The sequence below is a fragment of the Gossypium hirsutum genome, chromosome A12 (assembly GCF_007990345.1).
Source record: "Gossypium hirsutum isolate 1008001.06 chromosome A12, Gossypium_hirsutum_v2.1, whole genome shotgun sequence".
In the NCBI taxonomy this organism is placed as follows: Eukaryota; Viridiplantae; Streptophyta; class Magnoliopsida; order Malvales; family Malvaceae; genus Gossypium; species Gossypium hirsutum.
In genome coordinates this window covers 105,090,118-105,162,206 of record NC_053435.1, presented here as the reverse complement: position 1 = coordinate 105,162,206, position 72,089 = coordinate 105,090,118, and the positions used below count along the sequence as shown (strand labels likewise).

General features: G+C 32.4%; 6 protein-coding genes and 2 pseudogenes across 7 annotated transcripts in view; 4 read left to right on the top strand and 4 right to left on the bottom strand.

Moving 5' to 3' along the window:
- Window positions 1-11,536: 11,536 nt before the first annotated feature.
- Window positions 11,537-18,852, top strand: LOC107948078 (endoglucanase). Its single transcript, XM_041083570.1, has 8 exons — window positions 11,537-11,951; window positions 12,066-12,479; window positions 12,552-12,629; window positions 12,711-12,863; window positions 12,931-13,039; window positions 13,132-13,156; window positions 18,168-18,309; window positions 18,387-18,852. The coding sequence occupies exons 1-8, from the start codon at window positions 11,703-11,705 to the stop codon at window positions 18,771-18,773; spliced, it is 1,557 nt and encodes a 518-aa protein (XP_040939504.1). The 5' UTR covers window positions 11,537-11,702; the 3' UTR covers window positions 18,774-18,852.
- A 1,061-nt stretch (window positions 18,853-19,913) lies between these two features.
- On the bottom strand, window positions 19,914-21,297 carry LOC107949383 (WRKY transcription factor 22-like). Of its 2 annotated transcripts, none has more exons than XM_041082344.1 (3): window positions 20,782-21,297; window positions 20,594-20,710; window positions 19,914-20,504 (listed from the first exon to the last, which is right to left on the bottom strand). In XM_041082344.1, the coding sequence occupies exons 1-3, from the start codon at window positions 21,132-21,134 to the stop codon at window positions 20,057-20,059; spliced, it is 918 nt and encodes a 305-aa protein (XP_040938278.1). In that variant the 5' UTR covers window positions 21,135-21,297; the 3' UTR covers window positions 19,914-20,056.
- Window positions 21,298-26,309: 5,012 nt separating this feature from the next.
- Window positions 26,310-29,666, bottom strand: LOC107948079 (G-patch domain-containing protein 1-like; annotated as a pseudogene).
- Window positions 29,667-32,046: 2,380 nt separating this feature from the next.
- LOC107949018 (DET1- and DDB1-associated protein 1-like) lies at window positions 32,047-34,524 on the top strand (annotated as a pseudogene).
- A 4,101-nt stretch (window positions 34,525-38,625) lies between these two features.
- Window positions 38,626-41,037, top strand: LOC107949019 (1-aminocyclopropane-1-carboxylate synthase-like). Its single transcript, NM_001327554.1, is given in 4 exon segments — window positions 38,626-38,934; window positions 39,049-39,341; window positions 39,856-40,507; window positions 40,510-41,037. Coding segments are annotated over 4 exon segments (1,425 nt in total). The 5' UTR covers window positions 38,626-38,787; the 3' UTR covers window positions 40,843-41,037.
- Window positions 41,038-44,673: 3,636 nt separating this feature from the next.
- On the bottom strand, window positions 44,674-49,439 carry LOC107949020 (monodehydroascorbate reductase, chloroplastic/mitochondrial). Its single transcript, XM_016883718.2, has 17 exons — window positions 49,099-49,439; window positions 48,828-48,990; window positions 48,620-48,719; window positions 48,436-48,513; window positions 48,137-48,208; window positions 47,855-47,973; window positions 47,656-47,740; window positions 47,441-47,530; window positions 47,028-47,129; window positions 46,783-46,872; window positions 46,607-46,687; window positions 46,216-46,287; window positions 46,051-46,145; window positions 45,839-45,927; window positions 45,697-45,759; window positions 45,559-45,599; window positions 44,674-45,035 (listed from the first exon to the last, which is right to left on the bottom strand). Exons 1-17 carry the CDS (start codon window positions 49,106-49,108, stop codon window positions 44,913-44,915), a joined length of 1,473 nt encoding a protein of 490 aa, XP_016739207.2. The 5' UTR covers window positions 49,109-49,439; the 3' UTR covers window positions 44,674-44,912.
- A 466-nt stretch (window positions 49,440-49,905) lies between these two features.
- LOC107949021 (protein ROH1) lies at window positions 49,906-51,517 on the bottom strand. The gene has a single exon (XM_016883720.2). It carries the CDS (start codon window positions 51,495-51,497, stop codon window positions 50,247-50,249), a length of 1,251 nt encoding a protein of 416 aa, XP_016739209.1. The 5' UTR covers window positions 51,498-51,517; the 3' UTR covers window positions 49,906-50,246.
- A 19,902-nt stretch (window positions 51,518-71,419) lies between these two features.
- Window positions 71,420-72,089, top strand: part of LOC107949022 (mitogen-activated protein kinase homolog MMK2-like) — a 2,819-nt gene continuing 2,149 nt past the window's right edge. The window contains exon 1 of the mRNA NM_001398889.1: window positions 71,420-71,788. Coding sequence (NP_001385818.1) covers window positions 71,610-71,788 — 179 coding nt within the window. The 5' untranslated portion in view covers window positions 71,420-71,609. The remainder of the gene's footprint in view (window positions 71,789-72,089) is intronic.

Genomic DNA, 72,089 nt, shown 5'->3' with positions numbered 1-72,089 from the left:
GCAGGCTGAAGCCAAAAAAGAGAGAGTAAGTTTAGTGCTTCAAACTTAATTATATTAATCCTTCATGTAAGCACAAATTGGTTTTAATTTATGAAACATTTGAAACTAATCTCTTCTCATGTTTGGCAAATGTGAGATACTTATGGACCCAAGATTTCAAATCCTGACAAAGGAAATGATTGAGCTGTTCAAACAACCCTTATTCAGTTTCATGGAACTATCACATTTATATATATATGATTTGTGCTTTATACTATCTACTTATTTTTCTTTCTGTTGGGGTTTCTAGAAGGAAAATGATTTCCCAACTGTAAGCAATCCTGTAAGCATTTAAAACTTGTGTGACAAAGTAAATAATAATTTTTTTTAAAGAAAGCCAACCTAACCCTATCACAAATTGTAGAAATACAGATAAACCCAATTTTGGTTCAACTTCATCTCATGTTCCTCCTTGATTAATGTCAACAAAATCATTTTTGGAGCTGATGCCAATTTTGTTTTCAGTAGTGAATATTCCATTGTGAATCAACATCCACCAACCACTTCAATGTCTGAAATATTATATTAGAGTCCACTTCAATTTTATTTAGTGAGAAAAATGTGATGTTTAGAAGTTAAAAAAAAGTTTTTTGACATTAAAATTAAGTTGTAAATTTTGATAAAAATTAAAATGTAATCTTAATATTATATTAATTAAATATTTTTAATATTTTTTTAAAAAAATTAAATTAAAATTTTATCACTTTTAAAAGTATCATTATTAATTTAAAATTTTATACATTGTAAGCCGTGAATTATAAATTCTTTAAAAGAATCATAATATTTGGAATTACAGCTCTTTTGGTTTCATAGTTTAAGTAACATTTTGTTACTTGATGTTTGTTGTTGATGATGAATTATAAATTTTGTTGATGACAGATAAAAAGTAATTTACATATAAAAATTAAAAAAGAAAAGGAAAGAAAGAAGAAGGAATTTCTACTAGCAAGCATAAATTTACAAATGATATTTTAAAATCAAATAAGTTGAGCTTATACTATTAAAAAACATATTAGTATTATAAGACTTAAGCACATAGATTTTCATCATCTATCCACACTACCAAACAAACAATAGCCCCAAAATATATAAAATTCTATAAATTAAAACTTTGAAAGCTTTGGATTAAATCTTGTGGCTCTCCTCAAAATGATAAATGAAAGAATTCAGATGTCCTATATATTACGCTAAACAAATAACAACAAATAAGATTGCTTCTTCTCTTTCTTTCTCTTTTTTTTTTATAATAAATATATATTTTTTGAGTAGGGGTAGTGCTTACATTTTAACCCTCTTAAAAAATGATAAAAATTTAATTTAATTCTTTAAAAAATTATAAAGATATAAATTTTTTAAAATAACGAAATTATATTTTTACTATCATAAAAATTAAAATTTAATTTCGACCTTTAAAATTTTTTTCCAACTTCACCCTTAGTAAAGGTAATGAAAAGATCATCTTGTAGAACATCCTATTAAGTATAACGCCATGGAATTTAGGTTAGGGATTTCGAATTCCACCCTATTATTTACAACTACCCTTAGTGATGGCCAAATATAACCAAATAAAAAGGTAGTCAAAACACGATATGATATATAACAAAAATGGCTTAGATATATTAAGAAAAACTATATAACGTAAATTAAGTTTTATTAGCAATTTGGCCCCTACATGTTGGGGTTAGATTGAAAATATTGGAAATAAGAAAATAAGAAAAATAAGTTATTTTATATTTAAAAAAGTAATCGCCACACTATGGAAACAATAAGTAAAGGGTTTCAAATTTATTTATGTAATTTAAATCTTTAGTTCACAAAAGCAATGTGTGATGGTCATATTGGTTAGAGCATCTCGGTTAGTCGGTTTGATTAATTTTTTTTTTAATTTAATCAACCAATCTGTATCTATTTCCGCATCAATCGGTTCAAAACTCCTTTCCAAATTAATATCTCAGTCAATTTCCGATTCAACCGGCTAATCCATTTCTATTTAAATAACATTGCAAAAAAGCACCAAATGAGTGTTGTATTTGATTTTATTTTTTCAAATTCCTTACTTTCTTTTTCTTTGTTTTAGAGTGTTTGAAATACATAGTCAAATATTTGGTTTTAGATATGGTTGTACTTGAGAGTTTTTGGGTTTTAGAAAATATACCGCGAGTTGTAACAATTTTCACGTAATGAATTCTAACACTAAATTATACCAATTTTCTATTTTAAAAAAATTGTCCACTTTAATACATAAATTTATATTTCCACCAAGAATGAACTAATGAATCACCAAGTGGAACTATTAAAAATTGTGGTATGACATTTTTGGTCCGCGCAAATGATGATGTGGAATTTATATTGATTAAAAATATAAAATTTAGAAAATAAAAATATCTATATTCTTTATTTATATATATATATATATAATAATTGGTGTTTCCAAATCAATCAATATACAGGAAAGAATTAACATCTTTCTTTTCATTACCAAACAAATTGGACTTTTCCATGAACATAGATGAGTTACTTACCGTATCCAGCATCTGGTACACCCAACAAAACTAATAAATCAAGCATTATTGAAACAGTGAATCAAAACACATTAAGGAAAATGGAAACTAAAAGTTTAATCGGAAATTTTATTTAGGGTAATTTCTCACACCGACCTGCCATAAATGGCAGCTTAAGCGGTAGCTGACCCCGAAATTTGGATTTAGCTGAGACATGCGAGAGATTAAACAACAAAATTTTCAATTAAACTCATTTAATTCTTTTTTTTTTGTTTTAAATTTTTTATTAATTTTGTTTTTATTTCATATTATTGTTTATTCAATCACTAATTCCACCTAAATTGCTTACATGAAAAAAATAAGTCGCAGCAGGTTTTGATAGGTCTATAACAAAATGTCATTAATTTTAAAGGCGAAAAAACTGAAGAAGGAAATTAAACTTCAAATATAAAAGTTAATCAAATAAAATAGGAAATTATTAATATATGATACAGAAACATGAGAGCCCTATATTTCTTTTTGGTGAAAAAAATTCATGAAAAGCACCTTTAGTTTTATTTTAATTTAAAACTTTTGAGACATTACGAGAGGTTTCGTTACCTTCTTTAGGAATATGTCAATATTTTTCTATTCCCATGATCCATCTATAATTCTCGATTCCCCCAATAAATTATCCTTTTAGAGTTAAATTACTTCTGAACTATCAATATAAATCATAACTCTATTAAAATGGAAGCACTACATCTAATTGAAAATGTTTGGTAGAGTTAGAGTTGGGATATAATTTAAACGAAATTGTTGGTAACCATTGACTAGGACTTTTGCTTGGTCGTCAATGATAATGGCATTAGCTAAGTTAAAAGAAGGCACGAAAGTCCACCCATCACTTTTCTTGTAAAAATTAAAAGCATTTATGCATGAAATGGACATTTTGAGTAGGTAAGGACTTTAACTGAAGAGTCTGTTTCAATACCACTTAAATTAATATCTTAGCTTATGTCATTTATTTATCTTCGTTTATGGACTGACATAATAATATAACAAACTTTAGATAACAATAAAAAAATACACTTGTTTAACAATCTCAGTATCCGTACAAGTTTCAAATTTATTTGGATATTTAAGAAATTTTTAACAAAAATTTAAGCCAAAAATGAAAATAAAAAAAATGTTTTAAAGTATGAATTAAGTTTGGACTTCAACGATCCAACCTATATATATTTTTAGTATGTATTATATTATATTATTTTTATATATTCAATAATTTATATCATATAAAAATTAACTTAAATTAATTATTTACAACTATGAATTAAAAAAATTAAAATTTATATTCCAAGTCGGACAAAGCTTGGATAACTTAAAATGTGTTAATCCTATATATTAGGTGATAAGTGTATAATTTATTAATTATTTGTGATATTTCTCGCCTTAAATTATGCTATTTATGTTTTTAATTATATTATTTATATTTATATTTTATTTATTATTGATTTAGGGAATAATTGAAAAAAATGAGCTTATATTATAAACTAAGAGAATTATATAATAAACAAGAGAGAATAGTAGAAAAATGAAACAATAATTCAACTTTCAATTGGATACTAAAAAACTTATACATGCCCTCTATTTATAGGGCCTCAACCACTCTAAATTCCAAACATATAATACAAATAATTCAGGTGCCCTATAATTTTTTTAGGGGTTACAAGAGAATGAATTTGGGGGATTTGGAGAGTTATATGGACATCCATTTATCAATGGATTTACAACACTCCCCATTTAATGTTCATTAATGAAAATGTGTCTCATTAAAACCTTATTAGGAAAAACTCTATAAGATGAAAATATAATGAAGGGAAAAAAAATACACAATCTCCTTTTACAAGCTGCCTTGTTAAAAACTTTTATTAGGAAAATTCAATGAAACAAAACTTTGGTTGAAGGAAAAAAAAATCGTGTTTTAGACTCTCCCTAATGCCTACATCACATTAGATCTTTGAGCCAACGTTTTCCAATATTGCATTCTAGTTTTTCAAATATTGTGGTTGGCAATGCCTTGATAAAAGATTAGTCAAATTATCACTAGAACGAATTTGTTAAACTTTTATATCACATTTTTTTCTCAAGATCATTAGTGGAGAATAATTTTGGTGAAATATGCTTTCTTCTATCACATTTGATGCAACCACCTTTCAATTGAGTTATACATGCTATATTATTTTTGTATATGATAGTTGACATATTTTCTTACAAAGACAAATCACATATCTTCTAGATATGTTGAATTAACAACCTTAGCTAAACGCATTCTTAGCTTGCCTCATGCATTGCAATTATTTATGTATGATTTGAAGAGAGAACAACTAATGTCAATTAATAGAGATCTTGATTTACTTGAATAAAATAACCTCATTCCAACTATTCTTTTAACATATCTAAATACATGTTTAAATTCCATTCCAATGTCTGTGTCTATTGTTGGAGAAGAACTAAACCATGCTAACAAGTTCACAATGAATGTTATACCGGGTCGTGTGTTGTTTGCAAGATACATAAATGCCTTTATGTCACTTAGAGATGGTACTTCAAGACCAAGAAACCCTTCATCATTTTCGCAAAAACAAAATGGATCTTTATTCACATCTAGTGATCTTACAACCATGGGGTACTCAATGGATGTGATTTATTCATATAAAATTTCTTTAAAATTTTTTCTGTAACATGATTGATGGACATGAATTTTATCCTTTGAATGCTTGATCTGTAGGCTGATACAAAACTTTGTTTTTCCAAGATATTTCCTCTCAAAATCTTTCTTTAAATAATTTACTATATTATAAAGCTATTTGTGAATTCCAATAATGTAACACCCCCTAACCCCGAACCGTCGCCGGAACAGGATTAAGAGGCATTACTGGACATATCAGATAACTTACGAATAATTCACAAATAAAATAACATTCGTAGTATAATTTAATCACTAAGTCTCTATAATGAACTCTCGAAGTCTAAAACTTGTATTAAAAGTGAAACGAGACTCATTCAAGTTTTCCAAATTTTATTTTATTTTTTTATAAATTTTGACAGCATATCTACTTGTTTTCACATAAAACCTCCTGCAATTAAAACCATATCCATTTCAAACATAACCAATTCAACCAAATCATTTCACATACTCATTTTCTGTTCTAAATATCTTCTAATCAAACTCAATCAATATAATATCAATTTAAATTTATCAATGTACTAATAAATTGAAATGAATAAACTTCTTTCATTATAATTCTTAGACTGGTAATACTAACTTTTTTAACCATTTGTATTCAAAACATAATAACTTTTATACACATCCTATGTACATGCCACATTACCAAAAGAAAATATACATCACAAAAAGTTTGCTGAAGTCGGGTCTGGCTTTGGATGCTGGTTTAGTACTTGACTTTTACAACCTGCGCACGGAAACAACCGTACGCTGAGTATGCATATACTTAGTGGTATCACTATAATTCAATTTATAATTAAATACATTAAATCACACACATACTTTACATTACAATTATCATCACTTAATGAACAATTCAATCTTTTTATGTTATCATTTGATTATATATATACCATTCTTATTTCTTTATTTCAATTCTCACCTTTTACATATGTCATATCATTCAAATTTAGTTTTATCAGTAAATTTATTTCATTTGTCCCTATTAACTTGACTTGGATTCTACGGATACATGGATTCCAACCAACACACCAGTACGGCACATTGCGTCTTAACGGTACACAGTACCTAAACAGTAATCAGTAACGGTAGCAGTAACAGTAACAGTATTCAACACACAAAGTGTTGAATCTATAACAGTAACGGTAACAGTATTCGACATACAAAGTATTGAATCGGCAACAGTAACGGTAACAGTAACAGTAGTCGGCACATAAGTGCCTAATCAGTAAGCCAGCAAAAACTCGTACTCTTCCATATCCTATGGCATGCCAACTATATCCGACTAGCCCGACTAGTTAATAGGGTATTTAATTCACTTTTCAGTACAATTTCTATTTCGATTCAATATTAATTATAATTTATTATTTCGATCAATTTTCACAGTAATACAGTATTTCGTTTTCATCAGAAATTTTACAGTTCAATGCAGTATACGTAATAATATTCAGTAATTTTCACAATTCAATTCGATATTCAAAATAATATTCAGTATCCCATAATTCAGTTCAGTATCAATCTCAATTTTTAATACTCAATCACAAATTTATCAGTTCATTAAATACTTACCTTAAAATACTTACCACACATACATATTAAATTAAACACGTATTAATTATAAAGCTTGAGTTATAGTGATACAAACCAGAATTTTTTTCGGATTTAATCCTCGACGATCTTTTCTTTTCCTTTTTGGGCCGATGCTTCAGGCTCGATATTAGCTACAAACAATTAAAATAATTTCACAATTATTAGCATAACACAATTTAAATGCTGAATTTTTTATCTAACTTTTACTTTAATTCTAATTTAATCCTAACTAAACCTATATATTTTTCTTTCTCAATTCATACCTTTTTGCTACTCAATTTCTTGCCAAACTCACATTTAACTATTTAATTTTTATCATATTTTTATAATTTCGAATTTATTTCAATTTAATCCCTAAAATTCAAAACTTATTGCTTAGTTTACAATTCAATCCTTTATTCAATTCCAATTTAAAATTCATTCAATTAAATCCCTAATTCATTATTTTGCTCAACATGAACTATGTTCAAAAACCTAAAAACTTCCAAAACCTTAACTTAATTTCAACAAAACTTTGTTCTAAAGCTTCTAAAACATCAAAATTAACTAAAAAGTACTTAATTGACTTACCAATCAAAACTTCAAGCTTCAAATCTCTAGTTTTTCCTTTTTCTTTTTCTTTCCCTTTTTCTTTCTCTTTTTCTCCCCTGTTTTCGAATGCCTTCTGTTTTCTATTCTGTTTGTTTTGTTTCTATTTATTTTATACTTTATTTCTTTTTACTTTATTTACTTTATATTATATTTAATAATAAATATCTATTTAATAGCAATTATATATATAACAATTGTACACACACATGTTTTACATTTGTCCAATATCATGACCCTACATTTGTCATAATTTTATTTAATTATCACATAAAAATCTTATTTTATAATTATTTAATTAATAAATATCTCTTAATTTTAATAACAATAAATAATAAATATCTACTAATTTAAATAAAATATTATAATTATACAAATATTATCATTACATTTATATATTTTTATCACCTTACACTTGTCATAGTCATACTTTATTTAACATATAAAAATCTTATGACATAATTATTTAATTATCAATAATATAATTTAATCTAATTATCTATTACTTTAAAATTAAGTAAACAAATTATTTTATAACAAGTACACATGTATCTATTTATTATAAATGTACCAATGTTTTTATTACCATTGTCATTATTCAATTTGTTTATTGTGCAAAAATATCATAATTTAATTATTTAATTAACAAATATATTTATACTTAAATTATAAGTAATTTAAGTATTTAAATTACAAATGTACCAATATTTTTATTACCATACAATTCTCTACTATTTAATTTATTTAATAATAATATTAATAATAATTAATAATTATAATAATCAATTATATAATATAATATAATATTTATAATTTAAATAAAATATTAGATTTTTAATACATTTATGCCGCCTCAACCATTACTTAATGGCATATTTGCTATTTTGGCCCTTTTTACTTTCTATTGTTCTAGAATTAAACTTTTACCTCTTATTCAATTTAATTCTTTTTGCTAATTACTCTAAATTGAGTTAATTTTACTTAATTAAAACCTAATTAAACACACTGCTAGACTTATAATTATTCCTAATAATTATTTACGAACCCGTTTCACTAAGACGGAGGCCCGATAACACACTTTCCCGGTGCTCACGAATTTTGGGTCGTTACAAATAATATTTAAATCGTTAATATAAACAACAATTATCACAAAATTTTGATCCATACCTTTTTTATAGAAATGTATGGACAAATTGAATCATTTTTATAATCTTCTTCTAACAAATATTAACCAAGAATATTGTGTCACGTCCAAATTGTTTTAATCATATAAGGATTTCTTTATTTTGAACGAGCAATATTCCTAAGGAACTCTATATCCTTTGAGATTTTAAATCCTTCAGAGATTTTCATATAAATTTTACTATCAAGTGAACCATACAAATAGATTGTAACGATATTCATTAGATGCATGTCAAGTATTTAATATATTGCCAGACTAACAAGATATCTAAACGTGATTGCATTCACCACAAGAGAGTATGTCTCTTCATAATCAATGTCAGGTATTTGCAAAAATTCTTGTGCTACAAGTTATGCTTTATATTTTATGATTTCATTTTTCTCATTTTGTTTTGGCATAAATACCTATTTAGTGAGTGACTTCAATTATGCTTGAATTCCATTTTTCTAATCTAACCAATTTTTCTATTTATACATTCCTTAACTGATATAGGCTCAATATCCTCAATTTTTCTTTTTGCTATTTCAATAGCAACATTATAAGTAATAACGTTGTCAACAACTTTTTCATTTCAGTTCCATATTTTCTTGTATTCATACAATTTATCAAGATTTTTTTATTTTCATCATTTTCATTCTCATTTTTAAATATCTAGATTTTTTTCTTGAGTTTCATAAAGTAGTGTCCAAACAATGCTTCTTTTTGACACCTGGAAAAATATATATATATATTTTAGATTTTCAAATGGTGGTATAGTTTAAGTTTTAGTCCTAAAAATATGCTAAAAATTTAAATATACATATCTATATATCTCATGTTGACACGTGGCACACCCACCATGCCTCTTTTCTTTTTATTTTATTTCGTAACAACATTTAATTTTTAGTTTTGGTCCTTCTACTATGTTTAAAATTGAGAATTAATCTTTACACTTTACTTTTTAACATAATTTAGTCTTTATGTTTTTATAATTTTATTGATTAATTTAAATAGTTAATATAGTTAACTTTTCAATTAAAATGCTACGTGGTTAAATATAATCTGAAAGCGGATTGTTAAATCTAAAAAGTAGAGAAATTAAATTCTTGAAATAAAAGTAGGAGGACTAAATTCCAATTGTACAAAGTCTAGAGACTTAGAGTTATGGTTATTTGAACCAGATTAGATTGGTTGAGGTACCTGTCCAAAGAGAGACATCAGATCAGTTGAGCTGTGAACGGGTACGAATTGATTGAACTAAGTTAAAAATAAATTGAGACGAGTCTTTTTTTATGATTTTTAATGATTTATTTAATCAGATCATACAAATTAATGGCATGACCAATTCGACTACTAGTCCAATTTTAAAAATTTTACTTAAAATATATTTTAATAATCAAATTTTAACTTCAAAATTTGATACAAATAAATAATTAACTTAATCCAAAATGTGGATAGTATGAATGAGACGAATAATCATTGCTTGGATTTCAATACTTGAAAGTCAAGTAGAGATCCATTAATTGTTGCTTAAAAAAGAGAACAAAAAGCAGGAAATCTCCCACTAAGTTATTTTGCAAAAAAAAATATTATCTAAGGCAGCAACTAAGAAGCACTAACTCATTTTTCTAGAAAATGCATTAAAAGAGGAAGGGGGGGGGGTTAAACAAGTTCATAAATGGGAATAGAAGGTTAGATTATGTGCGCATATTTAAAGGGTTTTTGTTTTTTTTTCTTTCTTAATACGGCGAAATTGTTGGGAACACAGACAAGTGTTTCATGTATTGGCCTCATGAAAACTCCATGGCAGACAGCTTCTGAACATTAAATTAGAAAAAGAGAAAAAAAAGGGGGAGGGCTAATCCACTGAAAAAGAATGCTTAAATGATTATTGTTTTCTGGTTTAGCTAAATCTTAACGTGTGAAAAGGAGACTATAATTCAACCTACGCTTAATCAATTGGAAAAGAGTCTAAGATAATCGTTGATAGAATTGATTGAATGCTACTACTTTGCTTTATAAGAAATTATTAAACGTGCTAAAGAAATGAATTTAGAGAAAAAAATAATATTAGTGAGGTTGGTGTTAAGAACTTTTTGGCCACAAAAATAAAAGTTGAGTTTCTAGAATTTTTATATATATCTGATAATGTGTCAGGTTTGAAAATGAATTTAGACATTTATATTTTAAGACCTTTTTTTATACTTAAAAGTCAATTCGAGCAATAAAAATAAGATGAAGAAAGGAGTAAGATCTAACCAGGGATAATAACTAAAACCTTTACGTTTAGCCCTAAAGTTATTCTTTTATTGATTGGTTTGTAAAGTGATCTTACGTTGTATTAAGTTGAGTTAATAATATTTCACAGTTGATTTTAATAATATTATGGTATAATCGTGATGACTTATTGACAAATCAGTTAAATTTAGATTAAAAAATTCATTCCATTTGATAAATATTTATTTGAATCTTCTCTTATCAGGGAAACGAGTTCCATGTTTAAGATATGGCAAAGGGAGGTTGTTGCTTCTAACAGGGTTTAACTTACGGGCAACGGATAAGGTTAAGATTGATTTGGGCTTTTGGTAGATGATTGGCTATTTGGACGTTCAAAAACTGAACATGGGCCACAAGTTGATCGTAGTGATCTTCCTGTAGTATCATCAGTCATATGTTTATTAATAGCCAAACCACTAACATAGACGTATACATGAGCGAAGCCGTATGAGAACAATCATTATATTTAGGCCCATAACTAAAAGGTTCAATGAACCATTGAAATTTATGGTTTTCTCGTATGAAAAAAATCACACGAAAGAAGATACATGACGTGAAGGAGTGGGTGAAACCATATCTCATTGTGCTCTCACTCACATTATTAGTACAGTGTTGTGACTCAACTCTTACTGACTTTGCAACACATTCTTAATTCATTCACTTCACGCCATCTCCATTCTTCCCATGTCATCAACGCTTGTTTGATTTTTGTTAAATAACCAGCTACAGCATCAGTTGTGGTGAAAAAAGGTCTATAAATTACCAGCATGGCCAACCATTAAAGACCATGCAGGTTAGTTAATGCAAATTGTAAGGCATGAAAAAAATGGGGTGTGGTGAAATAGTATGGGGTCTGGTCTTGTGCTGCAACTTATCCATGGCATTGGCTAGTAGTAGTCACAATGAACTAGCCTTGGAGGATGTGGAACATTTGTCTTATGATTATAAGGATGCACTAGGCAAAGCAATCATGTTTTTTGAAGGACAACGTTCGGGGAAGTTGCCGGCTAACCATAGACTGAAATGGAGGGGAGACTCTGCACTCACTGATGGCAAACCTGATAATGTATGTATGGCTACCAAATTACTTGGTACTTTGATGATGATGATGATGATGATAAAATTGAGCTTCGGAAAATAGTAGACTAATTTTGAAGCTTGGATTTGGTTTTGTGTGCAGGTCAATCTGGTGGGAGGTTACTATGATGCTGGGGATAATGTGAAGTTCGGATGGCCAATGGCGTTTACAGTGACATTGTTGAGTTGGGCAGCCGTTGAGTACCGGCATGAAATCTCTTCGGCCCATCAGCTTAGCCACCTCCGGGCTGCTATCCGTTGGGGCACTGATTTTATATTGCGAGCCCATACTTCACCCACCACACTTTATACTCAGGTTGGGGATGGAAACGCTGATCACCGGTGCTGGGAGCGTCCTGAAGACATGGACACCCCTCGAACGCTCTATAAAATCACTTCCGATTCACCAGGCACCGAAGCCTCGGCTGAGGCTTCCGCCGCTCTTTCAGCTGCTTCATTAGTCTTCAAACGAGTTGATTCCAATTACTCTACAAAGCTGTTAAGCAAATCCAAATCAGTAAGTAGCTCGTTTAAATTTGTTTCTTCATGCCTTTTATGCATATCAATCTCAATCATATTGGCTGCACAGTTATTCAAATTCGCAGACAAGTATAGGGGATCATACAAAGACTCTTGCCCTTTCTACTGCTCTTTCTCAGGATATCAGGTAAATCATAAACCTTTAGCAATGTTGATAACCATATAATCATTTGAGCTTTGCATCTGATTTATATATATATATATATAGGACGAGTTATTATGGTCTGCAGCTTGGCTATACAAGGCAAGTAGAGATGAAAAATACTTAAACTATGTTTTGAGCAACCAAGGATGGAGTCAAGCAGTATCAGAGTTTAGTTGGGACAACAAATTTGCTGGAGCTCAAGCATTACTAGCAAAGGTAAAATCATATGACCCTTCTTTATAAGTAACAAATTAAAAGAAAGGTATTAACAGTTCTTGTTCAGGAATTCTATGGTGGGAAGAAGGATTTGTCTAAATATAAGACTGATGTTGAATCATTTATATGTGCACTAATGCCAGGGAGCAGCTCTTTCCAGATTCAAACAACTGCTGGTACATACATACACCTCTTAAAATCACTAATGAATAACTTAGATTTCTAAATGATCCTCACTAAGCTAATAAATTTTCTGGTTTGTTTTCAGGTGGCCTTTGTTGGAAACGTGATGGGCCGAAAATTTACTTTTTATTACACACTCAATATATTACAATACGAAGATTACAAATATTTTCTCAATGACTAGATAGTCTAGCTGCTGCTAGATTTTAACTCACTCAAGGTTTGCTAACCTTCTCACTCTCACTCACTTTGCTTCTCTTATTTCTTTTTTCTTCTCATTTTTCTTCATTATAACACAAGTTCAAGCCTCTATTTATAGGCTGATAAAGTGACAACAAATGTGGCTATTAATCCACTTAATTTCCAGCCACAAAACATCTCAATAATGGAGCACTTTGTATGGCTAAAATTTCAGCACTTTGCATGGCACAAAATTGCTCCACGTCTCATGCTTCTAGATTATGCTTGGAGTGGGTTTGATTTCTAACACTCCCCCTCAAACCCAACTTTCATACCGAGCTTCTCTTTGAATTTGTTGAATGTCTCCACTTTCAACGGCTTTGTGAAAATATCTGCCAGTTGATCTTCTGTCCTGCAATGGACCAACTCCACGTTTTTGTTTTCCACTTGCTCTCGGATAAACTGATACTTCGTATCGATGTGCTTGCTTCGGCTGTGCGACACCGGATTCTTGGCAAGTGATATAGCGGATTTGTTGTCAACGTAGATGGTAATTGGACCTTCATTTGAAACACCTATTTCTCCCAAAATATTCTTCAACCACATTGCTTGGCATGTACAAGTTGCTGCGGCCATATACTCTGCTTCACATGTTGAGAGAGCAATTGTTTGTTGCTTCTTTGACGACCATGAAAAAACTGCGGAACTGATGTGGAATGCATATCCGGAAGTGCTTTTCCGATCATCCAAGTCTCCCCCATAATCGCTATCTGAGTAGCCAACTAATTTTGAATCTTGTGAGTGGGTATAGAATAAACCATGGTTCATCGTACCTTTGATATATCTCAAAATTCTTTTTGCGGCAATTAAGTGGTCTTGCTTCGGCTTCTCCATGAATCTGCTCACCAATCCTACTGCATATGTAATATCTGGTCGTGTGATTGTCAAATACCTTAAACTTCCAACGAGACTTTTAAACAACGTCGGATTTATCGACTCCCTTGTCGAATCAACACTTAGCTTCATCCCTGGATCAGCTGGCGTGACTACTGGCTTGCAATCCTTCATTTTGAACTTGTTCAAAATCTGCTCCGCATACTTCTTTTGAGAGACAAAAATTCCATCTTGCATTTGTTTCACCTCGACTCCAAGAAAGTATGACATCTCACCGATATCTGTCATTTCAAATTCTTTAGTCATAGCTTTCTTGAAATCATCAGACATACCTGGATTGTTTCCGGTGAAGATCATGTCATCCATATATAGGCATACGATCATGATATCTCCATATCCATTCTTCTTTGTGTACAGGGTGTGCTCGTGCGGGTTTTTGATGAATCCATTTCTTCGGAAGTACTCGTCGATCCTTGTGTTCCATGCTCTTGGGGCTTGCTTCAATCCATACAAAGCTTTCTTCAATCGGTAGACTTTGTCCTCCTTTCCTTGTATGCTATATCCAGGTGGTTGTTCTATGTAGACTTCCTCCTCCAAGTAGCCATTCAGGAATGCAGACTTGACGTCCATCTGATAGATTTTCCATTTGTATTGTGCTGCGACCGCTATGAGAAGCCTAATTGTGTCTATTCTTGCGACTGGAGCAAATATTTCATCATAGTCCACTCCTTGTCTTTGCTTGTAGCCTTTGGCGACTAGTCTTGCCTTGTATTTCTCTACTTTTCCTTCTTTGTTGGTCTTCGTCTTGTACACCCACTTGACACCAATCGGGCTATGTCCTTCTGGCAGACTTGTTAGCTCCCACGTGTCATTCCTTCTTATTGCAGCAATCTCCTCGTCCATGGCCTTCTTCCATTTATTGTCTTCAATTGCTTCTTCGTATGTCACTGGATCACATTCTGTCATTAGACAGAATAGTGAATAATCGAACTGCGTCTCTACAGGTTCCGTAGAATTGTAGATGTCGTTGAGACTCCGTGTTCTTGTGGGTGCTTTATCTGAGCTGCTGCTTCCGCTGCTGCTGGTTGGTGACGAAGGGGCTGTTGTACCAGGACTTTGATCATCGCCTTGTTCTTCTTGGTTGATGACATCATTGTCGTCTTCGTTGAAAAATAATCCTTCCACTTTCTTTTCTTCTTCACTCCATCTCCAGTAATCCGCTTCATCGAACTCGACATCTCTTGAGATAATCAATTTCTTAGTAAGAGGATTATAAAGTCTGTAGGCCTTACTTCTTTTGTCATAGCCTATAAAGATACACTTCTCTCCTCTATCGTCAAGCTTTTTCCTCTGTTGCTCAGGAACGTGTGCATATGCAATGCATCCAAAAATTTTGAGGTGTCCAGCTCTTGGCTTGTGACCGCTCCATGCTTCTTCTGGTGTCTTGTGTCTTACACTTTTTGTTGGACATTGATTCAACAGATAAACTGCGCATTCAACGGCTTCAGCCCAGAAAGTTCTCGGAAGGTGTTTACCTTTTATCATGCTTCTTGCCATATCCAGAATTGTCCGATTCTTCCTTTCTGCAACTCCGTTTTGTTGTGGAGTGCGTCTGGCTGTTAACTGATGAATGATTCCATGATCCTTGCAGAAACTTTCATAAAGCTTTGCAGTATACTCGCCTCCTCTATCGGATCTGAGTATCTTCAAATATCGACCACTCTGTTTTTCCACCATTGCTTTGAACTCCTTGAATTTTTCTAGGGCTTCCGATTTTGCTTTGAGAAAATAAACCCAACATTTTCTGCTATAATCATCAATAAAAGTTAGGTAGTACCTGTTTCCACCGAGTGATTCAATGTCGTACGGACCAGATATGTCGGTGTGTACAATTTCCAATGGTCTTCTAGCTCTTCGAGATTTTCCTACTTCAAATTTCTGCCTATGCTGCTTTCCTTTGACACAGGCTTCACACAGTTGATCTGGATGATTAATACTTGGTAATCCATTCACCATATTTGTCTTCGACAACAGCTTCAAGCCAGAAAATCCGAGATGTCCGTACCTTAAGTGCCACAACCATGATTCATTCTTCAGATCCGTCTTCATGCATTTTACTTCTCCAGACTCGATGTCGAGGGTGAAAAGATGATTTCGCGTCATATCAACTCGAACAACTAATTCTCCACTTTTGTTCCTGATGGCGAGTGAGCGGTCTTTCATATGAACTTCATATCCTTTTTCTAGGAGTTGACCAAGACTGATCAGGTTGCTCTTCAAAGCTGGTACGTAGTAAACGTCTGAGATGTACTTCTTCTCTCCATTCCTTTGTGTTATAACAACCTTGCCCTTTCCTTTGATTTCTGCATGTGAGTTGTCTCCAAAAGTTATTTGTCCATGAACTGTTTCATCTAATTCTGTGAACAGCTCCTTTCTTCCACACATGTGGTTGCTTGCACCGTTGTCGAGATACCACACACTTCTCTTGCGATCTTCATTTTCTCCGTAAGTGAGAAAGACACTTGATTCCACTTTTTCGTTGCCTTCTGCTGCGACTGCTACATGGTTTCTTTCATCCACTTTGTGTGTTGATCTGCACTCGTAACTGAAATGTCCATACTTGTTACAGTTGTAGCATTGTACCTGAGATTTATTTTCTTGAAATCTGCCTCGGCCACGACCTCTAGATCCACGTCCACGGTTGGATGTTTGATAATCTTTATTTTCTTGATATCTCCCATATGATTGATTTCCACGTCCTCGTGATCCTCTTCCTCCTCTGTTTCCACCACGGTAGCCTCCACGGTATCCTCTGCGGTTTCCTCTTCCTTGGTTAAAGTTATTACTTGTTTCTCCGTCGTCGACGGACAACTTGCTATGCAAGGCTTGATCAAGATTTTCACTATCTTCATTTAGCTTCATCTTTTGCTCATGGGCTTGCAGAGAACCCACAAGTTCTTCGAGCGACATCTTTGACAAATCTTGTGATTCTTCGATGGCAACGACTACGTACTCGAATTTGCGTGTGAGTGACCGTAGAATTTTCTCCATCACTCTTACCTCGTCAAGAGTTTCTCCATTTCGTTTCATTTCATTTACCACCGATTTTACACGATTGGCATAGTCATCGATATTCTCGGAGCTCTTCATTTTTAACATTTCAAATTCAGCTCTAAGTGACTGAAGGCGTACCTTTTTAGCTTTTTCTACACCTTGAAATGATTTTTGCAAAATCTCCCATGCATTCTTCGCGTTCTTCACATCTGATATTTTCTCGAAGGTTGATTCATCCATACCTTGAAAGATACTATTCAAGGCCTTTTGATCCTTCTTTCGTGCTTCTCGTAACGCCTTCTTAGCGTCATTTGATAAAGCTGCTTCTGTAGCGGCATCTCCGGGCTCGATGTATCCTTTTTCAACGATCTCCCAACAATCTTGCGAACCGAGCAAAGCCTTCATTCGAATGCTCCAATTTCCATAATTTGTCTTCGTCAATTGTGGAACTTGTAGCTGAATTACGTCGCCCATATCGACTTGTTAGATGAACACCAAAGGTACTCCGAACTGGACACGAACCGGACACGAACCGAACTCCGAACCAAGCTCCGAACCGTAGCTCTGATACCACTTGTTGGAAACGTGATGGGCCGAAAATTTACTTTTTATTACACACTCAATATATTACAATACGAAGATTACAAATATTTTCTCAATGACTAGATAGTCTAGCTGCTGCTAGATTTTAACTCACTCAAGGTTTGCTAACCTTCTCACTCTCACTCACTTTGCTTCTCTTATTTCTTTTTTCTTCTCATTTTTCTTCATTACAACACAAGTTCAAGCCTCTATTTATAGGCTGATAAAGTGACAACAAATGTGGCTATTAATCCACTTAATTTCCAGCCACAAAACATCTCAATAATGGAGCACTTTGTATGGCTAAAATTTCAGCACTTTGCATGGCACAAAATTGCTCCACGTCTCATGCTTCTAGATTATGCTTGGAGTGGGTTTGATTTCTAACAGCCTTTTGTATATAAGAGATAGGTCTAATTTGCAATACGTTACAAGATCTTGCATGGTGCTATCTGTCTACTCCAAAACCTTAATGACATCTAATATTGATGGCATCCAATGTGGCTCTGCACATTTCTCAGCCTCCCAAATCAAATCTTTCGTAAAATCACAGGTATATATAAATATATACTGATATTGATATAAAAAACCAAGAATAAGGTTTTCATTTATATACTGATATTATTGCAGGCGAATTACATATTGGGGAACAACCCCATGAAAATGTCATACATGGTGGGGTTTGGGAGTAGATATCCCATGCAGCTTCACCATAGAGGCTCATCCATCCCTTCTATCCACAATCACCCGAGCAGGGTGGGGTGTAACGATGGCTACTCGAGTTATTACTCTTCGAACAACCCGAATCCAAATCAACATGTCGGAGCAATCGTGGGAGGTCCTGATTCAAGTGACCATTTCAATGATCAGAGATCGGGTTACTCGCATTCCGAACCCACAACTTATATTAATGCAGCTTTTGTAGGTGCAGTGGCTGCTTTGCTTGATGGAACCAAACAGGAGCCTCTGCAACTGCTGCAGATTAATACAACCATAAATATGGTCGACTACATGTAATTTACCAGAGTTGCATCAGGCAACCGAAACCCATGAATTTCCTATACTCATCGAATCAATTAAGTAATTTAAACTTTAAGGGAATATCTATACTCATCTAGATAGTAGTAAATTTTCAGGGTTCCAACCTTTGAGCAAAGAAACCCTTTTATTTTTAAAATAATTGCAGAATTTATTGCTTATTTAAGAAATATTTATATATTAAATTATGACACATCCGTGTCAAATATATATTTATAAAAAATAGAATTATGTATCAAATATCTTTATAAAAAATTAGTGAAAATAATAAATTAAGCTTTGAGTGAGATGTTAAAAGTATAAATATTGACAACTATAAAAGTTTAGGTTCAAATTTTATTTTGTGTATTCAATTAGGTGCTTAGTATAATATTTTGTAAAATAAACTACTTTTCACATTACTCAACAATCTTGTTGACTTTTAATGCTAACTCAATTAAGTGCTTAATATATAATTAGAAATACTATCACACGCGTATGCATGTAGAAATTATATATTTAAAATACAAATGTGTATTTAAAAATAACATATATATAATAAATAACAAAACATATATTTTAAAACTAATTAATAATAACACATTAAATACGTATGATAATAAAATAAAAAAATTAAAAAATCTTTGAATAATATAACTTATTTTAAATACGGAAAGATATAACCAAATTAGTACTAAATTGATCCATCACATTAGCTCAAACAACGGTTAAATAATATATAGAGAGAGAGAGAGAGATAATATACATCTTGCAGTTTTGACTAGTAGAAACCTAATCTTAAGCAACAAGTTTAAAGAGTGTAAGCAAGCTTAGTTAGCCAAAGGAAATGCAAGTTGGGATATATTGACAATAAAATACAAATTAATCATTTGAAAGAAGTGGTCAATTCTGACTTTCTTGACTTTAAACATTTATTATATACAAATGAACTGTCATTTATACTTTGCTACCTCCTTTGATCTTTTTGTCAACATTGCTCCATCTTAACAAAGAAGCCGATATTACCCCAAAATTAACAATGAATAACAGGCCAGTCCTCCTTTGATTAAATTTTAATTGTTTATTAATAAATTTTTTATATAATTTTTTAATGAATTTTGGTTATTTATCTTAAATAAATTAGAAAAAAAATTATGATATATTCAACTCCTTGTAACAAATGAATTACAGAAACTGAAACTGCAAAAGAGACACTCTTCAGCTGGTACAAGTGTGCAATTTGGTTGTTATTACATGGCTGGCTTATTATGCCTGCTCTAAAACTAATTCAGCAAACCACCAGTTAAGGTTGCAGATTCGTTCATGAACCATAATTCGTGAGACAAATCTGGAAACTGGTCTACAAATAAATCCCCAAAACCCTCAAAGCTTTCAACTAATTCGTCGCTCAACATTACGTCCGGCGTTAGAATCTTTCCCCCCTCCATTGTTATGCTCTCTTGTTTCACCGACTCATCTTTAATGACCGCCGGAGAAAGAACCGTTGATTCTGCAACCTCATGGGGTTCATTTTTATAGGCAAGGTTTTTAGGCTTAGCCACTGTTAATGATTTGTTGCGAGTGCTTCCCGCAAGCGAGTTCCGTCGAGTCGGGTGGCCATGGTTGTGCTCGGCTGTGTAGGTTATAATAAAGACTCGAGGATCCGAGCAGCTACGCTCTACTTGCTTCCTTGCTAAACATCCTTTTGAGCTACTGCACCTGTAATAGCTCCTGTGTTTTTTTCCATTCAAAAATACTCAATGACCCCTTCAAATATATATATATATATATCAAAACAAAGATGATAAATGAATATTTACCTTGGATATGGTGATCCTTTGATGGGTTTCTGCCCATATTTTCGCCATGACCATATATCCGATTGAAGACCAGCATCACCTGTTACATGCTTCACCAATCTATGTTGCTGTTTCTTCCTGCTGAAACATGTGAAGTTATAAACATGTAAAACTTTTTGTAATTAATAACCATGAATTTAATTACAAACCTGGATCTTTTAGGCTTAGTCGAATCCTTGTTTGTACCAGAAACAACAAGTGGCTGCTGTTTTTGGCACTCTGGTTCCTCCGCGTGATCTTCAAGAACTGGTATTGTATATGGGTTCAACTCAGGACAGAAAGGCTTGTAAAGTTCCTCCATTAACTCATCTAAAACATTAGGGTTTGGTTCAAAAACTTTTGGGAAACTCATGAGATGATCTTCATCTCCATGTTGAAAACTCAAAGGACCAAAACTGAATTCTGGGTTTTCCATATAAGAGATAAAAGCATCATTGTTGCTGCAAGTTTCACCAGTTACCGCTTGCCAATCCCAGTGCTCCATGTTGAAGTTACTCGTCATAAAAAATCGATTAATTATAATAATAATAAAAGAGAAGAAAGGGTGGCGCTGACTTTGAGATGTGTGTCAGAGAATTGTGAGACGAAGGAGATGGATGTATGAGAGGAAATTTTTAAAAAGTAAGGGCATTGTTTATATATTGGAAACAAAAGAGAAATGATTTATTTAATTTTGTTACTTGAATTGAAATTAAGCAGCAATTTGTGCGAATCTGGTTTTTGCTGCTTCTCAACCACCAAGTTGACGTTTTGAAAAGTCAAAAGGATTACTTTTAGCTTTTGGAAATACGTTTAATCGTCCCTCCATGGACGTTGTCGGTGAGAAAGGAATTTTTAGGTCACCCTTTTGTTTCTTTTAAATAAAATTTCATCCTTCTAAATATTGGTGTAATAGACATTATTGTACGGATTAATAACGAGTTCTAAATACAAATTATAAAATAAGCATTTAAAATTATTATTTTTTAATAATTTCATTATGGATTATGATAATATTTATTTTCTTTTTACACAATACAAATAATTGTATGAATAAGCTTCGTCATATTGCTAACTGCCAAAGCAGTAATCAAGGAATACATATCTAATAAGTAACCATTTGGAGATTATGCATGTATCATATAAATGCATCCAGTCATTTTCTTCTAGAGCAACTTCACGAACTTATGAATTATGTAATACTATAAGATGATTGGAAATTAATTTATATTATTAGGCATGCAGAAATATTATTATTTGAAATGGAGCTGCAATTTTTCCAGAAATTTCTCCAAAAGCAAAGCAAACATGCAATATCTAAACATGGAAAACTTAGGGTGAGTTTGGATGGGCGGTGCGTTTACCTGCGGTTAGTGTAAAATCAGCGGTAGCGGTGAGATTAAATACTGTAGCGATACTGTAGCGTGAGACAAAAAGTAAGTTAAACGCACCGCACCGCACCCAATCGCCCATCCAAACCCACCCTTAGAATTTTAAAAAATAAAAACAGGCTGAGAGATTCGAAACAAGCAATAAAGTATGGGTAAAATCATAGACCCCATATGGCCAAATTGCATATATAGGCTATAGGGGCATTGTTAGGGTTGCTTCCCCAATCTCATATGCAAATGAAACCATTGGCAATTTTTAAAAAAAATTTTAAAGCATAACATTCCCTTCTTTACGGAGGATCTGTATGATGATCAGATCTGAAATGGATCATAACGTTGGCGAACAAACTATGGATTATTATTATTATTATTATTATTATTATTACTATTATATGATCAGTTGCTATCTACGTTTCTGCAACTTGCCAACTGAATATTACAAGGTCTGTTAAATGTTATTACTCCAATTTCAGCCTGCAAAAAGATTATGTATACACATAGGGGTTATGGGTCTAATTGGCTATGAACCCAGAAGCACATACGATCAACTGATCAAGGCATAACCTGTGTTTATTATGATATTTTTATAAGAAGAAACTTATTGGCTGGGAAATATGAGTTTCATATTTTTTATAAATGAATATCCCTTACTGTTTTTTTTCCATATTTCTTTTAAATTTTATGTTATTATTTATTTATTTATTAGTATTTATAATAGAATTTAATGGTTAGATTATAATGCTGTATTCTCAGCCTTTATGCCATACAAAATTATAAAATATATCAATATAAAATAAAATAAAATAAAGCTATTATGTTATAAAATTGGAAAACAGACTCAAGCCTTTACCACTAATCAACCGCAATTCTTATATGTGTTTATTTAATTTTTTTAAATTATTTTTCAAATCTAATATTTATACTCTTTAACAAAATGAGTACTTTTTATTCGAAAAAATAAAAATAAACACCATTGAAAAGCCACTAATTAACTTGCGAGAATATCAACAAGTTTTAATTGTAAAGGTAAGACATATTTCATTCCCAATAAAAGGAGATAGATTTGAATTTTAGAAATAATATTATTAGAAAAAGCTACCATGAACTCTAAACTTAGAACGTAAAATAGAAGTAAAAGTATCATTTATTTTCATTGCTAAAAATTAGTCCTTGATTGTTAACATGAGCTACATGTGACACCTCACGTGTAACTATTTGATTATTCCATAAATCACGTCACTAATTAATTATAGAACTAAATGAAAATTCTAACATAAAAGATTAATTTGCTCTTTGATATAAAGTATAAAAATTAGTTTATTTATTTTTTTAATAAAAAATATAAAATCCAATTAAACTCTTAATGTAAATATCTCTTTGTAACAAGTTGACCCTCCACCATTTTCCCAGTTATCCATAGAAACGTTAGAAAAAAAATATGGATAAAGAAGTGGGGAAAGTAAGTTGTTATGGTCATTGGTGGATTGATGTATGTCCCACGCGGAAAGGAGGAGGAAAATTCTTGCAATTGGGAAAAAACTCAAAACTGAACACATACGATAAGCGAAAACTTTGGCCAAATAAAAGGATATGATTGATTCTCCAAGTCTTGTTCAACATTTCCTGCTGCCTATTTAACATTATTCTCCTTCTTCTAATCATGCTTTCATTGTAACAAAATAACACGTAATATCAACTCATGATTATAGATTAAAACCCAAAATTGATGTAATTAAAGCAACCCAACACATTAACAAATAATATCTAAACCTTAAAATTAGCTTCTCACCACTTAAAACTATATAGCAAGTAAATATTGATATTGTTAGTTTTATCAAGCTTTTACTAAATCTAATCATATCAAATCATCTGTCTAGGATTAAAAGTTAGTTCAGAAAATAAGAGGCTTTGAGTTAAAATATAAGTCTGAAAAATAGACTTTGACAAAAAATAAGACTCGTTTTCTAAATAGGCCGGGCTTCGATAGGATTTTTTTTGTTCGAGTTCAATTTGACCTTAATCTAACTGTTTTGTTGCAATTTCATAGTTGTTTTATTGTCATTTTGTTGTTGTTTTGCTTCCATTTCGCTATTATATTGCTACTCTTTTGTTGTCATTGTTATATAACTCTTGTTTTATGGTTAATTTTGCTACTATTTTAGAGGCATTTGCTTGTTAAGTTATAACCATCTTAGTATTATTTAAGTATAAAAAGTTTGTTTTTAGTGTATTTTTAATTTTTTTGAGAAACATTTATTTTAATGTTTTTAGTGTATTTGATGTATTATATTTTTTAAATTTATTTTTATATAAAAAATAACCTAAAAAAAGAATTTAATACGAGTAGATAAGGTCAGACTTGTGTTTAGCATTTTTTATCTGAATTAGATTTGGACAAGATTTATACACATTTTTTAAATCAAATCTAAATTTTAAAGATAAATCTAAAATTTTAGATCAACTCAAATCCAAACTTAACCAGATCGTGATGAATTCTCGATGGCCCATCCAGGAGAATAAAAATGATCCAACTCCTCGAGTGAGGTATATGCAAGTATTTTTCGCTATTCCATCATTTTTTTTTCTTTTCCCAGTATCTTAGCTGGTCTACACATTTTCATCTATGAGTTGTCCTTGAGATTTCTTTTAATTTCTTATTGACTTAAATAACGAAGTGTATCAAAAAATGCTAACTCTTAATACCTTATAATTAGCTCAAACCAACCTTCAAAGCCCAACTCCATCTCCAAAGGGCCCAACATATACGATATGTTTTGAAATAAAAAAAAATATTTAATATACACTTACAATCACTTTAAAAATTGAAATAAAAAATAATAATACTCTTCCAAAAAAATAAAATCTTTTCAACGTAAGCGAAATATTTTATTTTTATTTACTAAAAATAAGTCATATTAATGGTTAAGTATTATTATCAATGGAAATTAGTTTATTGTTAATTTATATACTAAAACATGAAGAAAATAGTAGTGCCTCTATCAAAGGTAGGATTATTGTCTAATCTTTTAAAGGTTTAACCGACAAATTGGTTCCCGAATTATATTATTTTTCTATTTTGATACTTAAATTTTTTTATCACAAATAATACCTAGACTATTGTTTTTTTTTTTAAAAAAAATTAGTATCTCTATTACACTAACACCGAGTCTATTTAGAAAAAATTAACACACAAATTAATACCTAAATTATGTTATTTTTCTTATTTTGGTACCTAAATATTCTTTGATTACAAGTACTTCAATTATTTTTTTCCAAGTTAAATATATATGTTATTAACAAATTGTGGAACCATTAATTATATATTTTTTTAAAAAAAGATAACCACTAAAAATTTACCTTGTGGAAAAAAAGTACTATTTTCTCTTTAGGCTTAAATATTCATTTAATATTTGAATTTGAACAATTTTTAAGTGTAATATTTTTTTAGGGATAAATTTTAAAATTATATATGTACTTTGATTTAATGTACAATTATACATGAACTTTAATTTGGTGCAATTATACACGTAGAACTCTAATTGTGTTCAAATGTATACTTGAAACTTTAATTTTGATTTAATTATACACATTTAAAGAAATATATATAAATTTACTTTTATATTAGATAAATATAATTATTTATGTATACAATATATAAACATAAAATAATGTTATATCAATAATTGTGTTAATAATTTACAAGAATTGGACCAAATCAAAATTTCATATATAAATTTGTACAAAATCAACATTCATATATACAATTGCTCATTAAACTATAGCCCATGTATAGTTTTGATATTTATCTTCTTCTTTTTTTATCTTTAAACCATAGTCCATCTTCAAAATCAATCTTTAAACAAAAATTTTTAGGTTTTTCAAGTCTTCAAGCACAGGGTAAGAGCCATTCATATACATGCATCAAATGAAAATAAAGAGAATGGGATTTTCATAAAGGAATTATTTTTTTTTCTTTTTTGATAGAATTATTAGGAATGGATGAGTATCATATTTAATCTTAGAAAGAAAGATATCAATTGATTTTCGTGTTTTTAATTTATAATTTTAGGTTTATTTTATTTTATTAATTTGAAAACTTTTATTAATTTAAATTTATTTTGGATTTTTTTTAAAAAGATAATGATCGCACAAGCGGATGGAGAAAGTTCAGGTCAATCGTTTCAACATTTATATCAATCAAAAAACCTTCTTTGATCATATTAAGTCGAGCAAGCATGCCATAATGTTTTTGGCACCTTGATTTTAAGCATTGCTGGCATTACTAAACATTATAAACGGGACAAAAATTATCAGTGAAATCCAATCACAGATTACAATATCATCATAACATCTCCACATCTATGCTTTGTTTTCACCCCCAACAACTCTTATATATTATTTCTAAATGCTAATGAATATTAAGCTGATCAAACAATACAAATGACGCATAAATACAAAAAGTAAACAAGACTGAATTACTATAACAAAAACAAAATGAATAGAAGACGCATATAAATGTTCTAATTTAGTCTCAAAATCTACAGGCCGCTAAAAGATTATCAGAAACTGTCACCGAAGTATTATTAGCTGCTTCTCGATGTAAGACTCACTCGCTTTCCCTCTACGGAGAACGTGCTACTGCTTTCAAGCTGTGTCACAAAGCAAAGAAATATTGAAATTCAGAACCGGAAAACAGTGAGGAAATGAAAACATTTTCTTCTAGCAAATAAAGGAATATAAGCCAAAGGTATCGAATAAGAAGAGAACAAACACAGACCTTTTGCTTCAAGTAGGCAAGAGCTTCTTTCTTTGAAGAACAGTTGCAAAAAACAGAGGACGACTGTTCATCGATGAGAACTTTTAACTGCTTTAGTTTTAATGTCTCTCCAGGTACCTGAAGTAGGCAGATAACTAATAATTGGAGATTGCATCGCGATTTTAAAGAGCTTTCCTTATTTAGATCAAGTACCTTACGAAGAGCTGTTTGCATAGCTTTTTCAACTTCAAGTTTGTTTCACTGGCTTTCTCGGTTTCAAAGGCATTGTCTCGCATCCGTTTTACTGGAGGACCAAAATCATCCGAATTCTCATCATCACTGTCACTGAATAATGTCTTTTTCCCCTGAAAGCGAACTCCAGCTATTTTCTTTGGTCGATCTTTAATACCCAAACCTTGCTTTCCAGTTGTGGCATTATACTGAAATTTTGGAGTAAAATGCGTATATATTATTTGTCTAACATGCTGATAAGCTCCTTTAATCTCACAGTCCAAAACATACGCTACAATGTTCATAATCATATAGAGAAAAATCTTGCAGAACCATCAATTTAAATAAGGTCAAATTAACTAGAAAACTATAATTGTTCTCCTTCATCATACAAATAACTATAATACAGTTTTCATGCAAAAATATTTCGAAAGGTAAAGAGACAAACTTGCACAAGTTTGTAGAGATTCTCTTGGTCATCTTCGAATCAAACAGTTCTCCCGTTCAAAATTTTACACTCTCCAGTTTTGTTAGATTTTTTCCTGGTAGATTCTCCTAGAAAACCTCCAGAAATAAATCCATACTTATGGCCCCACCATTCTGGAGGAACGCTTTCAGCTGTGTCTCCTGTCACGAGGATCCAAGTTATCTCAGAAATGATCAATAGCAGACAGCAAAATTCTATCAAGTGTTTCATCAATCTACTTGTAGTTATTACCTCCAGTAGGAACATCCTGACTTTCGGTTGTCTCTATCAACTCCATTTCACCACCCACATCAGGATTTGCTGATGATGACTCCTCAACCCTTTTGGCCTATTGCAAAGCATGCATAAGTAAATACGCAGTGTTTTAAAAAATAATAATAATAATAAAAATGCTAGTAAAGGTTTACTAATTACAAGGAAGAAAGATCTGTCAGGAAAAATGGATATGACAATTCAAACAAAACATAAACACTACATTGTAATTCCCATTTTAATTTGCATATGGAACTGTAAGATTTTTTAGCATAACCAGAAGAGAACTATTTATTACTGAATTGTAAGTTTTGAAAGTGCTGAAGGTTCTGCCTCTCTAACTCCATTACAGGCAAGAATCTGTTCAGAAGATGGACTCAATAATTAAGGTGGGTAACATGGCTTATCCCTCTCATGCTAATATGAAACACTGAACTGATCAATCAAGGATAAACAGTTATACTGACAACTCCACTGGCAACCACAGCCAAGAAGGCACTAATATTTTCTACACAAGGAAAATATTGAAAGCGAGTGGTATGTTATTAACAGATTTCGAATACTCAGTAACAAGTGAAACATTTCAAAATAAATACAGGACCCTTACAGTTTGATCTGATGTAATATAGAATAATTTTGTATCTCAAAAAGGACACGAGGAAGAGCATAACAATATATCACATACTGAAAACATGCGTTAATGATTGCCTAAACCCTAATTCCTAATGGCCTAAACAATATAAGACATGAAGAAATTTTAGAACTTACCAGAATTCCTTCAAGATCCTCTGAAGAATATGCCTGCACAAGTTTCCCTCTCTCTCTTTTCTTATACCTAAGAATATGGCAAAGTAAAAAACAAGAGCAAATATCAGCGATCATTAACTAAATAATTGGAAATAATCTCATATCACTAAAATACATTACCAAACTAGGACAAAACAAGTGCACAAACCTTCCCTGTGGTCGGGTAGCCTTGACAACTTGCTCTTCACTGTCATTAGACACATTGGTCTCGGTTAATACTTGGATCAGAATTGTAGTTTTGTTTTGGCATCAATCGTACCTTCATCATTGATTTGTGCTGCTTGCTGCATAAAAAAACAAAAAATACCAAAGAAATGTAAATAGAAATGAGCTTCACATCAAATTGAGCACTGTATTAGCCAAATTAAAGATAGTAAAAGTAAGCACGAAATACTCACCACTTTCAATCTCTTGAGAATACTATCAAACTGAGCTGTATCGAAAGCCCATGGATTTGGCTTTTCCAATCCAACCCCTGCTCCATATATTTCATATTCTTTTTCATCATTTCATACTATTCTAGTTCTCCAAAAAGTAAATTCAATATCTACATTCTACATAAACAGAATTTAACTTAAAACAAACAAATACGCGAACAGATTAAAGAAAAAAAAGCAAAGAGAGACGAACCAATTGTGTCCTGTTTGTTTTTAACTCTAACGTAACTTTTGATCCCTTGTTTATCTTTCCCAAGCCCTTCTCCTTCTTCCCATCCCTAACCGGGCCATCCAAACAACGAATAAATACAATTTACAATTAACAAAAGAACGTACATAGCTCGTATGGATACGTACCATTTGCTTCATGAGGCGAAAAGCACCAGATTGGCGAGGGATGCCAACATAGCGGAGAGCAGCTTCAGGTGCGGCCATCATAGCTTCTTCTTTCTCTTCCTTTCTGCTACGCCGCCGACGATGCAGAGCCGTGTTTCGGAAGGTCGAGACTCGAGAAGCAGAAAAAAAAGGTTAGAGAGAGAGTTCTGAGAAGGAAAACCTAAGCGGAAGCGAGGAAATATCTGGTGCTTCAATGTTTTGTGGGGTTCGGTGGAGACGCTGTAATCAAGCGGTGGGGATGAAATTAAAAATAATATTGGAGGTGTAGGACTGTCGGGGATGGAAGGTGGGTCCCTTCCGATCATGAGTTTGACGCGTGGTGATTTCACGACAGTAACTTAAAAAAAGTACTACGCCGCTTATGCTGTTTCCGCTGTGGTTTTTTTTTTTAATAATATTAAAATATTCATTAATTACAAAATGAGAGACAAATTAAAATTAATTACGAAAATAAAACATTTGTTATAGTGCTTCTCGATGTCGCTTTACACACCAACAACATCATCTTACTTTACATCAATCCTGCAGCAATCATTAAAGTTTAAAAAATAATAATTCTTTTTGGTATTGATATGTATTTTTAAAAAAAATCGTGAAAATATGAATATACATAATGGAAGAAAAAATGAGAAAAGAAATCCTTTATTAATGTCGCTATTACGTCAGGAGCCATCACTTTAATTTTTAAAAAATTATCAGAAAGAAAAAAGAAAGAAATCCGATTTGATTTAAAAAATTCCATAAAAAAATTAAATTTTGAATTAAATAGTTCGAGTTATTTGACTTAATTAAGTTATTTGGATCAACTCGAATGAAAAATTAAGTTTTTCAGTTTAACTCGAATATGAATTACACAATTCGAGTTATTTAAAAATTTGAATAAGTAAAAGTAAAACTACGTCGTTTTGATAAATATTTACCTTTCTAAAGTTAAAAGTCATAATCATTAAGTTAAAAGACAAAATTATGTCATTTTGATAAATATTTACTCATTAAGTTAAAAGTTAAAACTATTATATTGTTTATGTAGTTAAATAATCTTTTATTTCGTCTACTAGTTAAATAATCGACCTATGTAAACGCAATATTGAGTATAAATAGTAGGATTCGTTAATTTAACTCAACTTGACTCGAAATTTTTTTACTCGATTCAATTCGAAAAAAATTCAAATTAAGTTCAGTTGTTAAAATAGGATTCGCTAACTCAATTAACTCAAATTTTTTTAACTCTATTTGACTCGACTTAATCGAATACTCATCCCTATTAAACACAGGTTAGGCTCAGCGTTCACCATTTTTTTCTTCTCCAATGCTTAACCTCCCTTCTATTGTTAAAATTTTCTTCTGTAGCTTTTTTATTTTTTACATTTTTTAATTAAATTAAAGTGGTGCTGCCAGACACCAATAAAAAATATTTTTTCATTTTTTCTCTTATCATGTATATCCATATTTTTATGGATATCTTAAAAAATATATATCGGTGCTTTCTGATATAATGGTGGCACAAAAAAAATTATTTTAAAAAAAAAATCTTAATGATTGTTGCATTGGTTGAAAAATGGGGTGGTATTGCCAGTGTGTCAATGACACCAAAAAACACTATAGCAAATGTCCTATTTTTGTAATTAATTTGTTCCCCGCCTCATTTTTGTAATTAAATAATTTTTAAATATTATTTTTATAAAAAACCCCCACTTTGTCATTTGCTTCCCAACAGTTTATTGAACCAACAAGGGGGTCAGAGAAACAACATCGTTTGTTTAGTAGTGGCTGTTGTGTGGATTGGGGAGACTGGTAAACATACCACCGAGGTTCCTGTATTAGAAGTTATATTGCATTTTGTATCTTTTATTTAAAAAATAGGTAAATTAGTTCTTATATGTTAGATTGAATATCAAATTAGTCATTTCTAGTAAAAATTTCATGTATTTCTATGGTTAAAAACCAACGTTGATAATAGAATAACCAAAAAGTTACACGTAGCATGTCAGGTGAATCTCATTCTGACTTATAGTGACCAATTTTTAACAATAAAAATAAATAGAATTTTTAACATAAAAATTAATTTGCCTTTTGATTTAATGTATAGAGACTAATTTATTTATTTTTAAATAGATGAAATAAAATACAATCCAAATCCTGATATAAAAGCTTTCGTAACATTTTTACCGGGAGATTGTCATACGTATGCATTTGCTACCATTATCATGGTTTAACTTCTTTTAGTAGGATTTCATCCTCTCAACAATATTATTTAAATAATAATAATTTCGTTTAATTTATTGATATAGTTTTCATTATAAATAAAAAATTTATATACACCACTTAAAATATTCTCAAGAATTTCCTAAATACCTTATTGTAAGCTTCTACTGTATAATACTTGTTGCCTACATGTTCATAGATGGTAATTTGGCCTTTGTTTTAGAACATGTAATTATGAACCTACCAAGTGTAATTAAAATTATATTTTTGTTAATTTAAATCTCAATAATTTAGAATTGGAATATTAAATATTTTATTTGACATTTTTAATTAATAATATATCTTCACTGCTAGCCGATACGTAGTTTGTGTTGGCTACAGGATGCGGGTGGGACATGTAAAACTGGACACTGCCTAAAATGGATGGTTAAGCTATTCCTATATTATATATACATCCAGCACTAACACAAAACACGGCTGTTTCTAGAACCAGTTCATCCACTCTCGTGGTTTCTCTATCAATTTTGTCTCTTGTTCCAATCTTTCTATTAGTCTCCATTGATTCTTTGGTTGCTGACCAGAAACCAGCAATGGGGTCTTTGCTCGGTGTCTTGCCGTCGTTTGACCCTCTCAACTTCAACCAACTTCGTCCCTCAGATCCTTCTAATCCTTGTGTAAGTAGCCGCTCCCATTTTTCCAAATTACGTAAACGCATCGATTTTTATCTCCGTGTTTGATCTGAATAAGTTGTTTCTTTCAGCTGTTCCTTTGCTGCAATATTATTGCATTCTTATGCTTAGGTTTCTGGGTTTACCTTGATATAGGATTAGTTGATTTCGTTTTAATCATTATCAAATTACTGAATTTGGACCTTAATTTGGATAAAGTTGTTTGTGGTTACAAATGAATATACCAGCTTATTGATTTTGTCTCTTGCATTGCAAGATACACTTATTTTTAGGATGTTGATCCAATCTGATTCAATGGAGTATAATATGGTGATGATAACGATGCATCTAAGTAATGCTAATACTTGTTATTACCTGTTTGCTAAAATGATTTAAGAGAAATGCTTTCTGGTTGTGTACTCGGTATTTTTAGTTCGTAGTACTGGTTCTTATTCACAAAGTACTATGTTTTAGCCAACACGGTAGTTGAGAGCTTGTTTCTCTGTGGCTATATAGTTTACATTGGTTCCTTGCCTAACAGTTATAGCGTTCCGATTAAGCTCAAAGTACTTGAAAGGTCGAAATGGTATAGAACAAATTTCACTTGCCATTCAATCCTTTTGATCTGTTGCAACATGTGAAATGCTATACTGTTGAACAGATTTCATATTGAGCTCCTCTCATTTTCATAAGAAATTAAGAATTGATTGCACTTATCTTTTATAGTCTAACAATCTCCTTTTGGCTAGAAATTGATGCCTGTCACCTACCACTCTAGTCATATCCGGACTCCTCCACCACCTGATCAAGGTATTGAACAGTTATTTCTTCCTCCTTGTTTTTACTTGTCAAACAATCTTTTTCTAAGTGGAAGTGAGATATTCTTTGGCACTTTAAACTGCCTGTGGTGACAATGTTCTAACCTTTGGTTGGTGAAATCTTTCAAGCTTTAGTGACTTGGTCATAATATATATTTAACAGTCCATGCCATATACCATAATAATTATTTGGCTAGGATACCTTTCTTGGATGTTGAATGTTGTCTTGTGTTTGAGACCATGATTGCTGGAAAGGTATCTTGATATGTCTGAACTGGAACTTGATATTTTGATTTGATTAGTTCGACAAAGGTACTGTCGTGACAATTGGGCTTCAAATAGATGGATACAGTTGAGAAACTAAAATCTATGCAGCACTTCGTACATGGCATTGCAATTTGCAACTACTTTTTCTTATCTTCCTCTGAAAAGGTGGAACTGATTTAGCCTTGTTCACGTTCTGTCAGACAGTTTTGTTTTGAAATCAACAGGGAATGGAGATTTGTAATCAGAATACAACGATTGTATCACGTAAATCATTTAAATTGTTCTCTGAAGTCTGTCACTTGGAATGAAAATGTTTCTCCGTGTGAACTGTTTGAGCTACAAATATAAAAGAACTACTTCAAATTGCATCCTGATTCAGAGTGCCACAGCTCATTGACTTTGAAGTCTAGAATTTTATCATGAATAGTTTTTTCTTTTTTTTTAATCCTTCTAGGAACATTTTCTTTATCCGTGACTGACATCTCAAACACTTCTAACAGTTATAACTACTGAGACAAAATTTACTTACTAGAAATTTCTATCAGCATGACGAGAAGAAGGTTAGTAGCTATTTTTTTATGATTCTTTTATGTTATAAGACTGCATCTAAATAACTTCCTAGTCACATATAGAATTTCATGGACGCATGCATACAATATAAGAGTAGGTGTAGGGTATTTAATGCAGTTTCTTACTGCTTTTCCATTGCAGTTGAGACCGAAGAGAGCTGCCACTGAACATCTAATCCCAGATCATTGATGCAAGCAAGCTAGGGCTTCAACTACATAATGTGATTTTCTTTTGTCCCTTTTGTGCTCATGTAAATTGTATCCTCTCATATCAAATGTCTATCATAGAAACTATCAAAGCAAAGTTGCTTATTCATTGTTGTAAAACCAGGATGCCGTACCTGTACATTTTGTATGTACAAATCAAACTTATAGTTGGTTTATCACCCATATAACATGGGTTTTAGTCCAGGAGCAGCGTTCCGGTCCCTGTTAAATTTATAGTATATTCTCAGAATCGAAAACCGAGTCTTCTAGTTCAAAGAAAATAAGTGGTTTATCTTACATCGTTAGCAAAAGCAAATAAATAGAGGTATGTCTGCTGTGTTGAGGAGTGGAGTGGTGCATATCACACTACTTCGGTGGAGCAATACTGTGATGCTTTAGAATCTGATAGTGACTTCTTCAATCACAATGCACTGAACCTTATATGCTTTATCTGATACAATGAATCTAACAGGTTAATTTGTTTATTTAAGTTTTATATTGGATTGTGATAACTAATATGGCATATGCATGTACATAACTTAAGAAAACCTTACGTATTCTTATATTCTATCTAGCTAGTGATTGTGCATGCAAGTCCACGTTGTAAAAATGACTTAAAAAAAAAAAGTAAAGAGCTCTGTATTGGCGGGATTCTGCAAAAATTGATATCCTTTTGTTTCGTAATGACTTCAAACTTCCCACATCAACCACCCTGCACTGTGCTTGCAGGGTAACCCCGACCCGAAAAGTGATGCTGCTGATGGGAGAGTATATTTATATACCCTGAACATCATCCTAGTTTTGGTTGGACCAAAATGTTGAATTCTCAAAACTTGAAGAATAATGGTGAATTTTGACGGTACAACAGTTTCCAACACATGGTCAATAAGTCTTAACATAATTTTGTCAAAATGCCAACATATTTATGTTATGTTACTTCTTGTCAGTCAACTTCCCATGTTCAATTCCTTGTATTCTTAAAAATCTTACTTTTCTGCTACATCAAAAAGTGACCATGGCTGCCTTCACGTGTTCCAACATTTGTTTTGAGTCTTTGAACCATTCTCTCAAGGTTTTTTTTTTTTTTTCACCATTGAAACATCAACTTACATGAGCTTCATGAATTTCACATGAGTATTGAAGATAATGTTTTTTTTCCTAACCAAAGGCAATTAAATCCAATTATTTTTGTTATTTAATATGGTTCGACCATTTCAAACACAAGAGCTTTAGTGTTATTGAAGCACATATGAATTTTCAAAGCCACATTTGCAGCAACCAAATGCTTTGACTTCCTAATTAAAGAAGTGCTTGCAGAATATTTATTTATAAATATTTTAATGTGTTAGGCACATAAGACTCGTTACACTGTTACAGGTCACACTCCTGAACGTGTCAAAACTAAAGGTGGCTTCATATAATTATCCAATTAATTAGTTGTCCATCATAATGGATTTCCATTAAAATACTTCTAGTAATAAGCTATGGAAGGTGCTTTTACTACGCATTTTTTTGGTGGATTCACTACTATAATTTTATTATTTTTATTCGTTTCGTATTTTTGAGACCAATTTTTTTTTTTATTTCATTAAAATAAATTCATATGACTTATTTTATTTAAATGTGATATATATTCTGGCATTTTTATATAGTTAGATAAATAGTATATTTCTTTCATTTTTCTCTTTTTTTCTTTAAATGCAAAAAAAAAATTATCCAATTTTTATAAAATTTTACATGTAGGAGTGATGACATGTTTTTGTGCCAAGGCCCTCACTTGGCGTTGTTTAAAAATATACATTTAGAAAAGTATTAGATGCAATAGTAACATAGATTGTATTTTTAACGAGAGAATATAAGTTCAAACACTTGACATTGTTAAGAAAAAGAATCACAAATTTTAAATATAAATCGTAAAAGAAATATATAAGATACAAAACTACATATTTAAAAAAAGAATAATTATAAATGATTTATAATAGAAAAACTAAAACCATCAAACACGCATGGTACAAGTAAGGGAGTAAATAGGTACTATGTAAGGGCGTAGATAGAGTAACAAACAATGATTTTGGCCCCTAAAATAGTAAAATTATTTTGTAGTCCCTTCAAAATTACATGTTAATATAATAATAAATTTATACTTTTAACCCTTTAAAATTTTATATTTCATCCACTATCTCTCTAAAGCAATTTTCTATGTCGGTATGCACACCCCAAAACTTGAAAACTCAAATTATCCAAATGTTCTATGTTCAGCAAGAGTCCTCCTACACCACTAACATTGATTTCCAATTTTCAAGGGGCCTACCATTAGTTGAAGCAAACATGGTGGTTTAAAACAAAAGGTGGACACTAATGAGTAAAATAAAGACCAAAAAAAAAAAAAAACCAATTTCTTACAAGTCGGTATCATACGAAAAATGGAACATAGTATTATGGTGAAAGATGAAATATTTAGTATGATTATCAGATGGATTTAATTTCTCATTTAGGGCTTAATTTATTATTGATTTATTTTACGAGGATTTTTTTATCATTTAAGTTTTTAGTTTTAATACATATTTTTTGAACCATCAAATAATTTGTCGTAATTTATATTGTTTAAAGCATGCAATAATGTGGTATATATATAGGCATTTTTGTATAATTAAAAAATATTGTACATTTTCTCTCTTTTTTTTAAATGTGTAAAAAAAATTATCCAACCATATAAAAAATATCAAAGTATATATATGTGTGTCATGTTAGTACATGTTAAAAGAGATAAGCTACATTAAATTAATTGATATAAAGTTAGGAGGAGTTAAAATGTAATTTTCTTAATGTATGAACTTAATATTTTACAATACCTAAAAAGCTTAAACTCTAAATTTACCATTTTAAAAAGGATAGAATTGAATTATTATCAATATTTTAACTTAAAAATTTTACAATTTTAAAAAGGATAAACATTTTTTTTTGCCAAGATGTTGCTCACATTATGGAAAAATAAAAACAAATTAAAAATAATTAATAGAAAAATTAGATGTGCCAAACACGTAAATATCTCATACGTGGGTATGCAGAGTACCGAATGTTGAACAAGAGCTCTCAATCATACGCCACTAACCTTGATTTCCAATTTTGAAGGGCGGAATCATTAGTTTAAGCAAACATGGAGGTTTAAAACAAAAAGTAGAGAGTAATCAATGGAGGACCAAAAAAGGGTTCGGTTGAGAAAGACAAAACCCAATGACTGGTCGGTAGATCTAACATCCACTTAATGCATATCATGTAATGTGTTATTAAAAATGTGAAAATGAATTAAAACAACAATTTCATACACAAGTCGGTTATCACACTAAAAATGGAACATAGTATCACATGGTAGTCATGTAATAGATGAAATACTTGTATGATTATCACATGGGACCATTTTTGGATTAGGCTAACCTCATTTAATACACGTATGTAATAATATTACACGGTGACCACACCACACCGTGTATGGATGGGGTACTTCTATAATTATTGCATTGCCAGGCTAAAATAAATGTTGTGGAAAATGGTTTGTTCCTATAAATAAATGCTGTTAAATACTTTCTTGGCCAGAAAAAAAACAACCAAATTTCCTTAAACAGAAGAAGCGTGTTGATTGAGGAAAAACAGTACCACAGTATATTTTGTTCAAAATAATTAATTAATTAAAATTTTAATCCCAACACAAATTAAAATATAACAATGGAATTTATTTTTATTAGATAAATGAACTTTGTGTAGTTAATAAAATAGAATTTTGGGTGAAGCTTAAATTCAATTAAACACAATTACCGCTAATTATTTTACATTTTTTAAAATATATTAAAATATTTTTTTACATAAACTCAAATATCATCCATAAAATGAATATATAATAAACAAGAAAATAACGGTTAATTAATTAGTCAAGTGATTTTTTTTACCTTAGTATAATGAGATTCATTTATTATAATAATCATCTAAATAAATATATTAAATATGTAATTATAAGCAATTACATTTAAATTTAGGAAAAATAATAACATAATCTTTCATCATTAAATAAAAAAATATAATTATGGGCTTATAAATAAATATTAATTATTAAATATAATTAAATTATAAATAGACACTACAACTCTAAAACCTAAATTCAGGAGTTATTAATATTTAGCATAATTGTTACGATTAATGTTTAGTTATGTCAAAATAAAATTATTAAAATTTATTTATAAGTCGGGTACATTAAATATTATTCCTTAAATTTAATAATTAAAGTAAAATTTATATATTCTTTTCCATTTTTTTATTTAATTTTCTAGAATTCCATTAGCAAAAAAAAATTAAAAATGGTAACTAAAAATCCAAAAGTGACGTTAAAGAATACTAGAATGGTATTCTTTGTTCCTCCAGGGAACTTTCTTAGATATGCCCAAGCCATCGTAAAGACTTTGTTCAGTACAGAAGATATCAAATATCATTCAACACTTATAAATACCTTGAGGCCAGATCCACCATGGCTCAACCATTTCAACACACTCACCAAAGCTAATCTATTCTTTCTTTCTTTCTTTCTTTCTTTTTCTCTTCATTTATTTTAATTTCTTGTTTACATCACCAAAGCTAAATCTATTCTTTCTCTGTAAACTGCCAAAGCTAATTTATTTTCTTTATAGAAAAAAAAAATGGTGGCCATATCTAAGATTGCAACTGGTAATGGTCATGGTGAAGACTCACCTTATTTCGATGGATGGAAGGCATATGAGACCAACCCTTTTCATCCCATTGATAGACCTGATGGTGTCATTCAGATGGGTCTAGCTGAGAATCAGGTAACTATAAAGAGTTAAAGACCCCCTCCCTCCCTTCCATGAATTTTACAGTAACATGACTGCTTATCTTATCTATGGAGATACTGATGGTTTCTTTGCTATTAATCTCTGCAGCTTTGCTTTAACTTTATAAAAAAGTGGGTCATGGAACACCCAGAAGCGTCTCTGTGCAGTGCAGAAGGTGTGAACAAATTCAAGGAGACGGCTCTGTTCCAAGACTATCATGGGATGCCTGAGTTCAGAGAGGCTGTTGCAAAATTTATGGGGAAAGTGAGGGGTGGTCGAGTGAAATTTGACCCAGACCGCATTGTTATGAGCGGTGGAGCCACCGGAGCTCATGAGATGGTTGCTTTTTGCTTGGCTGATCCTGGTGAAGCTTTTCTGGTTCCCACTCCTTATTATCCAGGGTAATGCATCATTTTTTTCACATTTTCATTTTGGGGTTTTCCTTTGGATCGTTTAATTTGGGTTTTGAATTTTTTTCACCTATGTCCCTAACCCAGACACACACGGAAAGTAAGGAAGAAGATGGAGGAATTACTAATAAATAATTAAATTATGACTAAGAACATTGATAGAAAAAAAAAATCATAGTCAACATAGCAATAACGTCAAATGTGACGATGCAACTAAAGAAGAAAAAATCTTGACATCCAAGTTTTTTTTTTCTAATTTTCTATTCATATTCCACGGATGGGATTCATTGAATGCGACGTTGTCTCTTTGTTTTAATATCATAGACTTTATAGCTATTGACCCATCTGTGTGTATTTATTCATTGAAAGGACCTGTATAATTATCAAGTACAGAGTTACTCTTCAATAGTTATAGATAACTTTAGAACCTTCAAGGAAGGTGGACAATAATTTGAACAGTTCTTGCCAACTTTTGATTGCTCAAATATTCGCCATTGATTTGCAGATTTGATCGTGACTTAAGCTGGAGAACAGGGGTTGAACTTGTTCCTGTCGTTTGTGAAAGTTCCAATAATTTCAAGATCACTAGAGCTGCCTTGGAAGCTGCATATGAAAAGGCAAAAGAAGCTAACTTGAGAGTCAAGGGCTTGCTCATAACCAATCCATCAAATCCCTTAGGTACTATCTTGGATCAAGACACATTGAAGGGTATTGTAAAGTTCATAAACGAAAAGAACATACACTTAATCGGTGATGAGATATATGCTGCCACAGTTTTCATGGAACCCGAGTTCGTTAGTATATCGGAGATTATTGAGGAAGTGGAGTGTAATCGTGATCTCATCCACATTGTGTATAGTCTTTCCAAGGACATGGGGTTCCCTGGTTTCAGAGTCGGCATAGTATACTCGTACAACGATGCAGTGGTGAGCTGTGCTCGGAAAATGTCTAGCTTTGGACTGGTGTCCTCGCAAACTCAGCATTTAATCGCGAAGATGCTGTCCGATGATGATTTTGTGGATAGATTCATTGTGGAGAGCAAAGAGCAGTTGCTCAAAAGGCACAAGTATTTCACTTTGAGTCTTTCTCAAGTCGGTATCGGTTCGTTGAAGAGCAATGCTGGATTGTTCATATGGATGGATCTTCGTAAGCTCCTAAAGAGAAGACGTTCGATGCTGAAATGGACTTGTGGCGAGTGATTATCAATGAAGTTAAGCTCAATGTTTCCCCTGGTTCTTCTTTCCATTGTGACGAGCCGGGTTGGTTCAGGGTTTGCTTTGCTAACATGGATGACAATACCATGGAAGTTGCTTTGTTGAGAATAACGACCTTTATGCATAAGCACAACGAGGCCATGGTTCCTCGTAAACTATGCAGACGAGCCAGCCTTAAACTCAGCTTATCTCGAAGGAGGGACGATTTCATGTCCCCAAACATGATGTCTCCTCACTCTCCCATACCTCAATCACCCCTTGTCCGTGCCAGGACTTAAGCTGATCAACTAAGACTTTTGACCATATTATAGTATTCAAACCTTTTTCTGCTACATTCTATATGAAACCCCTATTTGTTCAACAATTGTAAGTTTTTTGGGTCTTTCCTCACATGTAAAAGTGCAATACTGTGAGGAAAGCTCAACATTGGTGAGCACAGCTCGTTCACATATATACTATTGTTGGTTGTTTTTCTTTTTTTCTTTTTTATTTACAACAATGTACGAGGGAACAAAAAAAGATGTTTGTGAATTTGTAAGACTAACCCATTCAATAAAGGATTATTATTATTATTATTATTATTTTTTCTTGAATTTCCTTTTTTCCTAGCAAGTGTTTATATATTGTTGTTATTTAGAACAATGTAAGAAAAAAAAATGTCAGTGTTTATACATTGCGAGGAAATTTCAGGAAATCTCTTCTTCGCTCAGGAAGAAAGAATAAATTATATGAAGTGTGACGGAAAAAATTAATATCGAGACACTTTTATTTTTTGTTTAAGAGTTTAATTTAATTCAATTTTAAATTTAGTCAAAACTCAATATAACTTTTAATATTAAAAGATTTTATGATTTTTTTTTATCTTTTGTAATTTAATAATTAGTTATTGTCATGAATTGCATGCCATGAAAATGATATCCATGATTTGATGACAAACGCGTTGGGATGAGGCACCTTTTTGCTTAAACAACCAAAGATTCATTAGAAATTGATGTGTTAATGCTTACTGAACGATATCAAGAAACTATATATATATATATATATATATGTGAAAGGTTAGTGTTGATTGCAAGTAATATGCATATTATTTTTGTTTTGGTATTGATACGTATTAATATTTTGATATATTATTTTAAATTTATCGATATTTTTAATATTTTTATATATATTTATAGTCTCATATTTACTTTCTTGATAAATTATATATATATTTATAATCTTATTTTTTAATTTCTTAATAAATTATATATTATATATGCATGCAAATATATGTCAATTACATCCATATAAATATAGTTATAGAAAAATTTAAATTGGGTAAGAATTTTTTTTTGTACAAATATAAGTGGATACGCATCGATACAAGTCGATATTGATAGAAACGGACAAGAATGCATCAAAATAATTGAAATGCACCAAAATTTTAATAAGAACGAAACATAAATTGATTGATGTGAATTAAAGATCGAAATGATATATACTAACCGATACGATATTGACTATCATAATTGATTCAATATATATAGATAAATATATATATAATAGCAAATAAAATAAGCCACCAAAAGGACATTAAAAAAAAAAAGATTGTAGTGTTGGTAGTGGTAAAATTAGCAGGGCAAGCGAAGCTATATCCCATAAGTGACACCGAGGATGTTGAAATGGTCTTTAAACAGCTCAACACAATCTATTTGAGGCTGCCCAAATCAAACATCAGACCACGTCTCATTCAAGATTTCTTTTCATATATTTTTGTTCCATTTTTTTAATTAGTTGACTTCAGTTTGATAAAGCATTAGAGCTCATTATATAGAGTTTCCGCACTTCAAGCTGGTTTGACATTCCATTTATAAATATATATATATATATATATATATAAACCAATCCAAACTTCATCAGTATTAAAAACTCATATTATGATTTCAAAATAATAAAATATATAAATTTGTATTAATAATTAAATACTGAAATTTAAATAAAAATATTTTAAATTTGAGTTGAGCAATCCACCCAACCAGTAATGAACATAAAAGTAAAAGTAAATGGCATGAGTTTTGGTTCGAGTCACTTGTAAAGTAAATATAATTTTTTTTTGGGAGATTACAAACACACTAAAAATTTATTAATGGTTAAATCCATAAGTCTCATTATGTCCTTTTACCCTTCTAATAAACGGTCGGATAATTTTTATTTTTCAATTTTTATAAGCAAAGTAAGCGGCACACACAAAGGAAGAGAAAAAGTGAGAGAGCAAAGCAATTTTGATAAACTCTTTAACGGGAGTTTAAGTTAATATTTGGATAGTGGTCAATAGACTTAAAATCTTGATTGCATATAATTAGATCTTCCATTAGTTTTGAAATTTTAATTTTAAAATCAACTTTATTTTAAGATGACATTCTTAATTTTTCTCTTTTAAATGTTGCTCGAACAATCTAAAATCGACACATGACAATAATATATAATAAAACTAAAAAATTCAAATATATATTTGCACTTCTGAAATCTAGATATTGAAAATTTAATACCTTTTGCCTTTACCATCCATGCCAAAACCTTATTTGCTCTTTTTTTGTTTTCTTCGTAGTTTTCGTTTTCGTTTTCTTTCTTCTAAATTATTTTTCTTTGATTATTTTCATTTTTTTTTGGTTACACTACTTTCAAGCCACGAGACTATCTTGTTCATCTAGGCTTATTTAAAATAAAATAATAAAAAAACTTTTACACTTTAATGTCTTATCGTTTTTAAATTTATCATCGATTAATTACGTACCAATAAATATCATGTGATAATATCTTCTATGAGATTTGTTTAAACTTGTAAGAGTGAGTAGCCTATCGAACTCGGTAAGCCTAACTTGATTAAAGTCAAGTTTTAATAAATAAAAAATTTGTTTCTTGAGACGATTTCATCCGATTTAAATTTAATTTAAATAATAAAAATATTTTTAAAAATTAAAATTAAATTAAATTATAAAAATATAAAATATTAATTAAAAATATAATTTTAAATATTTTAATTTCTTGAATAGTGAAATGAATTTATTTAACGTGTCAACTGGAAAACAATTCTGGACTTCAAATTTTCCTTGAAATCAAACCTAAATCCAATCCGAATAATGGACATCTCTACCTATACCTTGTTAGATGACGTTATCCATGTTGGCTAAATTTTTAATCCCGTCAAATTAACATACGGCAAGACGTAGGCCACTTGGACTGCTCTGGGTCTGTATGACTTACCTGTCCTAATAATTTGGGCTTTTCTTCCAGAATTTTGATTTAAGGAAAGTAAAATCCCAATTATCTTATTTTTCTATTATATTAGAAACGGAATAATTATGGTAAATATTTATTTTATTTTATTATATAAATTTTATCATTTTATCTTTATAACTATTAAAAGAATAAACATATAAAAAATGTGTTATAAAAAATTTATATGTTTTATGTTTAAATATAATTTTGAAAGAATTATGATTAAATATTTATATGTCTTTAAAAGATTGAAAATATTATAAATAAGTAATAAAAATTAAATTGAAACAAGATAGGGTTTTCAATATCATACATCCAACAGCAAAACTGATGGAACATAAAATTGCTAAGTGTGAAGCGAATATTAAATTTAGCAACATTTATACCAGGCTGCTACATTTCCATTCCTATTTGAACTAGTTTTTGTTAGATTAAGCTATACTTTTGGTCTATGCTCTAATATTATTAGTTAACTATTCCAATCAAGATATTAATGTGAGTTTTTCCGTGATTTTAACTTTAATTATTAATAAGGTTTAAGTATTTCAACTATGGACTAAATTTCAAATTTAAATATAATAAAGAGACCAAATTCATAATATATCTTTCTTTGTTAATACATACTCAAGTATTAAGAGGGTCTTGGTTGGTACAGGGAAATGTGTATTTAACAATTTTATTGCTATCTAGTCTTCTGCCAAGTTTCAGATTTTTTATTAACTTTCCATTGCTATAATATTACTTGGTTAGTTTTTACATCATCTAACCATTTTATTCCTTAGTAATTCAAACTAGGAATCAGTTTAATCATTTTTATATCATGAAAAGCAGAAAAAAAAAAAAAGGATACATACTACACAAATGATTGAATCAGTTATTATTGGATCCACAAACACCCTACCAAAATTTCAAGGTGGTACATTTCTCTCTCTCTCACTGCATATCGAAGTAGGCTGTATACTCTAGGTTTCAAACAATTATTTCATGGTAAGGTTTCAAGATTTTATTACCAAAAGCTAACTGCATGGTGGTGTTCTTGTGCAAAGACCACTACTTTTCGATGAGAGGTTCAGCAGTGCAACTAAGCTTTCTACACCATTTGCAGGGAGGCTTTAGCAATCTCGAGTGCCTCCTCAACTGAAGATGCCTTTTCGAGCTTGGCTTTGTCAATGGAAGGCTGGTTCCTTGCAAGTTCCGGAAGTAGCTTAAATTCCTACAACATGACAAAATTGTGTCACCTTGAGCGCCTTGGAAAGCAAAGTCTTGTAATAACATAGCACAAAAGATGCAGGAGAAAGATGAAACAAGGGGGTTTCATGTTTTTTTTAATACTTTTTGAGTTTAGCAACCATTTAATCCAAATAGCAGTATAGGATAAATAACTAACATGCCACAAAATACATAAAATGCCAGGAGGGATATTATATTGACACAACTATATTTTAGTTTCATACATGTGAACTAAAAGCCGAAATCTATAGTTATCTTCCTTCTGCCATATATTATTGTTTTTGTGCTGAAAAGACCGACTTAGATAAAACGTATACTGTTTAATGTACTTTATGAGGAATCTTGGTTTTGTATAAACACTGTGTCTAGTTATATCTTAATGGTTTCGTCATTCCATCACGATTTTTGACTTCTCTTAGAGATAACCCAAATTCAACATAAGTAGAAAATCTCAACCATTCAATCAAGAATGTTAAGTGGCATGGAAATCTTGTAAAGAAAACTACCTCAGCATTTCCACTTTCAAGAAGAACTCCTTTCAGTTTACCTGTAAAGTCATGAAGGAAAAGTTTAATATTTCTTGGTCAAAACTGTAATAGAAAATGGAGAGAGTGAAGAGAGAGGACTCTCAGAAGTTCCATTACCAGAATCTATCCAGAAAGTAGCAATTTTTGGATCAAAATTTCCAATCTCAACCGTCTCTCCAACTGCGCAGTATATTATAATTGAAAAGTGAGATAACATATACATGCACTGTTACAAATGCAAAGTAAAATATATTCTCACCATTGTCCCCGAAAAACTGCCACCAAACTTTCCTGGGGCTCCCTTCATACTCAAAAACCCTCGAGTAAAAGTAGGGCAGATAATCATACCTGGAAAATATAAATAGGTAATGATGCAAACCATCAACGTTTCAGAATGAAAGAGCAGCACTGAATGTAACTAACATTATAGAGATTCAGATTGAGGAAGAAAAGAGATAGATGGTCACATACGTGTGAGTTTGTGCACTAAGTAATGACTTAACACAATGCTGTGCAGATCGACGAGCATGATCAACATGTTCAACTCGTGCTACACGGTCATACATCTGTCATGATAAAATGTGTATTTATAGATCTTGAAAGGAAAAATGGCAATTAATTTAAAAAATATTGTACCTTAAGGGGGAATGCTGCAACATCTCCCACTGCAAATATTCCAGGTACGCTTGTCCGGAACAGACCATCAACCTGGTTCATGTTCAGACTTCAATCATCACACCCACATACTCCACTAGAACAATCAGAATATCAAACTATGGTCACAAGAAGGCATGAAAATAAAATGATAGTGTTGTAGTGGACTTTTTAACAATCAGGAATAGAACATGTAAAAAAAAAAAAACTGAAAAAAATTTCATCAAGGCATATAATATATGCTATAGCATGACTAGTTGGTTGCCTGTATATTAATAGATACGAACAAGTAACAATGCATTAAAAGTTAATAGCAACAGATCGTATAAATGAGCAAATAATTCAATCAGAAAAGGTTAAAGACAATGCTCACCTGTATGCCACCAACAGTATTATTTAATCCTACCACTTCAAAGGGACTAACTGCAGGTTTTGCTCCAATACCAATAACTACCTGCAGAATGTCGAAAATATTGAGTAAAAGGAGAACTTGATCAGCTCTCCCACCACTAACAAAAAAAATGTTTCTACTTATAACAAAATGGTTACCATGTCAGCTTCCACAGTAGATCCATCTCCAAGTTTAACAGCAGCTACCTGTCCATCAGGACCAGCTTCTAAGTTTTTGATAGAAGCACCCTGGTCAACGGTTTAATAAGATCAGAATACTCAGTTACAAGGACTAGACAAATTCAGGTGTTCACTGGCTAACTCAATATCAATTTCAAACTAATGAACATTGCAGCACACAAACTCAGATTGCAAAATGTGTGTAGGAGAAAGAGAGAGAGTACCTTTAAAAATTTGACACCGTACTCTTTGTATAGTTCTTCATACCTTTGAGCAAGAGAAGGAGTGAATAATCTTTGCAAAAGCTGATTCTCTGGGAAAATGATCTACATTAGGAGCAAAAGGAAATTGAATTAAAGCTCAGCAAGTTGTTACATGAAATCAGATAACCTTAAAAAAAAAAAGAAAAGAAGATAATGTAGTCTTATGCACAGGCTGACACAGAAATGCACATGTGTGTGTCTGAATACAATCATTTCTTGAAACATATAGAAACTTTTTACTCGTTTTCAATATATCAAAAGTGACACCTCGGCTTGGACCATCTAAAGGAAAACTACAGCAGAAATGGAACAGTTTGTTTTCCTTTCATTAAGAACAGAGCAAATTAAGTTTACTAAATGAAATGAACTCATACCGAAGTTTCAAGTTTCCAGGCAACAGCAGCGGCAGCAACCTCCATCCCAATATAACCACCACCAACAATCACCACTTTCTGTGCCTTCTCCTAAACAATTAAATAAAAAGTTTTATCAACCTATTGGAAGACCCAACTTAAGAACAATAAAAAAAGGAATATATAAACATAGATATAGGAAATATATATATGATTAGAAGAAACTTTTGAAGTACCAAAGAAGAGATTAGTGAGTCAGCATCAGCAACATCCCGAATATAGTGTACACCAGGAAAGTTTCCACCAATTTTATCTGGAAATCTGAAATAAACACGTCAAGAAATCAATGTCCTTTTTCTTCTTAATTGTTTCACCAGTTCATGTGTATAACCTAGGACAATTAAATGGGAGAAGAATGCAAAACGATGAGCATACCTTGAGGCTGTACATCCTGTGGCAATTATAAGAGATCCATACTTCAGCAATTTGCCTGAATTTGTAGTTAGGGTTTGCTTTTCTGTATCAATACCCGTTACTGGATCCTCGTAGATCATCTAAGCATACAAGAGAAGCAGGAGAAAAGATTAGAACAAGCCAACTTTCGTTTCTCAGCTTATCGAAAAATGAATTTCCAGTGAAGTTCTAAAAAAAAGGACCAGTAAAAAGAGGAAGAAAGGCAGGGGGGCATAAACAAGTAGCTAATGAAGTTAAAGATACCTCAATCCCTTTCTCTTTGTACCATTCAGGAGTTTGCCTTTCACCACCAGATCCAACACAAGTATGAAAACCCTATGATGATTCAATTTAAAACAATTAAAACAATATATAACATATTACAAGCATGAAACCATTAGACCCTACAGAAAACTAGACCTGAACAGGCTTGAAATTCTAGTCTTTGAGAACATGAACTTGCAAAATGTTTTCACCAAATTACACTCAACAATGACCCAATGTACAAAGAAGGACCTAATTCAAGTTAAATGTAGCTATATAAAGCAGAAGATTATACTTACAGGTAATCGAGCTGGTTTCTTATCTAGTGGAAACAAGTAGCCTTTTGTCAAAGCCGGTCTCTCATACGGTGCATATGCCTGCAAAAAATCATTGTAAGCATCAAACCAAAAACCCAACATTCAAAACCACTAACTAGTAAAAGAATCATAAAAAGAAGAAGCAAAATTAGGATATAGAAATCACCTCCTTGGACACAATACACAGCTTGCCATCGGCCATCCCGTGTTCGACGAAAGTCCTGGCTGCATACCCAGCAGCATTGCCTCCTCCAACGATCACAAATCTATCAGATAAGGAACAAAATGAATAAACCCCAAGTGAATCAAGTTATATAAACATGAAATTTTAAACCAAATTGAAAAGAAAAAAATTTTGATTGAGAGAAACTGACTCTCGGTTGTCATTAGAAAAAGAAGAGGCGGCAACGACGAAGCTTCTGAATCGGATGGAAGAGGAAGGGAGACGACGAGTCAAACTAGAAGAGCCCGGGCACCAGGAAGTGAGTCCGTGCTTGAGTTGAAGCGAGTTCGATAAACTCGCCATTGCTTTTCGAGCTGTAAAAAAGGAATGGAAAAGGAAGAAATACTTAGAAGATATGAAAGTATTTGACAAAGAGGATCAGGAATTGCAGTAACAACAGCAGATTTGAGTGGAGGGTGGACCTGGGTACATGTTATTTGAAGGTGATTTTTGTAGTGAGAGAAAACGCTTAAAGAATGAATAGTTTATTAATTATTGAGGCGACTTTGGCTCTAGAAGATAGCCAAAGGGCATAAGACTGACGATTGGAAAGCAGTTTAGGCCTTTTTAAGGATGGTTCAACACCGTGCCGTTGATCTTTGACAAACGGGGTGCCCAATGATCAGAGAAGAGTGGTAGTCGTGGCACTCTGCCTATTTTTGTCTGCATTACTTTTTCAAGCTTTTAAAATTTCCCACGCTGCTTAGTGTTATGCTAAAGCCAGGAAAACAAAAATATTCATGTATAATGGAAGATTAAACCAAGCATAAACGACATCCAGTCTCTCAAAACTTTTATCAAGAAATAAATCACAGTGTGAAATGGGCATAAGACACAGGTCTGAACATCTTTTACTTTGATTAAAAATTTGAGGAAACTTGCTGCTTAATTAATTGAAATCGCAATTTTGTCTAAAATCAACCCAAAGAATTTGTTAGCACTAATTCATTTACTTGCACGGAACAAAGTTCGGGAATCATAGATAGATTCAAACCTCTATACGTTTACCATTTGTCCTAAAATTGGGTACAAACTATCCAATGTTTCACTTTCATATCTTTAGGAAATTTAACAAGGGTTGAACCTGCTGAATATAAAGTTGAAAAGCAAACACAGATTCTATCCATTGTCTCAGGTCTGTTTAAATGGAACCAACACCATAACAAAACTGGTTGCCTTAAAGAAGATCAAGCATGTTTCACATTTCCAAATTGACCAACAAGAACATATGAAAATGTCAATCCAACATACATTTACTTTCTGCAAAGTGAGAAACTCTCACTTGAATACAAAAATGTTATATATTAGTTTGCGTATTTACATTTCCCTCAAAGCTTCTGTACTCAAATCATAGTCAACATATTAAACAAACGGCCAAAGCTAACCAAAAAATAAAAAGCCTACATTTCACAAAGAAAATGCTTGCTTCACCACAACCATAGTGGCTGAAGCCTGGACTCTGGAGCGTGAAGCCGGTGTTAAATTAAAAAATAAAACAAAGGGGGGGGGGGAACAACCTTCAAGGCCTTGTTCGGACCAAAAGATTGACCGACGAAAATGCCCGACATAGTTACACGACCGGGCCACCTTGTTCCAACACATCGAGAAACTCAGTTCTGTTTCTTACCAACCTATGGAACGCTTCCCTAATCAGCATCTGCAAAGGCACCAACCCTTCATCCATTCTCCGACAAACCTCTGCCAGCTCCGCCACTTGTGCAGCCACTTCGTCCAATTTCTCTTTCTCTCCGGGGAACTGGTATGAGTCAGTGAATTCAATCAAACTCTGGCCGAGTTTCTCCATCTTCTGCATCTCGTATAACAACCCAGCCATCCCTTTCTTCTCCTTCTTCTTCCACTCCTCACCGATTTTATCATGTATACTGGCCAGACTATGGGTCCAGTTCACGTGCTTATTAATCGGAAGATGAGTTGTCAAACCGCTCCTCTCTTGACAAGGTATCGCAGCAATCAATACCCACATAACAAAAACTATAATCAAGCTCAGTATGTAAACCGGGGCGGGCAAACAGGAGGCCTCCGGTCCACGTGGAGCAGCGAGGTTCATGGTCATGGCGTGAATCTGTTTGGATGCTGACCAATGCTTGGCTACCTGCCAAGAAAGTGACCTGTAATGTCCATGGTGTCGATCTTTATTACCACTTCGGCGGCCGAACGACCAGCTCCGCTCCGCCGTTTTCTGAACGGAGCTTTCTTTGTCGTCGACGTGCATTGCCGACATTAGTGAAACCAACGCTTTTTTGGCCCTCCTCGCTTGTCCTTCACCGAAGGGTTTTTGTTCCAAAGCCGAAACGGCAATCTCCGCCAGCTTTTGGCAATGCCTGACCAACTCCAGCCCGTTGGTTACCGCATTACAAATGTCCATAGCTTTAACGACGCGTTCGAGAAGTTCGGGAATCAAGCGATCGAGAGGGGGTTTGGAGATCTGAGCCGCGTCTCGTTCCATCAAGAGAATTGCCTTGCATTCGGTTTCGCAACAAAGGAACACGTCGACCAGCTTGCGTATCCAGGAAATAGAGAGAAATGCTTCAGTGGGGGCGTCATCGGGGGCAGATAAGAGCTCGGCAAAGCGATCGGAGAGCTGCTTTTGGAAAAGCTCTAGGTCTTCAATCTCTTGCTCGTGGTACCCTTCCATTGCGTTGACTTGGTTCCGCCTGATGCTGATTCGTCCCAAGAAGGAACTTTGGTCGGTTCCCGTCATCTTAGTTGGAAGATTTTTGGATAAATTGAAAGCCAATGAAAAGAGGGGAAGTGTAACACCCCTTACCCGTATCCAACACCGGAATAGGTTACGAGGCATTACCAAAACACATACACTTGTAAACTTATTTAACCGAGTTATAAAATTTCATCAAAATTAAAACTTTCAAAATAATTAACATGTTTCTATAACTTTTCACAATATATCCTCAAAATATTATAATCATAATAATTAGGGCCCGCGAGACCCGATACATACTCATGCAATTTAATGCTTCATTTCCATTTCATTCAATTCGCAATTTCTCATGCTCATAATTTAAATCATATCACTAGCAATTTCCATTTAATTCACGTGCAATTCAATGACATCAAATTCAAAACTAATACGTATTTACCATTTAACTCAATGTTTATTGATTATAACATTCAATAACACATTTATGAAATTCTCAATTTAGCAATGAAAATATCACTTTAGTTTGAATAACAACATCGTCCTGATATAAATACACTACCACTTATCCATTTACTTTAATTCTTTTGGGCCCATTTGTCACTTACCATCCTTAATCAAATTAGGGAACGGTCACGGAAAATTGAGTACTTCACTTTCACTTTGCCATAGTATAACTATGGTCTTACGTATGATCACTTATCACTTGTCCCTGATCAGATAAGTGTAGCCACCTATCACTTTGTTTCTTGATCAGATAAGTGTAGCCACTTATCACTTTGTTTCTTGATCAGATAAGTGTAGCCACCTATCACTTTGTTTCTTGATCAGATAAGTGTAGCCACTTATCACTTTGTTTCTTGATCAGATAAGTGTAGCCACTTATCACTTTGTCTCTTGATCAGATAAGTGTAGCTAAAGCTATCACTTATCACTTTTCACTTGTCACTTGATCAGATAAGTGTAGCCGAAGCTATCACTTATCACTTTGTCACTTGATCAGATAAGTATAGCCGAAGCTATTACTTATCACTTTCCACTTGTCACTTGATCAGATAAGTGTAGCTAAAGCTACCACTTATCACTTTGTCACTTGATCAGATAAGTATAGCCGAAGCTATTACTTATCACTTTCCACTTGTCACTTGATCAGATAAGTATAGCCGAAGCTATTACTTATCACTTTCCACTTGTCACTTGATCAGATAAGTGTAGCTAAAGCTACCACTTATCACTTTGTCACTTGATCAGAAGTACTCAAATCCGGCGTTCCGCTCAATTTGATCATTTATTCATATATCAGGCTTACCAACATGTGTTAATTCATAAACCATTCATGGCATTATTTCATGCCAAATCATATACTGAATATACCATACACACATACTATGAAACTTTATTTTCACACATGAGCTTAAACCATGACCAATAATGCACAAAAATAAGCATCATTCATATTTCATCGTTTATGAGTTATAATCAAACATATGACCATTTATACACGAATCATTCATATATTTCCCAATTTTCCTCCTCCTCCTCTCCATTCCACATCCTTAATGTGTATAACACACTTAAACAACATTAACCATAATTTCAATATTCACTAACATGTATATTTAAAGCTGTTTATCCGAGTCAGAGTCACTAAATTATTTTTATCCGGAGCTACAGAGCTCCAAATTAAGATCCGTTAATTTTCCCTGAAACTAGACTCACATATCTTCATACCATAAAATTTTCATAATTTTTGGTTCAGCCAAATAGTACAGTTTATTCTTTAAAGTTTCCCCTGTTTCGCTGTCTGACAGTTCCGACCACTCTTCACTAAAAATTAATTATCTCATTGTACAGAATTCGGATGATGTTTTAGCTTGTTTCTTCTAAAAATAGACTCATTAAGGATTCTAACCATATAAACTATAACTCATAATCATTTTTGTACAATTTTTAATGATTTTCCAAAGTCAGAACAGGGGAACCCGAATTCATTCTGACCTTGTCTCACAAAATCTATTATATCTCATGATTTACAATTCCATTGCTCACATCATTTCTTTTATAAGAAACTAGACTCAATAAGCTTTAGTTTCATATTTTATTCATCCTCTAATTCAATCTATACAATTTTTGGTGATTTTTCAAAGTTACACTACTGCTGCTGTCCAAAACTGCTTTAGTGCAAAATGTTGATTTCCATTTTGCCCCAAATTTCACAGTTTATACAATTCGGTCCTTTCTCAATTAACCCCTCAATTAATCTAATTTTCTCAATTAGTACTTTACTAGACATTATAAGTTGTTACACAACTATTGAAATTCAGAATTTCCACATATAACTCTATCTTCAAACTCTTTTACTATTAGGTCCCAAACATTCACTTTCTATTCAATTCTTTCAATAAAATCAGCATATGAACAATTTAAAGCTCTAATTTCATGCTAAATCATCATATACTTCCAGCACATATTCATATCAACTTTCAACTTCTTTCATAAAATCAAAAACTAATGGATTTAACAAGTGGGCCTAGTTGTAAAAGTCATAAAAATACAAAAATTTCAAGAAATAGTCAAGAATTGAACTTACTTGTAATAAAAATATGAAGAACCAGCTTGAAGAAGCCCTTCCATGGTGTTTTAGCTGATGAGAATTCAGAAAAATGAAGAGAAATCTAGATAATTCCACTTGGATCCTAACTTTATTAAGCAAATTTTGCAATTTTCCAATTTTGCCCTTAATTCTCCTTACTTTCTTGCTGATTTCATGCCTCTGCCGTCCAGCCCAAATAGACCTTGGGTCTATTTGCCTTTAAAGCCCTCTTCCTTTTATCATTTAAGCTATTTAATCATTTCCCAAAATTTTGCATTTGTTACAATTTAGTCCTTTTTGTTCAATAAATTATCGAAACTTTAAAATTTCTTAACGAAACTTTAATACTAACTTTTTAACACTCCATGAATATTTATAAAAATATTTATGGCTCAGTTTAAAATCCCCGAGGTCTTGATACCTCATTTCGATTCTAATTATTTTAATATTTATTTCTAGTGCACTATTCACTATTTCAAAAATTTTCCTAACTTCATATTTAACTTATACTTACTAAATTAATAATATTTTCTACCCATTTGTCGAATTTAGTGATCTCGAATCACCGTTCCGACACCTCTGAAAATTCAAGTCATTACATTTTTTTTTTCGTCGGATTTGTGGTCCCAAAACCACTGTTCCGACTAAGCCTAAAATCGGGCTATTACAGGAAGAGGAAACAGGGAGTGGGATGGGGAAAAGGGACGGTGTCTAAGGTTAAAAAGGAGGAGGGGTTAGGGAGTTAAATAACGGGAGCGAAATTTATGGAGGTGGAATTATCGGGGACGACGACCCGTTCTGCCTTCCTTCTTTGGAGCCCTGACTTGGCACTCAGTTAGTGTTCTTTTATTATTAATATTTTTTTTCCCAAAATTCCTCTTTAAATATGCAACTATACATGAATTTTTTAGGTATAAATTTTAAATTTATATATGTATTTTGATTTTGTGTAATTTTATATATTTTGATTTGATTCAATTATCACAAATTATTAATATAATTATTGATATAACATCATTTTATATTTATATATTACATCAAATATAATTATATTTATCTAATATAAAAATAAATTGATGTGTTTAATTCTTTAAATATGTATAATTGAATTAAAAATTAAAATTTCATATTATACATTTGAACCATAACCAAAGTTTCATGTGTATAATTGCACCAACTTCAAATTCATGTATCAAATTGTACATTAAATTAAAGTTTATGTATAATTTTGAGATTTATCCCTTATTTTAAAAAATTAAAACTTCTACTTTCTTTTAAGAATTGTTATTTAGTACAAGATGAGGGTTCAAAACGTGATTAAATGCATTTTCTTTTGATTTAGGAATTTGAAAATTAGAGTAAAAATAAGCATTACATAAAAAAAATTAGTATTTAGTATACTTAAATTTTAAATATACTTCACAAGTATGTTTAAGAAATTACATGTAATATCCAAAATTTTAGTCTTTGAGAAAGGATAAGTATTTAAAAGATGAATTAAATATTGGGAGACAAAGCATGAATAATAAAATTTAGTAATGACTAATTTGTAATTTCTTTAAAGTTGAAGAACTAAAAGTACAAATTGACCATTTTTGGAAAGGAGGTGAAATTGAATAATTTTTTTTTTATGAATGTGATAAGGATATGTATTGATATATGGAGTTGGAAAATTGGGATATGAATTAAATTGAATAAAGTGAAAAAGTATAAGGACTAAGGTGCAATTTTCCCATTTTATGGAGGAGGGACCTAAATGAAATTGTTCTATATTTAATTGATATTTAGGAACATAATGATGAGATTAAAATCTCATAGCTTATGAGGTGGAAAGTTTGGTGGAATTTTAAGGTTGAAAAGTGTTGAAATTTGATTAGAAATTAAAAATAAAAGGATGAAATTAAAATAAAAAGAAAAGTGGACAATTTTCTACAATCTTTGAGGAGTGAAATGGTAGTAAAAATAAGGTTGAGTTCAAGTAAAGAAATAGGTAAATACTTAATTGAATTCAAGTTAGTTTATTTTAATTTGAATATTTGAGTATTTAAATTTTCATATGAAATAATTAAATAAGATATGATTAAGATTATTGAATATAGTAGTAGATATGTAATTAAAGATATGTTAGTAATGTAAGAAATGATAAAGCGATAATTTAGTGATTAGTGAATGTTATGAAACAAAGGATTAAATTATAATGAGTGAAAAGTTATTTATTTGTCATTGATTAATAAGTGAATAGATGTATAATAGTAAAATTACTATAGAAATGATTAAATTGTAAAGGTTTTAAAATTTGATATTGAAATAAATATTGTGATTACAAGTTTAAATGAAATGAATAGTGATATTAATGTAACACGCCATATGGCAAGTCTAAAGTTTCGACGTATAGTAGTAAACAGTCTGTCTGTTGTAGTGTTATTAGCCCAAAAGATTATTTTGGCGTATACGTGTGGACGTGTACTAACCGCCAAAAGAGTAAGTAAGAATTTGATTTTATAATATTCTACCATGTATTAATGAGACGTTCATGTTAAGGGATAAAAGAGAAATATGAGATGAGTATTCTCTAAAGGTATAGAACGCCCGATTTGTATGGAATATTGTGCTAGTTAGACTTTAAGTAATTTAGTTAGAAACCAAATGTATAGTTTTGCCTGATAAGTTTAATGAAGGGAACTTATTTATATTTTTCTCGAAAACTGTAGGCCAATAAGAAGGTAAGTTTTGATACGTATGACACTTGTTAAATTCCACTAAGCAAGACGAATCATATTTATATGTGATTCCTTCTTCCTCTTCCTTAAGTGGTATCTACTTACACTTTCATTAAATCTAAATGTATCCTACCTTGATGATCTAGAGGCTAAAGTTCTTTTATTATCAGTAGTTACTTCGTATCAGGATAAGTATTTCAACTCTGCATGTTAAGTTTTGAATGAGTAAATCTGTATTTGGTAACTGAACAGTTAGATTGTAAGTATAAAGTTTCTACATGGGATTGTCAGCATTGAAATGATAAGTAATTTGTATGTATAAGAGTATTAATGGTGAAATTATGTTTCTAAACTGTGGTTGTTGCTGGTTCGTGATGTATATTGTTCATACCGAAGTATGTCTGTATGAAATCAATCGATCTATGAATCTGAAACCATGGAATGTATAGTATGAATATGATAAGTATGTGATGAGTATTGTGATGTTGAAGTAAGGTTGTATATGTCTGTCTGGAATGTATGCTATAAGATGTGAGTTCTTTAGGGTGTATGTTAGGGAACTACAGTGTTGGGCTTAGATTGAGTTAGTGCATGAAGTCTGTGAAGTGGGTCTTTGTCTATTCACCACAGTGGTATCCGATGGTGTCTGTTAGGACATAAAACATGAACTCTGATATGAAATTATAAAGGAAAAGCCCATGACCATGGCATGCTCTGGAAAGGAACTAAGGAATGGTGATTACCTAATAGGGTTCTCTACGTGTCCCGGGAAGATGATGGGCAAACCTCACAAAATGTGAGTTTAGGCAAATCCATATCGTAAACACAACAGTTAAGAATAGCTTTTGTGGCAAACTTTGAAAAAATAGCCTTTTGTGGTGTACTCTGGATGAACAGACTTTGTGGCGCATTATGAATGAACTGCATTCTGAAGGAAAGGCCTTTCTGGCGTACTTTAATGGATGTCCTTTGTGGCGGGTTCTATATTAAACTAAGTGGCATATTTAGTATGGCTCTTATGTATATTCAATAAAGTCAGTATGGTATAAGGTATCTATTGATTTTACAATAAAGTACTATATAATGCTAAGATTCAATCGAAAACAATGAATTGAAGAAATGTAGAGAAGCAATAGGTTAGTATTGAAAGTTTACTCCAAATAAAGGTTTGACTTTGTATGTTCGAAGCAGATATCTGTTATCTTTATATGTGCTCATTCACAAATTGAGATTGTACGTTAGTTCTGAGTTATGTATGTGCATGAAATGACATTTTGGTTGCATTTATCTCTAAAAAGGAAAATGGTATAGATATGTGAAGGTTAAGATTTAAGGATATAAGTGAAGAATCAAAGTCATAGATGGGAAGGAAATGAATCCCAAGTAAAGTATGGTAACTAGCGTGTATAAAATATCAGAATGTGGGAAGTATTCGCCAGAAGTAAGTCAGATGTCAAAGAATTGTAAGATAGATATAATGAACCATCACCTATATTATGCATGTTTCAACTAAGGTAAATTGTGTTTTTCTCATTAAGTTCTTATGAACTTATCTGTGTGCATTATGTTTCTGGTTGGTTGATGTAAATCTGCGCTAGGAGGGACGATGCCAAGATTACGCCAATGGAGTGACGTATCGAATTATTATGCATACAGAGCAAGCTTGATGGTGTTTTATTAATCAGTCATACTACATAAGATTCTATACTTAGTTTTCAATGTAATAAATTATAATAATAGATGATAACTTTGGTAATTAAATTACTCCACTTATCTTGGTATATGTCAATGTTGTTTATGTGATCAATCAAATTTGTAATAATTCATGCTTTAATTGTAATAATAGTTCAAATTTATGTCTGTATTTGTGTGGTAACACCCGAAATCCGGATCCGGCGAATTCAATCAGGTTGAGGGTGTTACAATTAAAGTGTTATAAAAGTAAATATTTAATTTTCATGAATTTAGAGATTAAATTGTAAAATGATCAGAAATTACTAAGTGTGCTAAAATAGTGAAATAAAATATTTTAGTGAAGTCTCATTTGCAGTTAAGCTTATTTTTGGTAATTTTATGTTGATTCTCTGCTTGGCATTCGTACGTCGTGATGTGGTCCATCGGTGATAGCTAAGTTTTGAAAAGAATTGGGGATTGCTACTTCAATTCAAATCATATCACTCATCAAACTTCAAGTTCAAGCCCTTTGGTATATATATTTTTTACTTTAGTTTGGCATGTATTTAGGTTTATTAGTAAAAAAAAAAGAGTAAATTATGTGTGAGTTTATAAGTTACCTCGATTATAATGAAACAAGAATATGTTTAAGTGGTGAGTTTAGTGTTTAAATGTAACATTTCTTACTCGGATCAAGTGAGGGGTGTTACATTATATGCATTCTTTTCACTAGTTTTTATTTTTTAAAATTTATACTATAAATAAAGTGTTTGATTGAGTTTGTGTCACAAACAATGTTGTCTGAACCAGACTAGATCGATCAATGAAACTAGTTGGACTAAGAACCGACTGAGGTACCAGTCTAGTGAGAGATAAAAAAAATTATTACTGTGTTTAGTCTACTTGTACATTTTGTACCAAGTAGGGACTTAGGTACTAATTGGAGACTGTCTTTGTATCGTCAAAAGCAATGAAATGGATTGGTTTGAAGGAACCATTATTCGAAGCCATGTGGGAAACTAATTCATAATTTGCAAGTGTCTCAAGGTTAGCACTAAACTACGAGTAAGAAATCTCATTAATTCTTCAACATGCTTTACTCCTCTTGAGGAAGTAAAAATCCAAGTATGTGAAATCTCAACAAGGGAAAAAATGATATTGATTTAGGAAAATCAAGAGTAGCTTAAAAATCAAGATGGAAAACTGAATGATTTGTGCAACAAAACCCAGTACTTTTTTTGGTAAATAAAGAGGGTTCCACCCTAATCGAACTTAGAAATAAAAACAAGCTTATCAAGAGGATGGGGTAAGGTCATTTTTAATGCCTGAAATAACCATTCTTGAAGGTAAGTTGAAATAAATCACTTTATACCAGCCCACAACAGCCAATTTTGCCATAGAATTTGTAGTCTGTGTAGTTCCAATAGGGTCGGAAGCGTGTAAATTATTGTACTAAAAAATCACACAAAGTTCAATTCCCAGGGAAGAGAGGTGGATCACATGGATCTCTTAAATACCAAGTCTTTCCTTAGTCAGAATATCCCTTCTATAGTAATTTAATAGCACAATTAAATACTACTATTATACCCTCAAATATTGAAAGAAAAATAGGACAAGAAAGAACACAAGAGTTTTAACGAGGTTCGGTAAATTATACCTACGTCCTCGGGCACTAACACCAGATGATAACTTTACTATCTCCAAAATATTACAAACAAATAGAATTCCTTAAGAATTCTCAAATTGGAGAAGAGAGAAAACTAAAAGAGAAAGATTGGTTGGGATGAATTGAAATGAGAAATGAGAAGGCCTATTTATAGTTGAGGTTTAAGGACCAAACAATAAATAGCCCATTATCTCAAGGACCAAAAAAAAATTATCCCATGCCACTTTTTCAAAGTCAACTTTAGGGTGCTAAACTTGCACCACTTTGTATTGTTTGCCATTAATGTTGTCTCCCATTAATGTTAACAATCTCCACCTTGAAGATTTGATTAGGATAATCACATCTTCACACACTTCCTTCAACTCCCCAAATTCGATAAAGCTATCTTTTGTAGTGCCTACAAATACACTCTCGAGCGCCATACACCTGAAGGTGCTCAAATTCTCAGGATGTTAATCAAGTTCAAACAATGATTAAACTTGATTGTTGTTACCACCTTGGTCATCATATCTGCGGGATTATCTGCTGTCGGAATCTTCTGAAGTAGAATTTTTCCTTCTTCAAAGACTTCCCGCACAAAGTGATATCTTACATCGATATGCTTGGTTCTTGAATGATAGACTTGATTTTTCGCTAAATGAATAGCGCTCTGACTGTCACAATATAAACTTATGTGACTTTGAACAACTCCTAAGTCTTTCAACAATCCATTAAGCCAAATAGCCTCCTTAACAGCTTCTGTAATTGCCATATATTCTGCCTCTGTAGTAGACACAGCTACTGTAGACTGTAAGGTAGACTTCCAACTCACTGGGGCTTTCGCAAGAGTAAACAGATACCCCGTAGTTGAACGACGTTTATCTAAATCACCAGCAAAGTCGGAATCAACATATCCAACTACAAACTGACCAAGTGCTTCATCCTGTTCAAAAATTAAACCAACATCTACGGTTTTTCGAAGATACCGTAGAATCCATTTCACAGCTTGCCAATGTCCTTTTCCAGGATCATGCATATACCTGCTCACAACTCCAACAGCTTGTGAAATGCTAGGCCTCGTACACACCATCGCATACATCAAACTCCCAACTGCATTAGCATATGGGACTTTCGCCATATATTCTCTTTCATCTTCAGTCTTCGGAGATAATTGAGCACTAAGTTTCAAATGAGAAGCAAGTGGGGTACTTACATGTTTTGTGTTTTCATTTACACCAAAACATTGTAATACCTTTTTCAGATATTGCTTCTGATTTAAACAGAGCTTGCCTCTCGGTCTATCTCTACTTATCTCCATGCCGAGAATCTTCTTGGCCTCACCTAGATCTTTCATCTCGAACTCTTGATTCAACTGAGCCTTCAGCTTATCTATCTCATTTTGGCTCTTCGAAGCGATTAACATATCATCAACATACAATAGTAGATAAATGAAAGATCCGTCATGCAGCTTCTGCAAATATACACAATTGTCATATTTGCTTCTTGTGTACTTCTGCCTTCTCATAAAGCTATCAAATCGCTTGTACCACTGCCTCGGGGATTGCTTCAATCCATATAGCGATTTGTTAAGCTTACAAACCCAATTTCTACCACCAGCATATGTGTATCCTTCTGGCTGAGTCATATAGATCTCCTCTTCTAACTCACCATGCAAGAAAGCCGTCTTAACATCAAGTTGAGTTAGTTCCAAATTCAACTGTGCTACCAAGGCCAACAAAATTCTAATGGAGGAATGCTTCACAACAGGGGAAAATACATCATTGTAGTCAATTCCCTCCTTCTGAGCGTAGCCTTTAGCTACCAATCTTGCCTTGTAGCGAATATCCTTATTGCTAGGAGATCCATCTTTCTTTGCGAATACCCACTTGCATCCGATTGCCCTTTTACCTTTCGGTAATTGCGCCAACTCCCAAGTATTGTTCTTCTGGAGAGACTGCATTTCTTCATCCATGGCGCTTTTCCATTTATCACTTTCTAAGCTTTGCATTGCTTCTTGGTAAGTGATAGGAATATCATCAACAACGGGAAGGGCGTAGGCCACCATATCAGTAAATCGAGCAGGTTTACGAATTTCTCTCCATGGCCTTGCAACTGCAACTGGTTCTGGTGTACTTAGTGGTTCCTGGGTCAGAACCTCTTCAACCTCTAATTCCTCCATTGTGGCTGGAGAATTAGACTTATTAACTGGGCAAATCCCCATCTGCTCAAACTCCACCTGTTTTGGAGTACGCTCCACCTGCTGTGGAGTATTGCTCGTCTGAATATCTTTATCTGCTACCTTTTTCAATGTGGCAGATTCATCAAAGGTAACATCTCTGCTACAGATCATTTTCTTTGTGCTTAAGCACCAAAGACGAAATCCCTTCACTCCAGAAGTGATTCCCATAAAGAGAGCTTTCTTTGCCCTCGGATCTAACTTTGACTCCTTCACATGGTAATATGCAGTGGTTCCAAACACATGTAAGGAATCATAATCTGTAGCCGATTTTCCAGACCATACCTCCATAGGAGTTTTTCTTTCTAATGCAGATGATGGCAAACGATTAACAAGATGGCCAGTGTATGTCACAGCCTCAGCCCAAAATTGCTTGCCCAACCCAGCATTGGACAACATACATCGAACTTTCTCCAGCAATGTTCGATTCATACGCTCTGCCAATCCATTCTGCTGTGGTGTATCCCTAACTGTGAAGTGTCGAACAATACCATACTCTTGGCACACATCGAAGAACGGATCACTTTTATATTCCCCTCCATTGTCCGTCCTAAGCCGCTTGATTTTCTTGCCAGTCTGGTTTTCGATCATAGTTTTCCATTTAAGAAAAACTCTAAGCACTTCATCCTTAGTTCTCATGGTATACACCCAAACTCTTCTGGAAAAGTCATCAACAAAAGTAACAAAGTAGTGTTTTCCTCCCAATGAAGGTGTCTTGGAAGGCCCCCACACATCTGAGTGAACATATTCCAAAATACCTTTTGTATTATGGATAGTAGTACCGAATTTCTCTCTCTTTTGCTTTCCCAGAACACAATGCTCACAAAATTTTAATTTGTAAGCCTTTGCACCTTTCAACAATCCTTGCTTTGCCAGAATTTGCAAGGATTTTTCGCTGGCATGTCCCAACTTCATATGCCACAACTGCATTGAGTCCAATTCTTTGTTACCGGAAGCTGTAGCGACTGCTCCAATAACTGTACTACCTTGGTAGTAATACAAGTTATTTTTCCTGATGCCCTTCAATATCACAAGTGCGCCAGATGTCACTTTCAAAATCTCATCTCTCATAGTAACAACTGAACCATTGGATTCCAAGGCTCCCAATGAGATGAGATTTTTCTTCAAACTGGGCACGTACCGAACATCAGTCAGAACTCTGGTTGATCCATCTTGATTCTTCAATTGGATTGAACCTATCCCAACAGTTTTACAGGCATTGTCATTGCCCATATAAACAACTCCTCCATTTAGTTCTACTAAATCAGAGAACCACTCCCGGTTAGGGGACATATGATAGGTACAACCCGAATCCAATATCCACTCATCTGAATGGAACGACGATGATGATACAACCAGTGATAGTTCAGAGTCACTAGTATCATGCTTAGCAACACAAGCATCTACAGCAGCTTTTCCCTTATTCTTCAGCTTTGGACAATTTTTCTTCCAGTGGCCTTTCTCATGACAAAAAGCACATTCATCTTTCCCGAGTCTGGACTTTGACTTTGATCTCCCCTTTTGAGTTTTCTTCCGAGTGTATGAACGACCTCGGACTACTAAAGCTTCTGTATCTCTGATTGAGTTTTTTTGTTTGTCCTTCTTTCTCTGTTCATAACTGTATAAGGCCGCATAGACTTCGCTCAGAGATATATCACTCCTGCCATGAAGTAGAGTAGTTTCTAGGAACTCAAACTCCTCAGGAAGTGACCCCAACAGCATCAAAGCCAAATCTTCATCTTTGAATGTCTCATCCATATTCAGCAAATCAGTGACTAACTGATTAAATTTGGTGATGTGATCATTCATTGTGGTACTTGGGACGTATGTGAAGCGAAACAGTCTTTTCTTCAAGTGGAGCTTATTTTGACTGTTTTTCTTCAAAAATTTTTCTTCAAGTGCCACCCACAACTTATTTGCAGAAGTCTCCTTTGAAAAAGCATACCTCTGCTCTCGAGAAAGGCATGATCGAATTGTGCCACATGCCAACCGATTGATCGCCTTCCAATCTTTCTCCTGTACATCATCTGGTTTCTCTTCATCAATGGCAATGTCTAGACCCTGCTGAAAAAGGGCATCTAGAACCTCACTTTGCCACATACCAAAATGGCCCGTGCCATCAAAGATCTCCACGGCCAATCTTGCATTTGCTGTAACACCCCTTACCCGAGACCGTTTCCGGAGTCGAGCACGAGGCATTACTTAGCTTATCTTACCAGTTCGGAGCATAAAAACTAGGTTTGAAAATTTATTTCATTATTCGCAGCAAATCTGTCTAATCTCGCAGCAGTTACTAAATTAATTATAACTTGAGCTACAGAACTCGAAATTTAATCCCGTAAATTTTCCTTGAAACTAGACTCATATATCTACTCACCATAAAATTTTTAGAATTTTTGGTTCAGCAAATTAGTACAGTTTATTAGTTAAAGTCTCCCCTGTGTCACCACCAGACTGCCCTGAACTCTAGTCACTAAAAATAAGTTTTCTCACTATAGGATTTTCATATGAAGTTCTTACTTGTTTCTATAGAAAATAGACTCATTAAGGAATCTAAGCATGTAAATTTCAACTCATAACCATTTTTGTACAATTTGTAATTATTTTCTAAACTCAGAACAGGGGACTCCAAAAATAGTTCTGACCCTATCTTACTAAAATTCACATATCTTAAAATATAAATTTCTTTTTTCTACACCGTTATTTTTCCATGAAAATAGACTCAACAAGCTTTAATTCCATATATCATTCACCCTCTAATTCATTTTATACTATCTTGGGTGATTTTTCAAATTCACGTCACTGTGCTGCCTGAATTCTGTTTCTTTGCAAAATTTTATCCTTTCATGATTTCCATGCATAATTTATCACCTAATCTTTCATAACAACAACCACCTTCATCCTTAATCATTTTAATAACCATACATCATCAAATACTTACACATCACTCATTAGCAAAATCATCACTACAAACATACAAAATAACTAAATCCCTATACATGCCATAACTTAAACGTGTTTCGATATAAAATACCGAGCAGTTGTAGTTGATAGTGTGGACGATCTCCGACTTCTTTAGGATCCTTGAAGTAGCTTTGCAATACTATAAGAGAAAGAGAAATAAAAGAAGTAAGCATAAAGCTTAGTAAGTTTACTAGCAAATAAATAACAATATTTAACTTAAATAATTAAACTCAATGTCTATATCTGTAGTTTACTCTTTAGTTAATCTCATACTAGTTCTCTTACTTGTTTACTTAGAATACTTGTGTGCATAACTTACTCAATCCTTGCTGCATCGTTGAACATCAATTGATAGTATAATAAGTTCTTAAGTCTCACAACTTACCTGAGCTTGCCATTTATGCTTTAAACTGAACTTTCATGAACATGATTCATTTACAAGCCCGTTGAACTACATTGGAATAATAAGGATACTCGGGTCTCTTCTGATAATAACATGCCAAAGCCATGTCCCAGACATGGTCTTACATGGGATGTTCTCGTGATGGTGCCCATGCCATGTCCCAGACATGGTCTTATAGGGGACCTCTCATCTCGGTGCCAACGCCATGTCCCAGACATGGTCTTACATGAGACCTCTCGTCTCGGTGCCCATGCCATGTCCCAGACATGGTCTTACAGGGGACCTCTCATGATCTTAAGGATGCCAATGCCATGTCCCAGACATGGTCTTACATGGGATCTCTTTACCCAAATGTCATGACATTCGTATCCAGTACCATCCTTATGTATCAACGGGACTTTTTAATTTTAATTCTCTATCATTTCATGCTTAGATCATCATCAAATAAATTCATAAAATAAATTCATAATTGCTGGAAATTAACAGCATTAATAATAAATATTGAAATATTGCATTTATTTACCGTAAACTTACCTCGGTACCAATTATAGCCAAATTTACCAACTTAGTCTTCAACTTTATTCTTCCCTTTGTCTAACCTCGAGTTTCGTACTTCTTGATCTAAAATAGTAAATTTAACTTATTTAATAATCACATTCATCAAAATAGCCCTCGACTCTAACTTTTTCAAAATTATAATTTTGCCCCTAAACTTTTACATAATTACATTTTTGCCCCAAGGCTCGGAAATTAAACTTCATCTCTTATTCTTATGTTTTATAACATTCTGAACATTTTTCCCTTCTATGGCAACATCAAATTCTAATTTAATCCCTTATCAATACTAATTTTATTTTTGCATTCTAACTCTATATTCTCTCTTAATTCTTACTATAAACTCAGTTTAATTCTTCAATTTCCCCATAAATCCCTAATTTCGGGATTCTTTCAATTTAATCCCTATCAATTCAAAACTTATATTTTATTTTACAAATCAATCTTTTACTAACTTCTAACTTAAAATTCAATCATTTTAACCTCTAGTTCATCAATTAATTCAACATAACTCATGTCTAACAATCTACTAACTTTCAAAATATCAACATAAATCAAGTAGTATTTATCTCTAGGATTCCAAAAACTCAAAAATTATAAGAAAAAGACTTAATTTGACTTACCAATTGAGCTTGGAACCTTAAAACCTTAAATTTCCCTTTTTCTTTTTCTTTCTTTCTTTCTTTCTTTCCTTCCTTCTCAGCCCGTTTTGCTCTCTGTTTCTTTCTCTGTTTCGTCTCTTCTATTCTGTTTCTTTTCTTTCTTTTCTATTCTTTCTTTTGTTTTATGTATATATAATATAATATAATATATTAATAATAATATAATATAAAACATAATCATTACTATAATATAATAATATTTCTTTAACACATAAAAATCTCAGATTTTTATACTTATGCCGCCTCAACTTTGGAAAAAGGCATAATTGCCTATTTGGTCCTTTTAACTTTTCTTTAATCTATAATTAAACTTTTATCCCTATTGCAATTTAATCCTTTTTCATAATTAACTATCGAAACGTTAAAATTTCTTAACGAAACTTTAATATTATCCTATTGACACTCTGTAAATATTTATAAAAATATTTACGGCTCAGTTTATGATATCGAGGTCTCGATACCTCGTTTTTGACCCAATTTACCTAATAATTTCTTTTAAATCACAAAATTCACTGGTTCAAAAATATTTCTAACTTTTTCATCGAATTTAGTGATCTCAAATCATTGATCTGACACTACTGAAAATTGGGCTGTTACATTTGCAATTGTCGGTCTTGTCCACATGGATGATGTTGAAGCTCCTACACCGACCGTTTTCTCCATAATCTTTCAATATACCTAAGGAAATCTTTTCTGATGTGGAAGATCAGTTTAAACTACAACCACAGAGCATACTACGATTAACCTTCGGCTCTTGATACCACTTGTAGTTCCAATAGGGTCGGAAGCGTGTAAATTATTGTACTAAAAAATCACACAAAGTTCAATTCCCAGGGAAGAGAGGTGGATCACATGGATCTCTTAAATACCAAGTCTTTCCTTGTCAGAATATCCCTTCTATAGTAATTTAATAGCACAATTAAATACTACTATTATACCCTCAAATATTGAAAGAAAAATAGAACAAGAAAGAACACAAGAGTTTTAACGAGGTTCGGTAAATTATACCTATGTCCTCGGGCACTAACACCAGATGATAACTTTACTATCTCCAAAATATTACAAACAAATAGAATTCCTTAAGAATTCTCAAATGGGAGAAGAGAGAAAACTAAAAGAGAAAGATTGGTTGGGATGAATTGAAATGAGAAATGAGAAGGCCTATTTATAGTTGAGGTTTAAGGACCAAACAATAAATAGCCCATTATCTCAAGGACCAAAAAAAAATTATCCCATGCCACTTTTTCAAAGTCAACTTTAGGGTGCTAAACTTGCACGACTTTGTATTGTTTGCCATTAATGTTGTCTCCCATTAATGTTAACAGTCTGGTTTGCCTCTCGTCGCACCTATCTAACCTACACAGTCCATTGTCGATTACACAGTTCCTTTATGCTATTAACCACCGCCAACACACTTAAGGCTTGGGAAGAAGAGTTGATCAAAGTTCCAGCATCAGCACAATCAATCTCAACACACTAACTTGTCGAAACCATGCAACCAACAATCCCTCCCAAATAGCATGAGATTCTGTCCGTAACATTGAACTCAGTCCCAAGTATTCACTAAACCCCGCCATCCAATTACCATATATAGTGATCTCGTATAAGCCCCCCAATCGATGCCTCATTTGAATTCGAGTGCATCGTTGTGTCACAATTGATTTTAATCCATCCCAATGCAAGATGTGTATTCAATTCCAAACTACCAGCAACGAGCTTCATGTGTTGATCTGCATCCAAAATATGCTTAGACAAAGCATAACATAACAATAAGACACTATTTCCACCAGCGACACGCCATTTTCAATGAAAATCGATTTATTATGGGCATGCCAAAAACGCGAAATCAGCAAAGCAATAAATAAATCCCATTCCAGATTCAACACAACAATATTAAGACAATTTTGAAAATTATCAATTACCCACTAGTTGCACTTCATTGTAAAAAATCCGGTCACACTATGAGCAGGCAAAACACGAAACCAAACATCCTAAGCAAATTCACAATCCCGTAAAACATGCAGAATCGTTTGTACCTCCCTACAACAAATCGGACAACGAGGATCCCAAGTAATGTTTCTTTTTACAAGCTCTTCATTAGTCAAAAGTTTCCCTTTTAAAACCAGCTAAGAAATTGTTTGACTCGCTGAGGACTCTTATGCATCCAAATGACCCTTCACCACGAGTTACAAACAAGCGATCGATAGTTATCTTAGATAATAATAAGCCCTGAAGCTGACCAACGCCACCCATAAATGTTTGATATAATATTAAAAGAGGGAGATCGTATATTTAGAATACAAGACACCATTTCACCATCTAAGTACCTTGTTAAGTTCAAAAAAAATCCCGAAACAGTCACATGTCTTTAATAAAAAAGATTCGGATCCAACTCAAACGAATCACAGTTGTGTAAATGTAATGAATTAATCCCTAAAATCCAATGTCAAAGTTGCAATTTACTTCTTGACTTTGTGAATTAATCGGAATGTTCCTTTATTTTGATTCAACTTTTTTTTTTTTGGTGTGAAGTATTTTGATTCAAGGCAAAAGATGGTAGAAAAAAATGTTTTGTGATAGAATATTCAAGGGCAAGTAATACGATGGACATGTGAAAAAATAAATAATGTAAATTAATTTTACTGTGTTGAAATAACCAGAAAAGACCGAAATACTAATTTCTTTTTTACACGAATCATTCCGACAGATGAGTAATTTGCAAGTAAAACTACTAATTTTAATCTCCGGTCGATCCACTGGTCATTTAAAACTTCAATGCAAATATTATGATTACTCAAAAGTAACTTTTCACTGTTCTTTAGTTGAAAATAATGAAAAAGAAAGATAAAAAAATAATAGGGGAATTGATTATGAACCGTCAACATCTTGCATCTGCACTTCAAATGAAAATTATGTTCGTTACCCGTTACCGTTACCGTTACAAAAGCGCGATAACTGTCAACTCACTCATTTCTATGATATTATTATTTTTTTCCCAAGGAAAGAGCCTTTAGCGGCTTAAATTAAGTTGTCTTGTCGGTTTTTGGTAAATCACCACTCCAGGACTTGACAAAAATACACCATGGTCGGTTTGGAAATCTGATTTTTCTGATGGAATCTTAAAAATATGTCCAAAATTTATCCTGCGTCGTGCTTATCATTTCTTTATTGTAAATTATATTTGTATAAACTCTAATATCTTGAATTTTTTTTTGGGGGGTACTCTAGTAGCTTGGTCTCTGATGGATCTGCAGGAGGGTTAACTAGGCATAGGAGTTTGCACTTCCAAACCCTCACCGATCTCAAACCAATAAAGGGTCCAAAGGAAATACTGCATGGAATTGGCTCGTGCTTTTTATGCTTGGCTGACAACTTTAGTAGTGGTAGTTGGGTGCGAGTTTGGTAGTAGGGTTAAATTAAAAACAAAAGTTGGAAAATCTGTATTGAAGTATTAAGATGGTTTATGGAATATAAGTTTAAAAATTGTGATTATTCTAAATTAAATTAAAATTTTTATAGTAAATTTTTATTTTTTTATTATATAAAAATAAAAAATTATATTTAAAATAGTGAAAATAATTTAAAAATTCTTAAAAAGTTATATTTCAGAATTCAAAAATTTTATTTTGTTAAAATAAGTTTAAAAATTTAAAACTCAATCCAACTTATGAACCTAGTTAGTAGAATTGTAACTGTCAGTGCTTACCTGTTGTATGGCTTATGTGGTGAAAAGCTATAGCATGAAGCTTGGCTGGCTGCCGGTTATCATTAATAGGTGTGCATTGGACCCTTTGGACTGTGTGAGCCTTAAGTTTCATCCGTTAATTATGGACGCGCCTAACAAATCTCATTCTCTTCAATGTTATTTCTATATTCAACTACTTTAATTTACAATAAATTTAGGTCCAAATATATTAATATACCAGTAAAATTATCTTTCCAAACCTTTTTGTTTATTACCGTATGTACTCAAGGAAGCATTAAGTTGATTTATTAAATAAATCCAAGTGCTGCACTTGGCAAAGCAATTTGATCAACCTTCTGATGGCGATTAGAATTTGGAGGAACCAAGAAAATCGCTTTATTGTTCAATGAATCACATTCCTAAAACTCAAAGTCACTGCGCGCCCAATAGTTCTTTTCATCATACAATATAATTCAACAACATGGGCCTTAATCCAGCACAGCTGCAAAAGGCAGGCCATGATAGTCCAATGAAGCCACACAGTATACCCAGAAATCTAGGCCTTAATCAAGTCCCATTCCAATTATGGGTTTATAGTCCAAAAAAAAGAAGTGTGATTAAAAAAGGCGCAGGTTAGTTGCCACTTGCCATCATGTACTGTGCTGCCTCCCAAGCAAAAAGGGGGCAGGGGTTAAGACAGCAAGCGTCCCGTGATCAGCACAACCACCATATCCAGAAAGCAGTTGGCTAAACAAATACTTGGCACCCATCTACTCATATCTCACTTGGGTGATGTTAAAAGAAACCACATGTTAAGCTGCGTGAAGGACTAATTTTATTTTTAATTAAAAAAAAATCTTAAGAAAACTACAAAAGTCTCCTTACATTTCACGGATTTTCGAACCATAAAACTTTTGATCATATCAAAGCCAAAAGAAAAAAAAAAAAACACTCTCTTCCAAAAAGTTTCGCAAAGAAAAGAAAAGAAAATTATACAAAGCAAAATTGCCAAGAATGAATCTCCAGATATAGCGCTGAAAGGAAACAAACCCAGTCTGAGTTCTTTGTTTAAAGATTTATATACATATTTTGAGCTGGTTAGCAGGTGAAGCAGAAAAAATGAAAAAGGAAATGGGGAGTACAAAACATTCAAGCTCGGAGGGAAGCAGTATCAAAGGAGTGCCGACACACGGAGGAAAATATGTTCATTACAACGTGTATGGTAACTTGTTTGAGGTGTCCAGTAAGTACGTACCTCCTATTCGTCCTATCGGTCGTGGTGCTAATGGCATTGTTTGGTAAGTTTTCTTTTTCATGTTTAACTCAAACTCACAAATTAAATAATTTGATTAGATCTAGGCCATCAAAGTTTTTTTAAGATAAGTTTGTCCCTGATGATTGTGATCTTTTACGTGGTGGGTTGATATTATCATATGTATCCTAGTCAAGTGAACATTTTCTTCGTAATTTGTTGAATTTAATTGAGTGATAATAGAATTTTTGCCCTTTATGTTTATGATTATGATTAGGGGGCTTCCTTTTTTATTGTTTGTTTCTTAATATTTTCAGTTTATGGATAAATAGGTAGCATATAAATAA

What these genes read in the sequence shown, in the direction of transcription:
- LOC107948078 (XM_041083570.1), top strand. Translation starts at nt 11,703, where the DNA reads ATGAAAAAAATGGGGTGTGGTGAAATAGTATGGGGTCTGGTCTTGTGC. An exon ending in TGTTAAGCAAATCCAAATCA is followed by an intron (nt 12,480 to 12,551) that starts GTAAGTAGCTCG and finishes TTGGCTGCACAG; the next exon opens with TTATTCAAATTCGCAGACAA. An exon ending in CCAGATTCAAACAACTGCTG is followed by an intron (nt 13,040 to 13,131) that starts GTACATACATAC and finishes GTTTGTTTTCAG; the next exon opens with GTGGCCTTTGTTGGAAACGT.
- LOC107949383 (XM_041082344.1), bottom strand. Translation starts at nt 21,134, where the DNA reads ATGACGAGTAACTTCAACATGGAGCACTGGGATTGGCAAGCGGTAACT. An exon ending in ACTAAGCCTAAAAGATCCAG is followed by an intron (nt 20,711 to 20,781) that starts GTTTGTAATTAA and finishes ATGTTTCAGCAG; the next exon opens with GAAGAAACAGCAACATAGAT. An exon ending in AAAGGATCACCATATCCAAG is followed by an intron (nt 20,505 to 20,593) that starts GTAAATATTCAT and finishes AAAAAAACACAG; the next exon opens with GAGCTATTACAGGTGCAGTA.
- LOC107949020 (XM_016883718.2), bottom strand. An exon ending in AGAAACCAGCTCGATTACCT is followed by an intron (nt 48,209 to 48,435) that starts GTAAGTATAATC and finishes GAATCATCATAG; the next exon opens with GGTTTTCATACTTGTGTTGG. An exon ending in ACGGTGTCAAATTTTTAAAG is followed by an intron (nt 46,873 to 47,027) that starts GTACTCTCTCTC and finishes ACCGTTGACCAG; the next exon opens with GGTGCTTCTATCAAAAACTT.
- LOC107949021 (XM_016883720.2), bottom strand. Translation starts at nt 51,497, where the DNA reads ATGCCTCGTAACCTATTCCGGTGTTGGATACGGGTAAGGGGTGTTACA.